Genomic DNA, 72,089 nt, shown 5'->3' with positions numbered 1-72,089 from the left:
AGTGCAGTCAACACACAAAACAGAGGGGTTTTTGACTTGAGCGCAAAAGCAAAAAAAAAAGTTGCAGTCACCGGGCTATGAAGATACTGTCTAAGCTTCCCAATATAAACATACCAATTATTTCAACCTTTGAGGGAGCTCTGCTTTTTAAAATCAATGGTATTCTACATTCCTCTGTCCAACTTCTTTTTGACGCTCTTAAGCAGAGGCTGACAGCTTTTGCCGAAGTGTAACAATTTGCTTACCAGTGATTTCCTGTTTTCTCAACTGATATGAAAAACACAGAGTAAGTTTAATACAATGCAAAAAATACTCTTTTGGCAGCCTGCTTTTTAAAAGTCAAATTACAAAAATGTATTTTCTATCTAAGTTATATTTTAAAGTTTCTAGATTTCATTAAATAATTTTTCTTTTTTGGCTTACATTGACTGACACGCTGTCAGTCAGTTTCCAAAGCATAATAGATGCAAATAAACTGAGTTTGATATTGATACAGCATGTTGATTTTATCTCAAAAGCAACATGTTAATCAGGGAGGTATTCCATACCACAGCACGTCATGCCCGGGGTGGGGGGTAACTGGGAGTTACCCGGAAGGACACGGGTTTCCGGGTGGAACTCGTTTTGGCGCCCAACGTGGGGCACGAGGGGTTGAGCTAACGACAGATCTGACCGGATTAATAGTCACTCGTCACAATGCTGATTTATTGGCTCTCAAGGTTGTTCCTCTTGATCTCACAGTTTCAGTATATCGTATCTTACGTCCATCCGGTATTTGCTGTATTAGTGTTTTTCAAGTGTGGGGCTTGGGCTAAGGTTTTTGTCCCATTGTACTTTATGGTAATGACTTGTAATGCAATAGAATCATTGATCATGAAACTGATCTGGCTTATGTTCCCAGTGTGGTCACCACCTTTATACTTTGGGAGGTATATGATGGAGGTGCTTAGCAATTACACATCTTTTTTCTCCTTCTCAGGTGCTCAACCTGTGAAGGAGACATCCTTTTACCCTCCCAGTCCTCCCCCCAGACCATTTACATTTGAGAGTTTTGAAGTTTTTGAATGGCCTTTTAATGCTGTTGAGACTTGTTTGCTGATCGTGATGGAAATCACCATGCTAACACGCATACAGAGTGTGTTTTGCCCACTACTGATTTCAAGAGTTAAGCAGAGTCAGGTTTGGGTCTTGTCTGGGGTCAAACGACGATGTAGGAGGACCAAGAGATTTTCCCTGAGGCTGGACAGCCATGAGTGGCAGGGTGTGTGGGATAGTATGGGCAAGTATCTAGGTCAGTGGGCCCCTCCAGTACTTTGGAATTTCACTACCGAACAACTGCAAAATCCAGAAGAATTAGTAAAACACTTAAATGAGGTGTGTGGTCATTCTGGCCATACCAGAGAGGGACAAATCATGGCAACGTGCTGGGGCTTGGCCTATGCTTACAGGGCCTTGTTCAACACTATCCAGCACCTTCAAAACTAAAAGAACTGTTGTGGTTTAAACCCAGTCAGGTAGCTTGTTCACTCACTCCCAGTGAGTGGTGCCGAGCTGACAACAATCGAGGTCCGTGTCCCCCCCCCCCCCACTGGGGTTCTCCCCTTTCCCGCTCCCGGAGGAACGGGGAGGAGGATCGAAAGAGTGCAACTCCTACGGGTTGAGACAAGAACAGTCCAGCAACCAATGTACAACACAAATCACCACCGCTACTATCAACTACAACAATGATAAGGGAAAATAACAAGGGAAGAGAATACGATACCACCGGCCAAGAAAACGAGTCCCACCTGGAAACCCGTGTCCTTCCGGGTAGCTCCCAGTTACCCCCCACCCCGGCCATGACGTGCTGTGGTATGGAATACCTCCCTGGCTAGCCCGGGTCAAGCGCCCCATCTCTGCTTCCTCACAGCTTCCCCTCCTCCCTGGCAGAGCATGAGCCTCACAAAGTCCTTGGTCAGGGTAAACAGCAACAACCGAAAACGTTGGCTTCACCAACACTGTTCCCAGACTGGAAGTCAAAACACAGAACTGCACCAGCTAACACAAAGGAAAAACATGACTGCTACTGCTGAACCCAGGACAGAAAGATTGAGTTTTCCCTCTTGGTACAGACAAGGTGTATTTCAAGTCACCTTAGAGGATGTCTATAGGTATAGACAACACACACTGTTAACTAATTTCTGTTTACAAACTGCTAGGTGAAAGGGCAGAGCCTGTTTATTCTGTTTTATGTCTCGTGACAACTTGAAGCTTTCTGTTAATGGTACTTATCAGTGATGAGGGTAGGAGGTAAAGTCATGAAAAACTCTTGGCAGAGTAAGGCGAAACACTTCATCTGAGAGCCTGGAAAGTTAGCATCCAGGTGCATGACTTTCAGGTTTTGGAGCAGCTGAGAAGATTGCCCTTGGAAAAAAATGGTTGCAAATTTTAAAATGAGCCCAAAGCATGCTGGCACAGGAGTGTGGGAGCTTATTCAAAACCACATAGATACCGATGCAGTGGACACATTCAATACAGCTTTTAGTTCTGTACCTTGATATCAATTCTCAACACTCTGATTCAAGGAGAAGCTGGTAATGAGGAACAGAGAACAACTTTCCACGTTGATTAGTTTGGTTTCTTTGACTCTAAGGGAAAGACCTATTGATCTTTCTGTTCCAGGACACTGCCTCCTGACAAAGTTAACAATAAAACAACAAACGTACTAAACGATAGTGGCGGGCATAATCATGAAGGCAATTCATAGACAAAATGTACTGAAGTAAATAATGCACTAACAACTCTGAAACAAACTCTTTACCTCCATTCTTGCAGATACTGACCTTTACTTTTTGTATAGCCTTAAGAACACCACTAAAAGTGTCACCATTCATTCAGCCAGAGCTGAAGATTTTAATGCAACACTTAAAAGCTGAAACTGCAGTAGATAAAGTCTTTGACCCAGCACTTTCAGAGAATGGGCTGCTTTAAATGGTCATAGATACTCTGATTAGTTTACCAGCCCTCCCTTTCCTCAAAATATCACTAATAAATCAGGGTACTATTTCTCAAGGTACATAATTTGTGACCATATTACAGCTGAAAAAACACTGGTATGGGGACTCTTTTAGCACTTAATTAGAATTTTTTAGCTTTTTTAAAAAAAAAAAAATAAGAAAAGGCAAAACTGAATTGCTGAAATCCCACTGACAGCCTTCCGGCACTGATAGTCCTGGCTGCAGCAGAAGAAAAAGCAGCTGTTGGGAAGCTGCTATGGAAAGCCCACCTTCAGTGTGGGGGCATAGCCCAGGACAGGTTTGATCATGAGCCATGGGAAGCCGAAGACCAGTAGAGACATCAAGGGCCATCTAGGGTTGCCAACTTACCCCTGATTGCCATGTGGAAATTGTTCTGCTTAGCTCAAGCTGACCTGTACTCTGAATACTAATGATGGTCAGTTAAGTAAAACAACATGAACTGTTTCACTGGAGTTCTTTTAGCAGAAATTCAGGTCATAAAGGAAAGTGGGGAGCTAGCTGCTCTCTCAGTCTGTTGGAGAGGAGACAGATATAGTCAACCTCCCCTCCATTAACTAGTTTCAAAGTTACCCTCGTTTCTCGCCTATGGGTGGGAAAAGGCATGTACAGCTCTTTCCCATCAAACCGCTGTGATTTGTGGTCATTGAAAAACAGAGCAGGTTCAGCGTGCTTTCCTTGGTCACAGAACCGGCAAGCCCACTTACACAGTCAATTACCTGAACACAGGGGCTCAGCCCTAATATATTTGCTTTAATTTTAAGATTTAAAAGCAGAATAAACCAGCCATTTTTCATTATTGTCATATTTATTATTTACTAATTGTTGTAAGAATTATTTCAGAATAAAAAATTACCTTGCATAAATTGCAGCTGGTGAATGGAATAAAGGGGAAAGCAGAGTTGTGGGAAGGTTTCTGTGTCATAAATAATATTTGCATGCCACATAGGAAGTGATAGCTTAACTAGATTTGAAGATATTATATGTTGAAGCTATACGACGCAGTTGATATGTCATCTAACTCACCTGGGATCAGCGGTCTCCTTTGCTGCAATCTTAGAAGTGCATCTCTTCATACATTTGTAAACTGTAAAAAGTATAGAAGTAATTTTAAAAGAAATCCACCTTGTGAGTAGTCATTAAATTTCTCTCGCTAGTGGGTGAGGCTCTGGTGCCACTGTATGTTTTAAAATCACCAGCCACTCTTGCAGTTAAACATACCTACATGCCAGCTAAGGAATTAAAGATCACTGTCGTCGGGTTATTTAAATCAGGCTAATTCCAAGCTTTAGGACAACTCTTTATTGGAATGATATTCATTAACACTACACACCAGTGCATTGATTTTGGCGGTCTTTAGTGGCTAAGGACAAGGCAGCCAATCGCAACATTGCTTTGATGGAGGAAGACAGAACCAAAGCAAGCTGCTTGCTTTCTTCCCAATCCTTCATTCATTGTTAATGTGATTGTTTTCCCCCTGGCCCCTGGCCCCTAAAAAGAAGGGAGGGCTCATTTCATTTGCCTTTGACATCTTATTTTCAGGATGAGGACTTTTTCCATTTTCATTTATTCTGCCAGATTATTCTGCAGACTCATCCTGCTTGTTCTGCAGGCTTATTTTGGTTTTGCCAGACATCTTAGCTCCCCGTTCTTTCATAGAATCATAGAATCATGGAATGGTTTGGGTTGCAAAGAACCTTAAGTGCACCTAGTTCCAACCCTCAGTCATGGGCAGGGGTGCCTCACAGGCATATTGCCCAGGGCTCTGCCCAACCTGGCCATGAACACTGACAGGGATGGAGCATTTACCACTTCCCTGGGCAACACATTCCAGTGCCTCACCACTCACACAGTAAAAAAACTTCTTCCTTATATCTAACCTGAACTTCCCCTGTTTAAGTTTAAAGCCATTATGCCTTGTGCTACCACTACAGTCCCTGATGAAGAGACCCTCTCCACCATCCTTGTAGGCCCTCTTCAGATACTGGAAGGCTGCTATGAGGTCTCCATACAGCCTTCTCTCCTCCAAGTGGAACAGCTCCAACTTTCTCAGCATGTTTTCATACTGGAGTTGCTCCAGCCCCCTTGTCATCCTCTTGGCCTCCTCTGCACTTGCTCCAACAGCTCCATGTTCTTATTGTGTTGAGAAAACCAGTTGCAAACAGCAATCCAAGTGGGGTCACACGAAAGCAGAATAGAGGGGCAGGATTACCTCCTTCAACCTGCTGGTAACGCTCCTTTTGATGCAACCCAAGATATAGGTGGCTTTCTGGGCCGCGAGCAGACATGGAAGCTGGTTCATATTCGTTTTCTCATTGACCAACACCCACAAGTCCTTTTCCTCAGGCTGCTCTGAATCTCTTCACCCAATCTGTAGCTGTGCCTGGGGTTGCCGCAACCCATGTGTAAGACCTTGCACTTGGCCCTGCTGAACTTCAGAAGGTTGGCAATGGCCACCTCACAAGCATGTCAAGGTCACTCTGGATGGCATCCCTTCCCTCCAGCATATCAACCAAGCTGTACAGCTTGGTGTCGTCATCAAACTTGCTGAGGGTGCTCGATCCCACTGTCCATGTCGCCAGCAAAGATGTTGAACAGGATTGGTCCTAACACTGACCCCCAAGGAACATCACTCGTTACCCATCTCCAGTTGAACATTGAGCCATTTATCACAACTCTCTGCATGTGGCCATCCAGCCAATATCTTATCCCCTGGGTGGTCCATTCAACTAATTCATGTCTCTCCAGTTTAGAGACAAAGATGTCACGTGAGTGTCCTCTCTCACAGACTACTTTTTGCACGTTTTCCTATTCCTCATTTGGGCAATTATACCACAACTCTCAGTATGACCTTTTGCAATTGTGGCTGTTGCTTATATACTTAAGGCAAGCTGTTTTACTAAATGTTACCAGTGTTAACTATGGTATAAAATGCCTATACATTCACTGATTACATTGATTTAGTGTGCTTATTTCTTGTTTCCAAGGCAAGAAATTATTAATTTTATTATAATTAGACTGTTTCTACTTTTTCGATACAACAGGATTCTGCTTGGTCTATAGTGACAGGCACAGCCCTTATCAAAACAAGATAAGGAGAAAGAGTTATCACCACCCCCACCCCCACCCCCCCGCAATGTGTAATGCAGAAGAAGCTGCCATATTGGCCAGTGCTAACAGACTCAGTTATGCAATTTCAGATGCCATTTCATACCCTTGGTATAAGAACTCCTACCTGCATCTTTGTTTTCATTAGCTCATGGTGCCATTCAGCTCTTTGAACCAATATCAGAGCCCTGATCTGCTGGGTCCCAGCAGGCACAAAAAAAACACCTCTGCCTAAAGAAATAAAAATGTAAAGTGGTGAGATGGTCCTGGAGCTCATCAACATCACAAAGATCATAGAATCATAGAATCGAACCATAGAATCATGGAATCATAGAATAGTTAGGGTTGGAAAGGACCTGAAGATCATCCAGTTCCAACCCCCCTGCCATGGGCAGGGACACCTCACACTAACCCATGCCACCCAAGGCTTCGTCCAAAATGGCTATGAACACCACCAGGGATGGAGCATTCACAACCTCCATGGGAAACCCATTCCAGTGCCTCACCACTCTAACAGGAAAGAATTTCCTCCTTATATCCAATCTAAACTTCCCCTGTTTAAGTTTTAACCCATTACCCCTTGTCCTATCACTACAGTCCCTAATGCAGAGTCCCTCCCCAGCATCCCTATAGGCCCCCTTCAGATACTGGAAGGCTGCTATGAGGTCTCCATGAAGCCTTCTCTTCTCCAGGCTGAACAGCCCCAACTTTCTCAGCCTATCTTCATATGGGAGGTGCTCCAGTCCCCTGATCATCCTCGTGGCCCTTCTCTGGACTTGTTCCAACAGTTCCATGTCCTTTTTATGTTGAGGACACCAGAACTACGCACAACACTCCAGGTGAGGTCTCACGAGAGCAGAGTAGAGGGGCAAGATCACCTCCTTCGACCTGCTGGTCACACTCTTTTTGATGCAGCCCAGGATACGGTTGGCTTTCTGGGCTGCAAGCGCACAGTGAAGCTGGCTCATGTTCATTTTCTCATCAATCAACACCCCCAGGTCCTTCTCCTCAGGGCTGCTCTGAATCTCTTCTCTGCCCAACCTGTAGCTGTGCCTGGGATTGCCACAACCCAGGTGTAGGACCTTGCATTGGCATGGTTAAACTTCATGGGGTTGGCATCAGCCCACCTCACAAGTGTGTCAAGGTCCCTCTGGATGGCATTCCTTCCCTACAGCGTATCAACCAAACCACACAGCTTGGTGTCATCGGCAAAATTGCTGAGGGTGCACTCAATCCCGCTGTCCATGTCAGCGATGAAGATGTTAAACAAGACTGGTCCCAACACCGATCCCTGAGGGACACCACTCGTTACTGGTCTCCAGCCAGACATTGAGCCATTGACCACAACTCTTTGAGTGAGTGGCCGTCCACCCAGTTCTTTATCCACCAAGTGGTCCATCCATCAAATTGATGTCCCTCCAATTTAGAGACAAGGATGTCATGTGGGAAAGTGTTGAATGCTTCGCACAAGTCAAGGTAGATGACATCAACTGCTCTACCCCTGTCCATCAGTTCTGTAGCCCCATCATAGAAGGCCACCAAACTGGTCAGGGAGGATTTCCCCTTAGTGAAGGCTTAGTGCTGGCTGTCACCAAGCACATTCTTGTTTTTCATGTGCCTTAGCATGCCTTCCAGGATAATCTGCTCCAAGATTTTGCCAGGCACTGAGGTGAGACTGACTGGTCTATAATTCCCTGGGTCATCCATTTTCCCCTTCTTGAAAATGGGGGTTATATTTCCCTTCTTCCAGTCGTCGGGAACTTCACCTGACTGCCATGATTTCTCAAATATGATGGCCAGTGGCTTAGCAACTTCATTTGCCAGCTCCTTCGGGATCCACGGATGGATTTCATCAGGTCCCATGGACTTGTGTACGTTTAGGTTTGATTGTCTTGATATCAGCCAAGAAAGTTTCTGTACAGCTGGAAAAGAAATTAGTCTAATGAACCATAACTTTTGATAGATAGCCAGGCAGACAGGCAGGCAGGCAGGCTGGTAAGGCAGGCAGAGATGATGGATAGATGATAGATAGATAGATAGATAGATAGATAGATAGATAGATAGATAGATAGATAGATAGATAGACAGATAGATGCATACATACATGCGTACATACATGATTGATAGATGATAGATTGATATATAGATGCATAGATGCATAGATGCATAGATGCATAGATCCATAGAGGCATAGATTAGGTGCATAGATACATAGATACATATTCTGCCTTACGAGGGCAAGCCTGAGCACATATTTTGATTTAACAAGATGTTTTGCATACATACTGCACAGAAAGCACTTCTTTCAGGTTTTCTTAGGTAAAATTGGGATAAAACTATGATTTTCTCCTTAGTATGGACCTCTCCATAGCTACCTGCTCTGTGAGTAGACAGATACTCTTGCATAGCTGCTCCAACAAACCCTACCTGCACAGAGTGATGCTACACAGTGCTGTAGGAGCAAATGCGATCTATAGCAGAGGTCGCATCTGACTGTGGAGCAAGTAAAGGTTCTCTGTGCAGCTATAGGCACCTCTGCACAGCTCAGCATGCCCAAACCTGGCTTCTAAAGCCAGACCATCGGGACCGTGTCACTGCAGACCAGACGACCATCTTATTGTAGAGTTGTCGTGGTTTAAGCCGAGCCATAAATCAGAACCACACAGTCTCTCTCTCACTCCCCGCCTTCCCCTCCACCACTGCCAGAGAGATGGGAAGGAGAATTGAAAGAGTGTAACCCCTGCGGGTTGAGATAAGAAGAGTCCAGTAACTAAGGTATAACAGAAACCACTACTGCTACAACCACTCACGACCCGCCTACCGATACACCCCCCCCCCCCCCCCCCGCCGACCGAGCAGTGAACTAGCCCTTCCGGGTAACTACCCCCAGCATGAGACTCACAAAGTCTTGGTCAGACTAAACATTACTAAGTAGCAACTAAAAACATTTGTGTTATCAGTGCTGTTCCCAGGCCGAAAGTCAAAAACATAGCACTGCGCCAGCTCCTAAGAAGGAAAAAAATGACTGCTACTGCTGAACCCAGGACAAGAGTGTGATTGATTTTCAGTTTAATTGTTATTTATACATTTGCATCCCATCCTTAGAGATATATCAATCAACTGCAATGCACAATTCATATCCTTTCCAGTGGGGCTAACATAATTACATTATGCAATGTTAGGTGAAATAAATTCACGCTGCCAAGTACTATAATTAAGACTGTGCTGGCCAGTCCATTTCTAAGGCCTTTCTTCAGTTAAGAGGTTTTTTTAAAATGTATCTTGTCTAGCAAACTATATGACATATATCCATGTCAGCAGATGGGAATAATTACTCCAAGTATAATTAATGCAATCTGAAGGGCTTCAATAGTCATGGAATTATTATGTAACTGCACAATAATTAAATGATCGAGTAACTACTCAGTAATATCATGGTGATTTGTACAATATATTTGCCTTGCACAAACAGACAATGCTGTCATAAAACTCAGAATGAATACCTGCATGTCGATACTAAAATACATTCCAGATTTTTTAGTGGCTTGCTCCTGTAACAGACACTGCTTCTAAGCCTGTTTTATATAAGCATGAAGATCAAGAAGTAGTCTATTTTTAATGCAAAGTGTATATTCATATAAACTTCCATGGCAAAGATGGAACTATGTCATATTTAAGACTTTAAAATGTTTGATACACAAAACATAATGATGCACATCTGGGCTCTAAAATCAGGCCCCTGGCCCTGGAGAAGGTTCTTCACAAACCTGATGTATACATGAGGTGGAACACATGGACCAAGTTCTATTTTAGTGTTCACATTTGCAAATCCCATATTGAGAGCTCACCTAGAGCAACCAAGTTCACAAACGTTTTGGTAGCTCTGTGCTGTGGAAAGTCAGACCATGCTATTGGAAGTTCTAACAGTCTTTAAAAGATGAGAGTTTAAGAGTGTCATACCTGGGTTTCATCTTTAAAAGACCAGATAGGGGCACATTTTTTCTGAATTTTGAGGGGGAGAGTGGTGTGTGTTTTGGTGTGCAGAAAGAGCTTCTTGCTGGTTTCTCTTTTACATGCATGTTATTAAGTATTGTCTGGTGAAACAATAATATAGTAGTAGCAAATACAGCTTGTCATTGAAAAGTTCATTTTATTTTTTGTTTCAATGAAATCACTACTCTAATGACACAGATATTATCATCTCACTTTCTGCATTATACTAATAAAGCGACTGTGTCTCACCATATATGAGCACACAGGGAACAGAAAATATCCTGGGCCGTACTCAAAATGCCTATACAAATCTAATCCAGAATGTATTGATTCTAGTTAAATAATTGCGTGCATTTTTAGTATTTGTTTGTACCTATGTAGAATAATGCCAGTGAGAAGCCTTCTGTCTTCCTTTACATCTGATACTGAGGACATGCCCCAAAACTATGAATACATGGTATATGAATAATTCACGTGCCATGTAAACTGAGTCAGAAATGTGCGAATGCTATCGGAGGAAGGAGATCCTGTCTATTCAAGTAGGCTGCAGATAAGGAATATTTTCGGAAGCTAATCTCTGCAATGTTTTATGTCATCTCCACTTTTACTTTTGCATCTTTTTTGATAAGGCTGTGCTTGGTTTGTGCTGGCTGCAGGGATCAGCACAGAAATTGGTGGTGCAAAAAAAAGGGGAAGGGGAAGGGGAAGGGGAAGGGGAAGGGGAAGGGGAAGGGGAAGGGGAAGGGGAAGGGAAAGAGAAAGGGAAAGGTTTATTTTCATTTTTGTATTATGTTTTTAAATATATTTCACAAATTCCTTTATATAGAGAACATGAGGAGAAAAAAAAGTCTGCTAAAACTGTGAATAACCTTTAGTTATTATTCAGAGAATAGAACCACAGGTAGGTTGCTTGAGGTTTTTTTGATGAATTTCATTTATTACAGTGTAACAAAACCTAACACATTGGAGTTATGTTCCTCCCCCTATGGATCAGTAGACTTGAGTTAGTGACCTTAACAACATTCATCAATTTATTTCTTTTTGTCATAAGAAATATTCACAGATTGAATTTTCTTCCATACCAGCATAAGATATGTATACTTTAATGCAGTGCTATTTCAAAGAGGCATTGCTATCTTCCTAAATGTCTTAATCCTAATTGCTTGTTAGCTTCCAAAATTTCATTCCCCTGACTCGCAAACATGTAACTTTTGCTAAGGTGGTGGTTCAGAAGATAAGCCTGACTAATTCTAAAGATGTCAGTGAAAGCTCCCCCACAGTAATATGCACTGAAAAATTCCTAATAACTCCAGCTGTCTGATGGGATCTCTCATGGGTCTCCCAGGCCTGAATTCATGACAAAACCCTAACCCCTGCTCTGAGGAAGAAAGGTAAACTTAAGGAGCATACACACTACAATTAATGAGAAGAAAGAGTAATGCATACCTAAACAGAGCAAGCCACCTGGACCAAACTATGTCTACACATATAATTAATCTTTGCATTCACAGTCCAAATGCACAACAAAACTGCAGCTGCCATACTCTAAGTGGCAGGAAGAAGAAGACAGAGTGAGGAGACTATGCTGGTCAGCAAGGTCATGGCATGCAATTTTTACCTGGAGGCTTTTAATCTGGGGGGGAAGCTTCTCTCTCTCTTGGGGGAGAACCACTCTGAGACAATACTTCCTCTTGATATTTAGATTTCCAGAGACCACTCGTGCAAATAGCAGGAAAGAGGAGTTAATATCTCCATGCCTATTTCCAGCTATAACCAGAAACGTGTTTGCAGTGCTCCCAGAGCTGCTTGCCAGTGGCAGCCCAGACTATTAGAACTGGCTGCCCTGATCTAAAAAATAAGGCTACAGTCTTAAGGTTAATGCCATACAGAAGTCTCAGAGGGTTTGTGATTGTAATTAGAATGTCATCGGTACTACTTCATGAGCCAAAATGTCTGAGCTATTATGTCCATTGCTTGTAGGAGTGGATAGCTTTTCACTACCATTATCTACACAACCACTCGAGTGGCATGGCCACAGTGAGAAAACACAGAAGGGTGCTTGGATGTTTGTGTTACACCAGTGAGGAGCAAGTTTCAGTGATACCATTATCTGCTCTGTTTTAGTTTTTGCTTTTTACCAAAAATTTAAATATTTAGGAAAAGTGATCACAGGGAAAGAGAGGAAAAAAATACAGGGGAAAAAAAAAGAGAAGAGCATCTGCTTTCCATGCAAGCCACAAATGCACAAATGGAGGCTGACTGTATGAAAACATCCTCAGGAACAATAAACTACTAGGTGAGAATTTATTTGATTTCAATTAAAGAGAACAACAATTGTATCTAATTCAGGACAGAGATCCTGGTTTTGAGGAATGTTTTTGATAAAGCCAGATCTGCTGCCTATCCAGATGAAGGAATTAGCACATGCAAATAATTCTTTATACCCGGCAGAAGTACTGCCATACTTTGTCCCTGCTTTGAATATAATTCTTTACTTCTTTCTTCTATCTCAAACTCCTGTGCTGTATTTCTAGCCACTAATGGCACAATACCACGCATTTATCCCAAAGTACACAAGTAGATTAAGGATGCAAAGCCTCCCAGTTTCCTTTCTGGGGTACCAATACTGATTTATACACATCCTCTGCAGAAACGGTGTACCCCCTTTGTCAACTCTGTCATTTTGCTGACCTATTTCCCACTTCAAATGCTGAAGTTGAACAGGTTGAACAGGTACAAATTCCCTTTATGCAAAGTAAAACACAAGTTTAAAAAAAAAAATCCTCTTGGATGTGCTAATATCTCATTAGGTTGGGTTTGTTCATTAATCTAGGAATTATTCCTTATGAAGACAGATACAGATGTCTAATCATTGTAACAACAGTGATAACAAAATGCACTATCAGTGCTTCATCAGTTTTTGCAAGAAAGTGTTCCGAAAGTATTTTTCCAAGTCCTTGTATCTTGTATCCTCAGAAGGGAGACAGCTGATGCACTTTGCATAGCTAGATTCAAAAATAAATTGCTATCAAGTTCTTAAACACTTGAATTCCTAAAGCTTCAACATTCATCCTGCTGGTATAGCTGGTGAAGCAGGAAGAAGCCAAGGATAACTAAGATCTCACTGGCATAGCGCTGAAAAATGTATGTGTGACATCACGTGTTCTCAGAAAGAGGAGTACTAATATTTCCAACCAGGACATTGGTGAAAATATGTACAGAAGTCTGTGATATATTGGTTTTGTGTAACTCTGAGAAGGAGAAAACCAAATTGCAGGAAAGGGGAATTAAGTTAGGGAAATATCGTGGGATAGGGGACTGAGGAAGCAGGATATTTTCGTGACACGTTGGCTTATGCAAAGTTGGGGCCAAGCAGGGTTAGAATTGTTCCCTATAAATACATGCATGTATAAATACCAGAGGGAGAGCAAAACTGCTCCAGTCAAAATACTGAATAGAAAACACATTAATTTCCACCATGCATGAGCATTTTTCCAGCAGAAATTAGAACTATGAAAGCAGCAAGCTTCCAGATTAGTTACACAAGTCGGAGGAAATGGCTTGAAACAGCAAATTTTAAGCAGGAGATGTTTATTTTTAAGAAGGCATTGCATGATGCAAGTGGTGGCAATATTTGGGGGCTGGACTCAACAACCTTTGAGTCAGAAATCCTTATGTCACCCACTGCTCCCATTTTGAAGGCTGTACTTTTAGGGTATTTTTTCCCAGGATGATGGTCAGGTTCCATATTGATTTGCCAGTACTTTGCCCTCACTTCCATTCCATGAGTCTCCTTAGCAGCTGTATTCTTTATTTTTCTTAAAGTTTCAGGCCATGGCAGTACACATTCATATCAGCATACCTAAATAAGTCATATACCAACTTTAACCTTTTTCATCTGCACAATCTGCTTACATTTTCATGTATGACACAGGTATCACACTGGTTTCAACAAACCTGCTATTAAAACACACAATAAAATTAATTGATAAAATACTGTGAAAATACCAAAGAAAAATAGTTATCTCTGTAAACTGCATTATGGGTTTCTTATATACGTTGTAAATATGTCTTTTATTCTGCACACACATTTTCTAGCTGTCCAAGACAATGCTTGAATCTGCTATGCTCTGAAGATTAGGGATAGGAACATTTACTGTAAGACTATATAAATTTCCATGTTAAGCATTTTCTATCTTCAAGTGCTTGCTGAGGTACAGATAAGGAGACGTAGCCAAATGAAACCATACTAATCTGTATGGCAGTTTCTTTCCTTCAGGTGCTTTCTCTTCACAAAAACTGATTAACTGCAACATCATGTTCTCTCTTCCAACTGTATTAGCGATTCAGGTCTAAGTAAAATTACGTTGTGCCAGCACAAAAAGCTCAGAAACATTTTATTTGATAGCAATACTAATCATGCGGTCTGGAGAACTCATCGTCATTTTATGGCTTGAGTGTAATTAATAGTCTTTGTTATGCACCTGTGGCATTTGAGGAATTCAGTTCCAAACACCATATTTTATCTTAAACTGAACCAGAGGGCTGTTTACACAGGAACTTTAGGTTCGGAGCAACACAGGAAAGCTAATACTTTGCAGAAACGTGTCTGGAGACCAAAAGAAATTTTTCAAGTGTCCAGCAAAATGTGCTCTCCAGACTGCTGGGGAGTCAATGATCTGATTCTCACTACAAGCAGCTAAGTCTTTAAAGTCCAGCAGTTAAAAGCAGTGGTCAAGCCTCAGAGAGTAGATATTCCCACATGAAACATAATATGGCATGAAATGGAGAAAGGAGATCCTGTGCTTTTAACCAACAACTCTTTGACAATGAGGCTGAGTGTAAGCAGATGTTGTTGCTTCATAAACAACCAAGTCCTTTGTCCATATGGGCCGTAAGAGCTTAGCTTCTAATGGAAGGGTGGATGGCCTTGATTTACACAGCTGGGCTATAAGGCTAGAAATACTTTTTTATAGCCTAAAGATAACTATCTTCTTAAAGCCACACATTTTGTGACCAATTTACAACTCTTATAGATGGCAAATTTATTGCAACGAAGCAAATGTTTAAGGGATTTTGCTAATTAGGTTTTCCACCCTTATCAGAGGCCAGGTCCTGAAAACCAACTTCTAGTTCAAAGTGAAAGCTCCAGACCTTCAAGCAATTTGCTTGAAGGACTATGGACTTAAGAGGCCAGTAGGTAAAATTCAGAAATACTTCAGAACCCTTTTTTTTTAAAAACCTGTGTCTCTGTGCACCTAGGTTCTGTTTTTTCTGACATGGTACACAGGCTAGCTGGCCTCAACATGGGCTACCATGGAATCCATGTATCAGTTTTACATATATCTGAGGTCTATGCTTGTCTAGGCAAAGGTTCTGAGGTCCAAATTCTGGCTAAAAGCTACTCTGAAGTGAAGCATGAGAGCAGGATCCATCCTCTAGCCATCCATCAAAAGTATTCACCAAACGCCCTTCAACTTTGCTTCCTGATACGTTTCTACTGAGGGATGCATGGACGCATCATCCCACACAAGGAATTACCTCCCTTATCCCCAAAAGCTGATGTAAAACCATACAACGCGCATGGCAGTATTGGGTTATGGCTGAGCAGCCCCCTACACAAGTGAAGAAAGGTGTTTTGTCCATTTTCTATCTATCTTGTATATTTTATACACTGAGCAGAACAAGGCAGGCAAGGCAGTTGCACTTCTCCTGTTGCTCTAGAGGGCACATTAACTGTTGTTTGTCACAGTATTGCATGTTTAGCCTCCAAAACCATAAGTTTGAATAAGAGAACTGTTTCCTTTTCCTAACAAATGCAGCTTGTTCATAAAAACAAACCACTGAAGCAACAGAAACAGAATGGAGGAAAGTTTTCTGAGCAAAACAGCAATGCTGTCATGATTAATCTTTCTGAATGTTGTGACTGATTCCAAGACTTGTTTCCCTGTAAGTCTGTGTGATTTGCTGATGATAAATGCACATTTCTGACCAGAACATAGAAAGCAAAGCACTGAGAAAAAGCCTGATAAAATATTATCCAAAGAACAAGTAACTGGTAACTGCAGGTAAAATCAGTTTCTGTGATATTTATTACTGCAGATACTAGAAATATACTTTATCAGTTTAAATGTTGCATGTTTTGTTTTTTGAATATGACAGAAATATATGTTTCTGATCATAATACAAAGTGCAAGTCATTGTAAAAAACGTTGTTACAATATTATGCAAATATTAACTGATAACTACAGGTAAAATTGGTTCCTGTGATATTAATTGCAGCATGTATTAGAAACATATTTTATCATTTTAAGTGTTGTATGTTTTGTTTTTCTTATCTGACAAGATGACAAAATATTTACCTGGAAATAACCCTGAAATTAAATTGTTTTAAAGGGAAAAAATACAATAAGTTTTTTAACATGTAGGTTCTTGTGTGTGTCATTGCCACTTTAATACGAGCTAATGAAGTTTAAATAAAAGAACAGATGTCACTATAAGCAAAATAGGCTTTAAATTATGCTTAAGTTTAGACTTCAGCTTTCTTTTAAAATAAAAATAATTTTTTAATAAAGATTTTCGGCTTTTTTAAATATAGAAACTTTTCAGTACTGGATTAAATAATGCCCTTAATATATTTGCCTATTTAAAGAAGTAATGCATAAATCAGATAAGAAGGATGTAAATTCTGAGTCCTCCGAGTCATATTTTACCACTGTTTTTCATAAAGAAATGCATTTGTTATTTATTTTAAATCTTTTTACAAAGTTCTTAGACAAAACAAGGTCAAATCACATATAACACCAGATCAGCAAAGAGCAAAGGTCAATGGTTTGCAATGCTGTTTTTTAAAGTTGGTAGGTCAATGTGCAAAGCCATAAGATTTTTGAAAATAAAGAAACACATCTTGCACTGAGGATACAGCAAAAGAGAGATCCTTTTTTAAAGCATTTATTTTAAAAGGCAAATACCTCCCTAACAACAAGCCCTTGATGTCTCTGACACAAGAGACATGCAAAAGTCATTAAGGCTGTCCCAGTGGAGCTCCTACGGTTGCTTCACTTTAGGGTGGGTGTGAGTATGCTTAAAATTAAATTACTTTAAAATAAAGTTAGAGCAGTAAGCAATATCCTGCTTTTGACTCAGCAGGGTTTCCCATGAGAAAAGAAAGTGGGCAAAGAGAGCTTAGAAAGACAGACAAACGTATTTACCCCTAGGTAGAAAGTACAAATTAAATTAGCTTGCCACAAAAGGGAGATGTTTTCTCCTTCTGTTCAGATGTCATGGTAGTGAGGAAACATCGTCTGGGGCCAAGAAAAATGGCACAAATGCATTCATCTAAGCTACCATTCATCCTGTTCCAAGGTCTAAACAGAGCACATAAAAGAACAGTGCTGCTGAAGTACTTCCTCTCCTTAGTTACCAAATGGGGACTTGCTGCGGAACATGGGAGAGGAGGGTGGGGATATTTCCAGTGTGGATTTCGCTATTGTGGTGGAAATGACAGAGGATGTCAGAGACCTGATGAGGCTGGATGTGAAATGCAGTTGCCACAATCTGATTGCCTCTTTGCCACGGGGGGGGAAGCTTCATGTTGCACTCGGTGCAGTATATTGAAAGGTGCACTGCAAACTTTTCCTCTTCCTCTATAAAGCTGGAAAACAATAGAATCACTTCCTGAGCCTCAAGTATATCTTTTATTGTGCCTCATTAATATGTATGGTTTTGGCATTTAGTAGGGTTCAGCTGGTATGCTTTCTAGTATCTCATTCTTTATTTATATTAGACTGGGAGGCGTGACCTATGGAGCCAGTTGGCTGTCATGAATTGGAATATTCATTAAGCCTTGTGAATTATGCATTGGGCTGCTTATAAACCAAGATCCACAGTTGATCCAGCCAGGACTCTTAACTGCTTCCCATTAGGTAGAATGATCCACAGATTGGTAGAAACATACATGTGTGCTGTGTGCTGCAGAAATCACTGTGCCAGTAATCCACAGAAGTGCTTGGGGATTTTGTGACTAATGCTCAATAAAGTCAGTCTAACCTTTGGTTTTGTATTTATTTTAGGAGTTTTAGAGTTGATTTTCTGCTCTTGCAAGTCACAGCCACACTGTGTTCCTCTAGATTTTAAGCTTTCCTTCTAACCATTCAGCAGCCTGTATAACAAATTGTTTTCTTGTCAGGCTTAGAGGTCTGCATCTGGCAAGAAACTCTCCTTGTATAGATATCAAGGGCTACTTGTGTGAGAAACTCAGTGCTAAGAAAGAACTCTCAAGAATACAGATATTCATAAATATTCACAAAAGGAAAATTCTTGCTTGCCTTCAAGGTCATTTCTTATTCTATTAGGTTAACACATAGAGGCTAGATTTGATTTTTCAACCATTACTTCTGAGTTTTGTACGTGTATTAAGGTCATATTTGTCTTAGTGTTTATGAACTAAAGTTGTTCTTATAAAGCCAGTGGTCAGCATCTTATTTGTGTTTTTAAAAGCATCAATTGCATACTCTTCTTAAACTCTATTATTTACCTAAAGAAGACTTATAATGGAAACAAGTGGTTAAAATAAATTAAAAAGAAATTCTCAGAAATTTGGCATGAGGAAGTAATGAAGGATTTTTAAAACTTTGGTTAGTTTAAAAGCAACAACAGATTGATGAAAATGATGCAGAAAATTTGTCTTGTCACTTTATGATCTTTTAGCTTGAGATTTATAGTTGCAGTATGACTCATGCAAGACAAAACCCTAAAAAAAAAAAAAAACACAAAAAAAAGAGAAAAATAAACCCCCCAAAAAGCTTCCACTAAAAGGTCTCTGTGTGGATTTTCCATTTGCCATGATGCGTTACTCCCTAGATTTAAGTGGTAGCCTTTCTGCTAAGTATACCTGCCAAACGAGTAGCAGCATTACTTGAAGCAACCGGGAGAAGCAAAGCCCTTCTTGTGCAATCTGAATTCACTGCATTGTTTTTGATAAGTTCTGTGGCCTGGCCTGAAAGTGGATAGCCTCATCTATGAAAAGGTCATGGGTGAGGCCTGTGTAAAATGGCATTGTTTACCTTTTTTTTAGTGAAGAGATTAGCTGTCATTTATTTCCACATACCTTAACGGAAGAGCTTTAAAGGTTCCCAGCAAGAGCATGTTCTTTTCTCTTTCTCAGCCTGTCACATACTTGTCAGATTCAATAAAATTCCTTACCTGAATTATGCAGATGAGGTTTTGTTGTGTCCAGCACCCATCATTGTTCATCTCCACTACAGCTGAAACTTCTGGCAGCCCTCTTGCTTATACTGCCTGATTTCAGCACTCTTTAGGTCAAGACCTTTCAACCTCAGGGCTTGACTTATGCCACAACCATTTGACAAATTGCCCAGGCCTTCACAAAAGCTGGTTGAGCTCCAAAGTGACTGCTCTCTATACACCACTGTTTCACTGTTTTGACATTTCCTTCTCACTTTTCCCCTCAGTAATTAGACAAAGAAAGAAAAAGACATTTGTGTCCAAGGAATGCTTTCATTTAGGACTGTGATAAATGGCTACCCTTTCCAAGAAGCTACAGTCCCACCACAGGAGAAAGTTTCTTCACAAGGAAGCTGAGCAGGGGCAACTACTCACTTTCTGCCTTGGAGGCAAGAGGGTGTGTGGAATACACAGCATCTTCTACTGTAAAATCTGCACAGCACATCTATTGATCTTATTTAGCTTTTTCACTCAGGCAATGCAATGGAGTTGAACAAGTTGTCCAAATTCCATCTTCATTCATTGTTCATGAGACAGCATAGGACAATGTGTCATATTAGTATAATGGACGGAATAGCAAACCAACCTGGACTGAAATGTAAATTGCAAAAACAAATGAAAGCATGTCTCTGACATTTTTTTAAAAAGAATTCTGGGGTTTGTAGGATGGACAGAAAATATAAGAATATTTCATTCCAATTTTGGCACTGATTCTTTTTGTTTCTCTGGTCAATTTGTGTCTTGGCTTTAGTTTCTGCATACATGACCTGCAAAATGTAAGTCTGATATTCACAGTCTTGGTAAAGTGTTTGGGAATCTCTGATTGAAGAGCTCTGAGTGAAGAAAAAGACATTATTAGAAGCAGCAGTGGCTGTAGCATCATTCTTCTACTGAGTGTATCCAATTTAAAACACTGCTTAATTCAGAAGAGCTCATTCCCATCCGAGCATGTTAACCCCTGCTGCCCATAATTTTTCATGAATTTCTCCTAAAATAACACTAGTTTATTAGCCTATCAATGATCTGACATATTAGTGGAGCATGACAAATTTGAAAGCATTTTTAAGGTATTCAGATTAAGATCTTTTAACTGCAGAAATTAGTATGGTTAAAACAAAAGCAGCATGGAACGTCAAATATTTTTTAATAGACGGAACTTATGTCACACATGTTTTAATAAGCTTCTTTCAGATTATTGTGTTAATGCTTATTGTTCCTTTGGGAAGAATGGCTGCCAAACATGTGAAATAATTGAAACTGCATGTGACTCAGTTGTTAGAGCCACAATGAGGAATTAGTGTGTTACAATTCATGGTATGGTTAATCTGTCTCTTCTGTTCATGGTAACGCATAAATCAGAGCATTACCAAATCACATTACCAAATCACTCAAATTGTTTTTATGATCTGATACTACAATGGGATTAATAAGCCAACAAAGCTGCCCTTGGAGTTCTGTGCATGATAGATGACCCTTTTCTCCAAGGCTTGTAATTAAGAGCAGTGCAAACACCAGAATCCTGAGTACTGAATTTTGTGACACAAGACTAGCATGCCTTCCTCCGCTTGCAATATTGCCATCTCATGACACTACTTGTTCCTCAAGAAACAAGGGAGCTGGAGTACATTACTTATTATAAGTATAAGGTAGGTTAGATGGCCTTGCAATGTGATTGGTGTAAAGTGTGAACATAATGGGGGAAAATAATTGCATCTGTATATGTTGGCTTTCAGGAAACTGAAAGTCATACGTGTTCTTCCTTTTCACTTCTTATGTACATCATGTAACCAAATCCACAGTATAATTATTTTGGAAACAATCTTACTATTAAAACATAAAAAAAAAAAAGCATGGATTTGGCTTGGGTCTTTGTCTCAGAAAAAGGAAAGGCTTTCTAGAAGTTTCCTGGGTTAACAAGCTGGACCAGATAGCTTTATATACCTGAAATAACGTAGCCCCAGGGCTGGTAAGAGGACACATTCCAGCTCTCACTTCCCTCCTTGCACTGCATGCAAATGCATTCAGTAGGGAGGTAGAGTGGATTGGGAAACCATGAGAACCTGATTGGGAAAACTTCAACCAGTATAGCATTATCAAAACAGTTAACTGGGCTGAACCAACCATTGCAAATCTAATGCTGCTAGAAAGCAGAACACCTATGTCTGCACTGCTTTCTAAAAGAAAGAGTCATGCTGCCATTAGGATCTTAACCTGCCTTCACTTACCAAGCTCAGTCAGATGCAGACTGACACATTCCTGGCTGTTTTTATGAACAGGCACTATTCACATTTTCAGGGGATGTTCATCATGTTGTCTTCTTCCAGCTTTCTTGAATCTGCAGGATCTTGTTACGTGGGACTCAGTGAACTTAAGTTTAACTTTTTGTTAATTTCCTACTTGCATCTTGAATGAGTCCATCACCAGCTTTAAAGTCTTAAATCTCCATTAACAAATACATTTTGTGGCTTGCATTAAGAACTAATCATGCAGTGGTCCTAAGGAAGTGCAATAAGCAATAAGATAAAATTCCCATCAAAGACTGTCCTACTGAAAAAGGACCAAGGATTTTGACACCATTAGAGAATTTATATTGATAAATGTTTTAACACTTGTGTAATAAGCATTATATCTATTAGCTCTTTTCACAGCCATAAAAGAATAGATTGCTGTGAATAATTTTCCACTAAACTATTTCCAAAATAAATTTTCCACTAAACTTGTTTCAACTTGCATTCAAAAATGAAAAAAAAAACTTAATATATTATATTTATATATGTTAACATCAGCAATTCAGCATAAATAAGAATACCAGAGTAACTATTGTGAAACATACCTTCAAAAATATTCTCAGAGAGAAAAACATCAACCTTCTTAAAGGTGAATATTGCTCAATTTTTTGTTCAGTCATGCTAACTGGAAATAAAAAGGATTCATCCCATTTTTTATTATATGAAAGCTTAAGTGGCTTAAGTGTTGGCATCATCCTGTTACAGACTTCTACAACCTCAAGCAAGGAACAGTAGCTTATTTCATGTGTGTGCATCTGCCTTTCTACTCTTTTACAGAGCAAAATTAGAACTTTGAAAAAGAAACATGGTTTCTGAAGAATTAATTTGCTCATCAGCCTTTTGATCATGATTACCTCTTCCTACCTCTTCTAGAATTAAATGAACCACCTTGTATCTAGACCTATAGTTAACTAAATCCAGTTTATACCAAATTAATGTAGTTTGTTCAAGATGGGCAGGCATAATTTGGTCTCATTTGTCTAGGCAGTGTTCAGGTAGGCTACAATTAGTGACAGGCAATTAGTGACCTAGCAAAAGCAGTACTATGGTAGATAAATACAGCTGAAAATGCAAAAGAAATGAGCCGGTTGTGCAATGAAAAGTGGTCACTTACGTACATGATATTGAGGTTTGACACACAGGCATCTTTTTTTTTTCTTTCCTTTTCTCTTTTCTTTTCTTTCCTTTTCTCCTTTTCTTTTCTTTTCTTTTCCCCTTTTCTCTTTTTCTTTTCTTTTCTTTTCTCTTTTCTTTTCTTTTTTTCTTTTCATTTCATTTCTTTTCCTTTTCTTTCTTTTTCTTTTCTTTCCTTTTTTTTTTTGTTTGTTAGTTTGTTTGTTTGTTTTCTGTCACTGGAATGTGGCCACAGAATTTTTAGGGAGGTCTGTATGCATCCACTGTTTTAATAACATTGGGACACTGATAAATGTTAAGGCATAGGTATGCAACAAGGACTACAGATAAAACTTTGTGAAAGCAAATCCACGAGTCCACACAGTAGTGAGCCTCAGACACTTATGAGAGGCATGGCAGAGGTCAAGCAACTTTTTGTTTTTGAGTCAGACACATTTGCAGCATGGCTTGCATTTGTTGAAACTGGGTGTGAGAGTAGACAGATGTGATGTGTAAGGTTACGTAGTATTTGAGCAGTTTTTGCCTTGGATCTTCTGGCTAAAAAGTACAGAGACCTGTTGAAAAAAGAACTGAAAGAATTGTGTAGACTTGGTAAGTAAGAAAACTGTGTGAGGACGTTGGAAACGCTCTCCAAGAGAGTCTCACCTTGTGTGCAATTTGTTGATATTTAATTTGAGAAATAAAAGTTCTGATTGTTTTTTGATCCTGTAACTTCACGTAAAGGAACCACTTAGCTCTGCAGTGCTCTCTCTTCCATATATAAGTTGCTACACAAGATAAATTCTCCTTTCACTTGGCAGAAGAGCAACGTTAAGCTGAAAGAAAAGGAATTGATGTCTTCGTTGTTTCAGGTCTTTATATATCATGATTATATATGTTCATTTTCACATACGTGGTGTCAAAAACATTAGAACAAGCTGATCACAAGTTGTGGCTTGTGATTGTTGCTAGTGCTTCATAAAGTTTTGAAACATTAGTAGAGACTTATTCATTACTGCAGTAAGGCCCATGAACAATGTTCTTACTCCTTTGTTAGAAAGATATTTGTTGAGTTTCCTTTTAACTAGATCAGCCCAGTGAAGATTATCCTTCCTGTCTCCTTTGCTCTTTTCCACATTTATCAAGGGATTTCTCTTTCCAGAATGCCAAAAATTTCCTCTTTTTCTCTTACTTCCTCCCAATGCAAGGCAAAATATAATTTGAAACAATAATCCAATGTTATTTTTAAAAAAGCAAAAAATAGTCCATTCAAAGCAACTTAAACATAAACATTAGCAATTATTTTAAAATATTTTAACACTGTAAATATAAACAGGTACACGTCAGGTTTGCAGACAAAATACTACTGGAAAAAAAGAATTTTTAAGGATGATTTATTTGAAAATTTTTGTATATATATTTTTAAATTTTCAGAGGTAGAAGACTGACTATAATTGTAATACCTTCTTTTTGTACGAGGATTATAGTAAACTGAGGAGAATAGATTTATATTCCCAAAGTGCCACTGATCCAGACTGTGGTCACCATGATTCTCTGCACAGCTAAACACAAAACTCAACTCTAGAAATACATTTTCTACCCCTCCTCGGTTAACAGCAGCAATAGTTCCCAAATACCTCTTTTTCTTTAACTATGCATAAAAATGGGCCAGGTCTGAAAGCTGGTTAAACTTTTGCTTTCAAAATAAATTTTCTGAACCTACCCTAAGAAGGCATCCTTTTGCTGATCACACTGGAAGGTCTTGACTGGGTCTCCTGCAGTGACCACTGCTCAGCAAAAAACACAGTGTGATCTAGCTTTCTCTGTGTTGATGACAAAGCAGGTGTTACTGGTTTTGGTCTGCTAACTATTGAGAAGTTAAGGTTCAAATCATATCATACATACAGATAGAAAGAGAAGGTAAAACACTGATGTACATCTGGCCATCTAATACATGGTCTTGTGTCTGCTTCTGGATCTTTGTGTCATCATCCCATAGGTGAAGTTACCATTCCCATATCATCTCAGATCCAGCTTGGTTAGGTGCCCGAACAGAGCTTGTATTTAGGTGAGCTCCTGAAGGCAGCTTACAGAAATCCGTCTAAGACATTGGAAGGTTATTTTCTTAGCAGTGCACCACAAGAGATCACACGTGACTACTTCAAGATGCAGCTACAAGAGAAGAAAGTGTATGTGCATGAAAGTGAAAAGATGTTTTCAGTCTGAATTCCTCAAAATCACAAATAAAAATCCCAGCTGTGTAGCTATTATTTGCACTGATCTGTAACTGCTCTGTTGAAGGCTGTATTTCATAGAATCACAGAAGCCCAGACTGGTTTGGGTTGAAAGGACCTTAAAGTTCATTCCAACTCCTGCCATGGGCAGGGACACCTTCCTCTAGACCAGGTTGCTCCAAGCCCTGTCCAACCTAGCCTTGAACACTGCCAGGGATGGGGCAGCCACAGCTTCTCTGGGCAACCTCTGCCAGGTCCTCACCACCCTCACAGGGAAGAACTTCTGCCTAAGAGCTCATCTCAGCCTCCCTTCAGTCAGGTTAAAGCCATTCCCCTTGTTCTGTCCCTACAGGCCCTTGCCCAAAGCCCCTCTCCAGCTTTCTTGTAGCCCCTTCAGGCACTGGAGCTGCTCTAAGGTCTCCCCTTAGCAGCCTTCTCTTCTCCAGGCTGAACCATCCCAGCTCTCTCAGCCTGTCTCCAGAGCAGAGCTGCTCCAGCCCTCGCAGCATCTCTGTGGCTTCCTCTGGACGCACTCCAACAGCTCCACATCCCTTTTTATGATGTGATAAAGGCCAAACTTAAATATAAATATCTATATTTTTTTCAGTTGTAGCTTCAACTCATATATTAGTCCAGAGAAACTGCATGTTCCTGCAGGACCCATATCAAGTTTGATGTTAAGAGCCACAAACCCTGAATCTTTGACACATTGTCAAAGGCTAATGCTTGTAAACCACGCTGGACTACCAGAGAAAAATAATTAAATTTAGATAAGAGAATATTTCAAGAGTCAATTTCAGCATGTTAATTTTCTATTATGTTCTTTGAACATTTTTTTTCCGAATTTCAAACCTTTTCTTTTCTTTTTTTTTTTTTTGCACTAATAGAATTCCTTCAGGACTTTACAACTAGTCCTTCCATACAGGAACAAATTGAGTCCTACATGGAGATAAACACAGAGGAACTATCACTACCTTCACTGTAGTTATTCTTACTTTACTTCACTGTTCTTGGAAACCTCGTTTTTTAACTCAACTATGTTTTATACTGACAATCTTTCTCTTGAAAGATTTGATGTATCTAAAAAAGTTACCATTCCTTGGAATCATACATGTGTCCTACTCCTCAGCTGGTGTAAATCAGAGCAGCTACACTGACAGCCTAAGATATGGCCCATGCTGAATGTTGTTCATAACAGCCGCTAACAAGATTGCTGTCATATGAGTTATTCTTCTGTAACACACATGCTACAGATATAAGAGATCTTCTGTAGTTCCCTTTCTAAATGTAGCCCATTGAGAAATTGGAAAAATACCACACAATACTTAAACTGACCAGCACAATTTACAGGTAATTAACTTTAATGGATGGTTGGTTACAATCTTTTAACTACCAAACACTAAATACTAGTCAATTAAAAGGTTATAAAATGTGACTATTGAATACAATTAAGGTATGTTAGAATAATATTTCCATACAGACATAGTGTTATGCAGCTCATTTATAAACTATGCTTTTAATACGTACTGAAGTGTGAACATGCACAGTATTGCAGTTGTGCTGACAGCAGCAACATCTGGGTGATTGCATTCTTTAAAACAAGAATGTGTGGAATACTACTAATTCTCTAATCAGCAAATGTCATTCTCACTTCCTTCTTTTAGTGACAGAAAGTGAAAATGAGATTATGTTCATCGTGGGGTGTGCAAAGGGAGAATACATATTTAAGTAACTTATGTCTCAAGCCATATTTTGCAATAAGTGTGCTTTAAGATTTCACTTTATACTAAAGAAGAACAAAAATACCCACAAAAGATGTGCTGCTTTGGACAAGCTTGTACGAGAAAAGAAATTTTTACTGTGCTGCCTGCTATTTCTACTTATGCTTTCCAACCTCTTGTTCACCTAGTAAAAACTACAGAACACCAACTATTAAATGCCGTTAGTAACTGTGGCTAATACAGAAGCATTTTTACTTAGTTTCACTTGGCTGCAATCAGATCTGTAGTTTGTGTTGCCGGGTTTTCCCTTTTGATCTTTTGCTGAAGTTTTGGCATGGAGAATATGATGTAAAAGCTAAGAAAATAAAAGGGAAATTAAAGAAGAGAGTGCAATAGAGGTATGGAAAGTAGAGAAAATGCCAAAGTGGAAAGGTGTCTTTGTACTTTGTAGGGCATGTAGGGCTCTAACCCTACAAATGGTGGAAATTTATAGATGGGGGTCGGGAAGGCAGTTTTGTTAAGACAAAGAAACATGAGAAAGGAAGAAATGGCAAAGAAGCAGTTGAGGAAAGAACAATACAAAAAGAAGAAACAGGGAACAAATAAAGGAAAGGGAAACATTGTAATAAAAGAAAGATGAAACTGAGAGGTCTGGAGAAAACTGGGGCACTTGTTTCTGACTTGCGCATTCTTCTGCTCTTTGTCTCAGAGCCCAGGGAACTGACAACTTTTCCTCATCTTGAGGCTCTGCTGGGGCCTGAGTCACTGTTTTAGAGCGTCCTACACCAGGATGTTGAACACTTCACATCCATGATTCATCTGCCTCCTTACTGCTTTCTCACCACACTTTCATCCATAAGCAGACATCCTTTACAGCTTCCACAATCTTCTGTTACTCTATTTAAAGGGTTCCTTTTTTTTTACTTTTTCAGAATGCAGCCATCCTCTATATCTGTCCAAGAAATTCTCCCGTCCAGACTTCAGGTGATGGCTAATTCCACAAAGTGTGTGAGAAGATGAACATGAGCAGAGATGAAATCTCTGCACTCTTCCAAATATTTTATGAGCCTTTGCCATGTTTCTGTCCTACTCTTACATTTTTTGAGATATGAGTCAAAGATCTACAGTGCCTTTCCAGGAAAGCCATGTTCAGTGCTGTGCAGAAACTCTCATTCCTCAAAGACCTTTGGAAAACTGACTCAGAGTTACCTCAGACTTTCACAGTGTCTTATGGACAGAGGTCTCTGCAGCCACCCACGTCTTGTGTATTCATTGAAAGTTTCTCAGTGACCAGCAAAGTTCCTATTTCAAGCTTCTTGGTTGCTATCTTTGTGTTTAAATCTTCCTCCTTCTATTTCTCTTTCTTACTCTGTATCAGCTGTTCAGGTTTCACTATTTTTTGCCTCTTTCCAATGCCATGTTTTCCATGGTGAGTCAGTATATCGTCTCTTTCCTCTCCCATCGTATATCTCATAGAAAGATCTCTTTACTGTGCCTGAGAAATTTCAATGCAACATGAAATTGCTGAAATGGCTTACAATTTTTTGGGTACCATTTCATTTACTGACAGTGCCTTACTCTGAATTTATTTTTTCTTGTTTATTTTAGGTAGTTTGAATGCTCTCTTTCTCAGCCTTTTTTTTTTTCCTTTAAATGGAGAATAGATTTTTTCCAACATCTGATTTTATAGGACTGGGCTTTACAGGACCACATTTCTATAGGAGCTGATCTTTTACAACCCAATTTCCCTTATTTCTAAGATTATTTTGCTCTGTCCTACCTGCTGATCTCTTCCTCTTTTCTTTCCTCTCTCCATTCCTTCAAATTGAGTTTGGTTTTAAACCAAGGGGATCATGTGAGGAAAAAAATATCAAATAATATAGCACTATTGAGTGCTTTGGGTTGGAAAGGACCATGAGATCATGTAGTTTCAACTCTCTGCCATGGGCAGGGATACAATGGAATTAGGTTGTTTGCTTGTGCTGCTGTTGATTCCCTCTCCCTCCCGCAACAGGAGTGTTCCCAACGCTGCGGGCTGGCTATTGGCAACTGAAGGAACAAGTAGAAGTCTCTCCCCTCATTGCCCCTCCCCCCCCCACCTCCCCACCCTGTTTTGAGAAATAGCACCTTGTAAATAAAAGATCAGTAGAAAGGCTTTTGAAGGGTTAAAATCCACCACCCACCACCCACCCTACAATGCATGTGTCAGTTTTCTTTCAGCCTTCTTGGGTCATGACTTCGGATTATTTTTGAGCCTGTCATGATTATAATTTATTTTTTTAGAAGAAGATGTGTTGTTCTAATTTTATGCCACCATGTTGAGTTTCAAGAAGAGTAACAAGTATGATAAAGTTTCTCAGAACGGCTTTCTCCCAGAGAGCCCCCAAAATAATGAGAAGTGAGATGAAACCCTCCGTTTCTCCACAAGAACTTTACTCACCTTGCTCCAGCCCTAGCTCCATGCTTTTTTTTTTCCTCCCATCACCAGCAGTGGGTGTTAACGAGTTTTGAAACTTTGCTGTAATTAGGACATAAAAACCACTTTCCTTTGTGTTTCTGGGAAGTATAACAGAGGTCAGCTTTACTTTCTGATGTAGGAAACATTCAGGGCTTTGTCCTCACTAAGTGAAAACGGGAGTTAAAGGAGGGCTCAGTAATCACAACTTTGAAACCACAGCACACAAAATCTACCTTCTCCCACTCACAATTCCTACTTCAGGTAAAATGAGAGTGTGTTTGTTGTTTTCCCTAATACTTTGTTGGTCCAAGAGTCAGGGGCTTCTGCATTGTTAAATTCAGGACACCCAAGACAGTCTGGTTGTCCCATAAAAATTTCTGTGTATTGTACACTGATCAGAGAAGCACCTCTAATCAAACACCTTCAAGTCATAAAAAGTCAACAGAAAGAAACCAGAGTTCTGGCTGAGTAAAGGTCTCTGGTGGTGGGTAGTAGAGACCTTACAAAAAGTAAAATTTTGTGCAGTAGGATCAGGCTTTAAACAGCTATTTGACCAAAACCGTAGAATAAAAAGCTTTCATCAATTTATACAAAAGGCTCCTGTGGACTAATCCTCATCATTCTGTGGTCCTTTTACAGTACAGAACTGAGAAATAAGGAGCACCAGGAGAGTTGGTGAAAATGTTAGGCTTTGATTTTTCATATAATTTCTCCTATACAGCCTAGTATTTATGTTTTGATGATCTGAGCTGAAGGAGCCTTCATCCTGAAATGTTGCTGAGCAAGCTGTTTTATTATAAAGTATGGGCAAGTATCAAGGTGACATTTGAGTTTCCCTAGTCTTTTTTATCTTAAAACTTCATAACTTTGGGCAGATTTAGAAGTGCAAAGATGTTTTTAAAGAATGAGTATATTCATTTTGAAGAATTTGGGGAAAATTTTTATGAATTTATCTTGGGAAAACAGATATATTTCCCGTGTTTGTTCTGATAGCTCCCTTTAATATTTCTTTATTTATTTTTTTCTCTCTTAATGGAGACCTTTCTTTATCCCTACATCTGCTGTCTAGCCAGGGCATGATACCTTTTTTTACCCTCTGCACATGTGGTCCTGTAAAAATGTCACAGATTGCAGAGTCCAAGTGCTCCAAAATGTGAAGCCAAACAGCTGCGCCTAATCACTTGCACAAGGAAGGTTTTTGGAGCTTCAGTTTCAGCTCTCATCTGCCCAGAATCCTGTATTTCCTGTGTCCAGATCCAGTGGCAACAATGTCAGAGGTCTTTGATATATGGGCATCATATTCAGAACCAGTGCAGGAGGCACTTCGTTAACAGCCACAGCATGTTTTATAACTTGATATAACTTCCAGACATTTTGTTTGGATTCAAGTAAGTGTACTTCCCTTAGAGAGAAGCACACAGTTTTTAGCAGTCGTTCATCAAGCCAGAGGCAATTCATATTATTTAATTGAAGGAGATTTTATGCATCACTCACTCATGCAAGTCACGGAGAACGTCAGGCACACAGCCACTTGCAGAGAAGGGTCCATTCCCTTCATTTCTTTAATGTACCTTGAACGTTGTCCCATGAGGACAGCCTTCCCTCAGGTTATGCTGTACACTTCACTTAAATGGTCTTCTTGAGCTGAACTGTCAGTCCTTTTACCTTGATGCATCTTGGCCACACAAAGTATGCAAAGACTGCATATTGAGTTTATTTTGAGTAACTGAGTAAAGTCATGCAGGGAGCTATATGACCATAGAATAAGGTCCTCCTTATCTGATTGACTAGTTGCATGATAAATTGTCTTAGCTAATGAAGTAGAAAACTGAGTGTGAGCAAATTATTTCATTCTGGGTGATATATATCGCACAGAGTCATCCATAAACTTTCTGATTAAATAACAAAGTTTAAAAAGTGAAATTAATGGAAAACATACAAGAAATGAAAAACCAGTTCTCCTCCAGTGTGTAGCTACCTTTGAATATCTTGCTGGTCAAACTTAAACACAATTTGAAAAGTATGTGCAGACAAAACATGACACATGAAATTGGAATTAAGGGAAATTGTGACTGATGAGACTTCAAAAAAAAGAAAATAAAATTACCAAAGGACAATTAGATGTATTTTATTATGTACTGCCATTGCATTTATTTATTTAGATGTGATAAATTACTGCTCAAATGGTTTGCTTTAACCTTTGCTACAATATTTTATTAAACTGATCTTTGTGATCACTGATGCTTTGGAATGTGAACTGTGCAGAAGGCAATGCTGGATGTTCAGCACTTTCAAACCCAGCTCTGTTTACCAAGCATAAATGCAAATGCCAGTTAAACTACTCCCAGTTCTATCCGTCTGCTGTTCAAATGCAGGAACAATTATCTCCGTCAATATTTATTGGCCTAATCCTAAACAGACAGTTCCATAAGTACAGGCAATAGTCCTGTTAGCATGCTGTTAATTTTCAAGCATAGAGGCTGAAATGGACTATAGAATTACTGAAAATAAGGAGAAGTACATTTCCCTAAGGTAAAATACACTCAGCAGCCACTGAATAATGGAATTAGATTTTTTCCATGGCTCTGTTTAGTGGATTAAATCTGTGCAGTCCTCTCCATTCATCCCTGGAATCTGCCATTTCCAGCTTTTTCCTGGCGTTCATTGCAAAAAAGACCTTGAATGACTTGCTCCCCAGCTGGTCATTGTGAAGACTGAGAATGATACAGCTTGAGGAGAGGTTATTTATTTTACTTCTTCTTGATTTAGCTCATTACAAACCATCCCTAGATCCTCTGTCCTAATGTAAGTCAGAACTTGGTCTGTTGATGTCTCCCCTGTAGCAGAATTGAATGACACCTCACTACATGATGGGAGTCACTGATTTCTGCCAGCAAAAATAAAGGGGGGTACCAATGTAAGAGCATGGGCCTTCATAAATACATTTTTTTTCAGGAGAGATATAACCTTTTAAAGTTGTGTCAAGACTGTTTGCTTTATTTCTGAAATCAGACATTTTTAAGTAAATAACTGGCTGCCACATAAATACACATTCAAGTTAACTGTTAACAGAGGGAACAAATTACTTAGAAAGATGCAAGGGGTAGCAGTAGCGGAAACAAAAGCTCCATTTTTATTCTCAGGCTAAATACAGCATACAGCAGCTGCACTGCATGCTAAACCCATATTATTCTCTTTATGACCTCAGGTTTGGCCTTATATGGGGTTTCATGCTCCACCTAAAAGCAGATAGTATTTTTGTTTCTAACCTGACTTCTCAAGAGGCTTCTTTGAACAGAAGGCACACTTAACCTTGTGAAAATAAGATAAATACCTGAGTTTGAGGTTATAGACTTCTTTATTTATGGGAAGGTAAAGCCACCCTGTATGAGTCCATGAGATGACTTTCTTTGCAAGCCACAAAGCCAAAAGTCAATGTTTGTCTGTTCCATAGTGTATGCCCAGAAGATATAACTAAGAACCCACCTGCTTTCACATTAAAATATAAAGCCTAGCTATAAATCTAGTTATTTAGAGTGTCCTCTTAGAGAAGCCATTCAAGAACATGTTTCACATAGCCAGAGTTTTAGGATTCCTCTATGCTCATCAGTCTGAGCAACTCTCTAATCCCAGCATGGTAATAAAACATTAAAGATATTAATTTAGGAAATCAAATATAATAAATAGTCTTTGCTTTGTACGATAATGAGAATAAGTCACTTTGTACTTTCTTGATAAAGGACAGGAAAGCTGACTCTATTTGAATGCCAGACTGAGTAATGTGAATGCAAAATTGACTGAAAATGTTAAGATCTTTTTCTCAATGTGTACAGAGTGCTGAACACCCAGAAGTCCAAACTTCTTAGGAATTTGATAGGTGAGAATTTGCTTTTCAAAGAAAGTAAGAGAAGGTACAAGGAAAGGTGAGAAAACACATAATTAAGTTTGGCAGTTCTTTGTAGGGTACGCAAATAAATCCAACAAGGGAGCTTCATGTACAGTTTTGGTTTTCAGGATTAGGCACTGGGTGCTTGAAGTCTAATTGTTGCACTTGGGTGAACATTAAGCACCAGATTCCTTTTGATCTTGCTCTTTCTGCACACAAAGATGAAAGACGTGCTATGTTTCTATGACACAGCATTAATGCTGTATTATTGATAAGCTGATTAACCTTCCATTTGGACCTATTTCATTCATATGCAGGCTTAGTCTTAATCTGTTCTTGGGCTAAAATTTCCTGTTTGGATCAAACACTGTCAGTTGATAATAGTTTTTATTTTATTTTACATACAAATGTACAAGTATCATTACACATCCTTCCAACTTTTCATTCAAACTTCACCAGCTCACACTTCAGATGCACTAGAATTCAGTTCAATATTCAACAATAAAGGCAGAACCTTCCGTCCTGAACTTCAGGGCTGTTCAAGGCTTTCTGTGCTACAAAGGGTAAGAATCAAAAGAAATTTGAGCTGGCAGTGATAAGAAACACCAAAATTCACAAACTGCCTGTGGAAAACTTCTGCAATACAAATACAGAAAATTACGTATATCTAACCCGTGACTCTATACATCTTTCCAATTGTTTAGAAACAGGAACTCTGTATTAAAGCATACTGATTATATTTAGGATTGTCTCTTTCTATATCATATTATTTTTTGGTATATTGATCCAAAACTGACCAACAGGCATCAGAAGTACTTCTTTCTTCATTAATATCTTGTTAGTTTTAGATGAAGAATTCTTCTTAAAATACTGCTGTTTAAATCTGGTATATTTTCCAAAACAAGGAAAATGCCTTTTACAGCTGTAAGTTTCACTCTTCTCACAATTCTAACTGAGGATCTAGAATTTTTTTTATACTTAGAAAATGAAAAAGTTTAAAGAAATTTGCACATTGTACCCATCACAAATAAAATATTTTGAAGTGTCTAAGGAAGGTTTTGTTTTTCCTTTTGGGGTTGCTCTGCTTTGCATAACTATCAATTCAAAAAGAATTATCCAGCATTATTGCAGTATTTGTAATTCTACCTGGTGTCAAACTTCAGAAATACATTGAAAGAGTGCGTTCCTGTGAGAAATCTAGCTTAAGTTTAGATGAAATGTGGATAGGATTCAAATTAACTTTGAAACTTTCCCTGAACAAAACCTTCAAAAAACCTTTTGCTCTTATACTTCTAGGCTTCAACTTTTCTTAGTTTGCAGAAATACCTAAACAAATTTAGACCTGCTTTTAAATGAGATTCTATTTTCTTAGGTTTCTGTCACAGATTTGTGAGGAATGTGGGATAGACTTCCCACCTGAAAGCCACAATGATAAACTGACAGCTATAGGTTTGGACCATGGGATATAGACAACGGGGTCTTCTCAAACTGATCACCTCGGAAGGCTGAGAATAGCATGAAAAATGGTGGGGATTTCAATGGACAGTCAGTCTACTAGGAACAGTCCTTTTCATAAACAAAGTGAGGGTGAGAATTACTATTCTCTGTATTTTATTCTATATTATACTGTGTAATATAATCCAAGACATGGGATGGTAGGCATCTCACTCCTTATTTCTGGTATCTATTCTGTGATAGTTTTGTAACTGGTCAGGAGCCCAGTCAGCTATCACTCACTGTTAAACAGTGAAGAGCAAAGCATGGAATCATCAGTGGACTCATGACAGTGCCCTTGAAAATGCCAGGTGATCAATAATGGCATATGTGGCCAACTTTTGTTCTTCACTCTGAGACAAGCTTAGGGTGTTCTGTGGAAACTTACGGTAAAAATAACACTCTGCTTTGGGAAGACTGTCTGCCTTGCTTTTATGTAAGCACACACAGCAGGCTAAAACAAGACCACAGCTGTCAGTGCCAGCTCTGCAGACTGGTGAGAGATCATATTCAACTCCTGTTACTTGTTTGCAGACCCTCTTATGTGTAAATCAGTGGTTGGCACTGTGTACCTTAACCTATGAGTTAAAAGAAATAAGTGAGGAGTTGATAGCTTTTCCTATATTTCATTACTAGAGAAAGATACTTCTATAGGAGGTTGCAAGTCAAGTTATTGACTTGAGAAGTGTCTTTTGGATCTGTTCCAGGCTTTCAGATAAATATACATTTTGGCAGCCTTAAAAATATGCATTATGCTCATGACAGACTTGTCTATCACTTTAAGTAATATGTATGAGTTCTTTTAAAAGCAAATTATTATTTAACCACCAGTGCTCCTCTGTTCTACAGCTGGTTATAAATATATTTATTAATAACCATTCACTTACCTGATGGATTTAAACAGTTCATGCTCAGCCATTCTTGAGCTTCATGTAAGTATAATTTAAGGCATAGGATATGCTTATTAAAACTGCATCCTTAAAATACTTATGAAAATGACTAGCTGCTAAAGCCATTTTTTCAGCAGACTTAGTAAATTTTATCTTTCTTTCCCTTCACTATGTCAAATGCAGTTATATGCTATTATGGACTAAAATCTTGCTAAATTAGATGTATCAAATCAGGGTAACACACACCAGTGAATTACTACAATGAAGAAGAGGCAGCACTAAAAGGTGTTTTAAATGCCCTACCCTTTCACTTTTGATGCCTGGGGCACAATTTCTTGCTTTGATCACAAGTGAAAACAAGTCTGGTGGTCAGAGATAGGTTTGACAGAAAATCCACATCACCACTAGCCATTTCTGCTTGAGAAAGACCAAGAGCTTGAGCAGCAGGTAGAACAGACACTGAAACTCATTTGGGTGGGGGTTTGGGTAAAATTAATTAAATCTGCTTTAAGCTTCACCAGGAAAATAAAAAAAAAAAAGACTTTTGATTACAAAGAGTTGAAAGCTCTTTTTTTTTTTTTTTTTTTTGAGTTCTTCTTTACTGTTAGTCTGACAGGTTCCCATCAACCTTAGAATTTCTGGTGCACAAAAGAAGGAACATAAAAACTGAAAAGGAAATGCCAAACTGATTTCTGTGGATTGGTTAAAAGTTAGTCTTCACTGTGTTCAAATTACCACTGTGACTGATTTAAGATTTTAACTTTATGAAAAGTTTAGCTGCTCCTCCCTCTCCCAAAAATAATTCATTATCAATTGTTATTCTGGCCTTGTAATTAATCAGCTTTGTAAAGTGCTTCATTTGGTGCATTCATATTGTTTAAATAAATTTGAAAACACTAACCTTGTCACATTCAGGGGTCGAGTGTGGGAATGAAGTTTTAGAGTACAGAGGGGAAAATACTTCAAGGCGTATGCACAAGAGATTTCATACGGACAATCGGAATTTATTTTCCAAGTAGATGGTGTACCCAGTGTAAGTGAGCACTGTGACATGTTTTAAGGTCTCCTTAACCTGTCTGTGCAAATTGCATAAATCACAGCAATAAAATCTCTCTATTCAACATGCTGGAGCTGAAGAACACTGACCAGCTTTTGACCTCCTATGCTGGGCCCCAGCTGACCCTCACTTAAAAGTTCAGGCGGTCAATAGCAGGTCACCAGGGGCATCTGCAGTCTTGCTTAAATCCAGTTTGATTGTAAGGTTAAAAATAAGCTGCACAGGTATACTTTGTCACCTTCTTTAAGTCTGCCTGACCACCACACCACATGTGGCTCTTATGAAGCCACAAAAGAAGTGGGGAGTGTGCAGGGAAATGGGGGAGGAAAAAAATGAAAACCGAGGTTGCATTCTCACTGCCCATCTCCAGTTTGGCATAGACCAAGTTGGTCATTTGTCAGTATAATGGATCTATAGACAGCCCTAAACAATTGTCAAACATTCTTTCAAAAGTCATTAGTTTTTCAACTAATATATATCTGTTTTCTGCATTTGTTGAACCCTTCACTTCTCACTGAAAAGGGCCTGTTAAACTAAACAGAGGCCTGATCAGTTTTCAGTGAGCTCTGAGCCTCAGAGTTCACCTGGGTCACCTACAAGATTTATGAGACCCTGGTACCAGCATCCGACTGGAACTGTGAGTCCAGCAGCGAGTCAAGCCTCCCCCGCATGCCAAGTCCTGCAAGGCTGCCCTTCCTTTCCCAGAGGCTGTCAAAGAGGCAGCAAAATTGATGACCTGTGTAGATACCAAAGTGGACATCAATAAAAGGAGATGGATGTGAACCATCAGAGTGACATGCCTCACTGCTGGGATGGCTGGGGAGAGGGGGGAACAGGTTAAAAAAACACAGGAAAGTTATTTATATAGGCTTCAAGGACAAGGAGTTTGTCACTACTTGCTTGAGAATTTAATCTTTTCATGTTCTTTTTTTTGGTTTCCATCACCCTCCAGCTGATAAAAAGACTGTCAAGGTATTGCAGCCATGAGACAACTCTGTTGTGGTCTCAAGTGATGGAAATTGTGTTTGCAATGAAATTGTTAATACAGTCATAAAAAATAATGAAAAGTGGCCTTTTCCAACCAGCACCAAATAATGTTCTCAGCTTGACAGAGCAGGAGTTGGGGTCTTGATTAATTGGGACTTGAAAACTTCAGGCAAAAGATTTTATTGTGTTTCTAGAAAATTCACTGGTTTTATGCAGATGTCATCAGGAGCTGAATTCCTGAAATTCACTTGTGTGAGGGATGTTCCTGCAGCAGGATGAGCAATATTTTCATACAAAGGAATCTTTACATGCAGATAGATTGAGAAAAACTTTGTTACATGCAATAACCATCTCTTACTTTTAAAAACATTCTAAAGAAACCAACAAGGAAACAGCTCTCCAAATTTCTTTCTATTTTATGCTCAAAGTGTTTACTTGCCCTCTGGGACATTTTCTGAATTCTTATGTATTATGTAAATGAGATCTAAATCTAAAATGTGATTTGTGTACTTGGAAGCATTATGCATTCATCCACATAAGAAGCAATGGCAGATGTTTACAAAGAACTTCTCTGCTCTCCACACACAACATTCTACTACCCTGCTTCCCCTAAAATGATGTTCTAAGGTACAGAAGCTGAGATATACAAAGGGTTGAAAGAAAAAAACATATCCTGAAGAAGAGGTATTTTTAAGCAGAGATAATGTTAAGCATGACTTAACATCTGAAGAGATTGAAAACTCTTTATTTAAACTGTATTTCTGTTTGTGACTGAAATCTCTTGTACACACATGTTTCAGCTTCCTAACAGTGATTTAAAAGTTCAATAACATAAATGTAGGCTTCTATTTATGACATGCTGATACCCTTAATGGAAGACCTTACACATCAGTATTTGACTGATTTTTTTTTTCTTGTATCAGAGGAAAATGGAATAGTTACCAGAGATCTTTTGAAGCTGATGCAATCAATTACACACTTCCTGTGAGAAGGGAGATGTGTGAGGACTCTTTCCCCTTAGATCAGTGCCCAATGTACTAACACTTTGTGATGACTCATGTTTTGTCTGATGACTGAAATACATGTTTTGTAGCAGCAGGGATGAAAGCCAAGGAATGGCTTGCATTTTCTTGCACTCAGAAAAACAAATACTGAGTACTTTCTAAAGAACTTCATAGAGCTGAAGACTCAAAAGCTTTTTTTGGCAATTTTTAAAGGATCCCATGGAGCAAAAGATACAAAAAACTTTTTTTTTTTTTAACCTATGCAACAGATATAAAACACTGTTTTTTTCAGGTTGTTTCTATCACAGACAACAATGGCTGGATTAATTTTCAATCAAGTGCTCTTCACTTCTGTTTCTCATGGGAAAAATGTTTTATTTCCGGTAGACCCACTGATTTAAAATTTTACAGTATTTGTTTGCCAAATGAGTACAGTTACGTTTGTCTGGAGTGTGGTAATAAAGAGAATAACATCATTAATCTCTTAAGACTTTTTTTCATCTTCAGCATGTAGACAGAAACTCTGTAATCTGGTGATTCTTCATGTCCTCAATTGCTCCTACAAATATCTGAACGATGTTAGAAAGTACATTACAATTTTGTAAAGGTTAGTTGTATTTCTCTCTGTGAAATACTGTGAAAAATTCAAAACTCCTGGTGGGCTTTGTAACTGCTGCAGGAACCTCAGACTTTGTTTAAGGTCCAGCCAGAGTTTATAAACTCTGCAGGACCTCACTGAAAGTTTAGAAGTTCCACAAGATCTCACGTCGATCTAACAAAACCTCAGGAGTCCAAGAGGTTTTATAGCCTCCATAGGAGATCCTGCCGTTTTATAATCTTTGCAGAAGAACTTGTGTGGGTACATAAACGTATTTGTAGTTCATCAGGACTTCATAAAATCATCAGGAGCTTTTATTCTTTGTCCCATCAATCCCCTCACCTCAGGATTCACAGCCTGAACATACAAAGCAACCATCTCTACCCTGACACTACATGTTTTGTAAGATCACCAGAAGTCCTTTTTATCACACAGTTGTTAGATACTTTCACCCAGTTAGTTCTGCTATGAAAGATCCTAAAGCTCCAATATTTTCACTGGTTTTGAGAAACTCAGATTCAAATAAAACAGCAGTGCAAAATGATACAAGTGCATATAGTGGAAAATTTAACGTCAAAAGCTATAGCAAATTACTACAAAATTCTGAATCAAATAAAAATGCTAGTTTTCAGGGACAAAAGTAAAACCAACTTTTCAAAAAAGGAAAACAACATCAAGTCATTTCATTGTAACACATTCACATAAAAGAGTTATAAATCTTCTGTGACATGAAAGATTTTTTATTTCAACATCACCTGATTAATTTTAAATTCCCATTTGTTTTAATTTCCCTACCCAATAAAATATACAGACCTCATGAGGAATTGCTTATATTTGTCTGCATAATTTAGAAATGTATAATTGTGAAGGTAAAGCTCACAGTGGAAACCTATTAAAGTGTTCATTGCGGAAAAATTCTACAGTAATCAGCTTTTGAAGGTAAGAGTGTGCTTTCTAATTTGCATTAATTTTGAGGGATTTCATACTGCCAAACACAGTGTTAAAACTCTGCCATTTATGAATAAAAAAAATATGCTCAAATGCCAGGTATTTTCAATCAAAAGTTTTACACCAAGACTGTAAACAGACCCAGTCCTAAATTCGTTACTTGGAAGAAACTCTTTTCATTATTTTTAGTTTGAGATTCATTAGAGTAGAGATCAAGACTAAGCCCAGCATTTCTTTACTTTCATTAAAAGTAATGCTCCTTCTCACTGTTCATCAGTTGCTGCTACATGGCAAACATGTTAAATATAGGAACAACCACCACTGATTTTTTGCTTAATGACAGAAACAATGTGGGTTTTCAGATGTGTATAACCTATCATCTAGAGGCAGACAATTTATGAAATATTACTGATGAACACACGGTACACACACACACGCATTCCCCTGATGAGATTAGGAATTAACATCTCCAGAGGAGGCATATGATGTCTGTTAACAGGATATCACACCCCACATGTATACTTTTAATGTACGTGAAAATATAACCTCAATTTTTTTTCCTTTCTCTGCAAACTTCTCATATTGCACTAAACAAAGATTACGCTGCCATCAGGTTATCATTATTCTAAATAGACTTAATAGGTAGATATCATTATAGTTTTGATGGGTGATAGTGAGATAGAGGCAGCAGTAACTTTTCATTATCGCTAAATCTTTGTAATCTGATTGCTTACTTTTGGTGACTGTAGCTGTCATTAAGCACAGAGTGAGCAAACTGGACAAAACCAAACCTTGGAAATGCATTTTTTCTTTTACTCTTGCTTGTCCGTGTATGTGGCTTATCATCTGAGGAGTGAAGCTAAAGGAGACAGGTATAACTCAAATCCACAAATGGCACATTTTTCCTTCTGCAAATTGAGTATTTTTTCCCAGAGAAATATAAAATATAAAACCTATTTTTATATTTTGTTTGCAGTGATTCATGGTATCTTGACATAATTGTCTGCTGTGTTTTCGTAGGCTGTATTCTGTTACTGAAAAGTAGAAATTTTAGGGTCAGATGATGATGAATCAAACAGACATACTTCTGAGGAGATAACAAGTTATGTGCATTTCAGACAAACCAGAAGAGTAAATGCTGGTTATGCATTCTCATTCCCTAATATAGATGCCTTTTTGGTAGCTTTTTGGATCACTATAAATTCTGTCAATGGGAAATTTTGGCAGCTTCCAGGAATAAACCAACAATGTAAACATATTTGCATTTTCTTCCTTTATATCCTCTGATGTATCACGTGTCTTTTTCCTGCTATTTCACCTCTTTCTGGACACTGCAGCAGATAACTCGCTGTGAAGTGACATTTTTTTTTTCCATAATTTAAGTTCAATTTTATATTTACTGCTTTTTCATATTACACACACACAAGTCCCATGCTCTGTATCAGATTTTTACTCTTAATAGAAAGAATGTGGTTTTTGGAAGGGGGAGGGTTGTCATGAGTACAGGAAAAAATTCTGGAAACTTGATTCAGAAACTGTAATATACATACAATTTTTTTAAACATCGTGGGTTTTATAGTGCTTCTCATTATTTTCTGTGACAAAGTGTAAAAGCTTTGTGACTAGAGGTATCGCTATCTTGTCCATGTCTTGGCCTTTAGATTTTTGTCCTTAAGCTCTTCTGAGCAGGAATTGTAATGTTCTTTATACTTCTGTGCCTAGCACAGTGGGATTGACAAGATTTGGGGCTCTGTCAGCTGCCAACATATACAAGTGAAATAAAAAGGGCTGAAAACAAAACAAAGACTCTCTTTAACATCTTTCATCCTTTGAGTGAAGGGATTTAGAAGAAAAGAAAAACATTAATTCCTCTGCTTTGTAGCTATTGCACTGGGATAGTGGAAAGGCAAAGAATAAGGTCTCTTTCATTTAAATAACTACTTTTGTGCTTGTCTGTAATCCAGACTTCATTGCAGTATTCACATATCCTAATATACAAGCACATGGGCAGTTGTCCTGCTGCAAAAACAGTACTCCTTCTCCTTGCTACCCAAGCTAGCAGGAAAAAAAAAGAAAAATGAAAAAAAAAAGAAAAGAAAAGAAAAAAAACCCACACCTTCTAAAACTTTCCAAAGGCTTCAGGGAATTCTTCAGGTTGTATTCTAGGTCCTTTGAGTCCTATTAATACCATATGATGTGGCCCATGTATGTGGCCACAGAGTAAGGAAGTACCCTGATTGTTTCTAAGGTATGGTATAGTCTCAGGTAGGAGATGCTTAAAGCTTCAGTTGTGATTGTTCTAGTTAGCTATAATTAGCTACTTATCTCACTTTTTTATTGAATGGGTAAGTGCTTTCATCACTTTTCGTTTTTTTTTTATGATGGATAACACAATGAGTACTGAAAGATGGAGAGTACACAAGGTGCCTCCCAGCTAAACTGGTAAAACTTAATGTTTGTCTGGCAAAACCTCAAAACCTCTTGACTGTTGTCTACAATTAGGCAGTACAAATGTGATGACGATGGTGATGATGTTGATGAGGATGAAGATGCTGAAGAAGAAGATGAAGAAAGAAGAAGAAGATAAGAAGAAGAAAAGAAGAAGAAGAAGAAGAAAAGAAGAAGAAAGAAGAAGATGAAGAAGAAGAAAAAAAGATGAAAGAAGAAAAAGAAGAAGAAGAAATGAAGAAGAAGAAGAAAAGAAGAAATGAAGAAGAAGAAGAAGAAGGAGAAAAGAGGAAGAGGAAGAGGAAGAGGAAGAGGAGGAGGAAGAAAAAGAGGAAGAAGAGGAAGAGGAAGAGGAAGAGGAAGAGGAAGAGGAGGAAGAGGAGGAAGAGGAGGAAGAGGAAGAAGAGGAAGAAGAGGAAGAGGAAGAAGAAGGAGAAGGAGAAGGAGAACAGAATCAGCTGTGTTTATCCTATTTCACCTGAAACAACTAGGCATATTTCCTTTTTTGTATATTTTACATAAAGTAAATCCTTTTCAAGGGGCCAGTGACAACTCTGTCACTGGATAATTTACAGTCTTCTGAGATTCTGGATTAAATAACAGTAAACCAACAGGCTTCAGAGGAAACATGAGTAATTTGTTTATTGCCCTCTCTCAGTTTCCCAATTACAATTATCTCCTCTTAGCAGTCTAGTGCTGCTAATTGTTTGGAAAAGAATGAAATGACTTAATCTTTTTAGGCATCTTCTAGCCTAGGGTTTAACTTCGTAATTCACTGTGTCAATCTCTCTCAAGCAAAGATAAGTGTAGTGCATAGTTACATATTATAATTTAACAAATACTTAATTTATAAACAGTAAAGCCTAGACAGTCTCTGCTAAGAATCTGACAAAACGGTGCCACTCATGACATCTGTCTTTATGCCACTCATAGGCAGGCAAGAATAAGTCTAAGAGAGCACTTGTCTGTGCCGCTGTCCTGGCAAGGCTTGTGCTTGAGTCAAAATTTAATCAGCTCTTTATCTCCTTATCACTTTAGGGTGTCAATCACTGCAAGTGTTTAACATGGAGAGGAACCTCTGCAGATGCAATCAATTCAAAAGGTTTCATGAGCTGTTTCTTTATATTATTTTTAGCTGAAGACTCCTTAATTACAAATACTTGCATTTTCAGAACACAAAGACACAAGGACTTTCAGTGATAAGGTCTCTAAAATCTTATTCATTTATGTATTTATTTATTGAAATTAAATTTTATTTATTCATTTTAAGTACTAAAAATTCAGTATTTGGGAATCTTTATTTCCACGCTGTCTCTGGATCTCTTTGATACTGCACAATCTCTTGTAATTGCAAGTTGCACCAAACAATATCGGTGTACAAGGGAAGGACGCCTCTTCAGCTTTGTGGATGGGGTGTTCATGCAGAAGTCACAAATTCTGACACTTGCCCCTGTTCAGGTTGGAAAGAGATCATGTTATTGAAAACAGTTTTTGCAAAAGTAGAATAGCTTGGGAATTATCACTTTTCTTATGTTTTTTAATGCAGTGGACAGAGTATTCATTTGTGAGCTAGTAAGTCTTGTAGGAAGACAGACGATTAGAAATCCTACCACTTTTACTCAACTGAATGCTTTTTCTTCAATGATACTACAAAAAGTATATAAAATAAAATAAAAGGACAGCCTGCTAATATTTAAACCCTGTACATTTTCTTTCGGTAACCTTAGGGTTGACGTGCTCACTTTGCAGGGGGTTTTCTAACATCCCTTAGGAACAGGATTCAAAACTCTCCAAACGCCTGAATGTATGATTTGCATCCTTTTCAAGGCAGTAGATTCATTAATGAAATACTAAGCAAGATGTGTTTTTGCAGTATCCCATAGCTGTATTTTAGAATAATCACCAGTAAATCTGTGCCGTATTCTGTGCTGGCTTTGCCTGTATTCAGCTTTCAAAATTTATTTTTCACATTTTCACACCGTAGAGGTCATACAAAGAATCTTACTCTAGTCACTTTTTTTTGTTTGTTTGTTGTTCTCCAGTCATATAGAGATGCTTTCACTTGGATCATAGAATAATTAAATGGCAGGATAGGTTTATTGCAGATACATGTTTGCATATGTTCTTTCCCAGGTTTCAACTCTCATTTTCTGAGTCGACTTGATTATGTTGTGTGGGATAAGCTTAGGGGGCATCAGGAGAAATTATTGCACTTGCCAAAGAATCAGCAGTGGAGGATCAACAGTCAATAAGAGAGGATCATTAGAACTGATTCAGACAGGGTCTCTGGGGATAAAATAGTTGGTCAGAGCAAGAAAATCAGTCTGCTCAAATATGCTGATAGCTAAGTGACAGAGCCTTCAACAGGGTGATTAGTAAGGTATACCTCACAAAGGGGGCTGGAACTAAATGATCCTTAAGGTCTTTTCCAGCCCAATCCCTTCTATGATTTTACGAAAAGGGGCTGCAACTTCATAAAAAGGGGATTCTGCTATTAATTACTAAAAAAAAAAAGAGGTCAGAAAAAGAAGGACTGAAGAAAAAAAGAGGAAGATGATAGCAGACAGTTTTTTGTTGTTTGTTTTCTTTTTTAAGTAATGAAAGTTACAGAGCTTTTATCATTATTTTATGGAAGAGAACAGGGACAGAGGAGAATATTTACGCGTTCTGTTTGCACCTTACTGTGAGCCCCAGTGCCCATAAATGTGCTCCTGAGGTATTGTGAAGGTTTAATGCCAGGCCTGGCTGAGGACCTAGGTGCAGCAAATGAGATAAGAGAAATAACAGCAAGGTGGTTCTGAAGTCCAACAGAGCAGTGAAAACACATGAGCTGATGTGCAGTCAGTTCAAACAGACCAGCCGCTCAGTGCATGTCCATCACAAAAAGAGTGGTTTGAACTTCATGACTATTTTCCAGTCGCAAGACACAAACCCGTTAAAGTACATCAGCTGACACAGAAGTGAGCTTATGTAGCTCCCAACAATTTCAGGTGGTGAAATGAATATATACATCCAGAGCAGGAGTATAATCTTGTGTCACGCGTATATTTGATCTAAAATAAATTGCAGTGAAACTTACACTAAGGAGGAATTCCAGAGTCAATATCCTCTCTTAAGACTGCTTCAAAGTATCCTCAAGATTTCCAGCACAATTATATCCAGACTTAGTAAAATGTCAGCTTCACTTGGTAGCTGACTTTTTTGTATATTGTCCCTGGAGTGGTAGCTTAAGACATCCCTTAGTATACTTCACCTGTCTGAAACACTTTCACATGTTCATAGGGCTAAATTAAACTGAAATTACTCTTCTTTTTATAATCCATAGTATAGCTCTTACATAATCCCTAATATAATTCTGAATAAAAATATGCCATCAAACAAGCTTTCAACATCTGCTCATTAAACTGTCTAAACTTAGTATGCAATATATTTTTCATTCTCTCAATTGTTTTCCTCAGATTTATCTTAATTCTATGCTAATGAGTACTAAATTAACAATTCTTCTGTGGTAAATAACACATTTAAAATCTCAAGTGAAAGGTTTAGATCTGGAAGTAAACTGACTATCTGCAGTATAGTAACGGCTGAGAAAATCTTTGAGAGGTTGTAGATATGTGAGAATGAATTTGCCCAAATTTATGCTTATAAATTTGAATTTGAAATAATATCATCTGAATAGAGATTAACTACTTAAAAGCACCACATTCACCAGGACTTCAAATTGGATTCTAGTAGAAGGGGTAAATGAAAAAAAAAGTCATCTGCCCTCCAAAATCCACTTTTTTCTTGTTTCAGGGTTATTTACTTACAACAAAATATACCCAGTGTCATTGGAAACCTGTCTTCCCTTCACACTATTATCTGAAGCACAGTGCAATGCCTAATTTGTGCCTCATTTGAACTTAGAGCTAAACCTGTGATTCATGGAACAAATTTTGTTCCTCCAAATTTGGTTACATCTTTGCACCCGTGCAGTCACTGTGAGATGGTCATTCTCTTTAAAGTGATCCTCAGCAGAGCCCTTAACTGGGCACAACCATCATGTGGGCCTTGCTGTTAAATGCTCACTTTACTCCTGAGCCTTGTCAGTACCTTGTCAAGGTACTGACAAGGCTCATTGGTGTCAAGGTGCTGACACCAGTGGAGGTCTAGAAGTAACTTTTTACATTTCTTTGGGCTTACGGTTCACACTGGACCTAAGCACTTCCAGTTCTGTTTCTAATTTATTCCAATTTTTATTAAGAAAGTACTATCTATACGCTAGTAAGCAAACAATACTGAAAAGGGATTCTGGCAAAATAATGTTGAGTGTTACATTTTATTTTTCAATGAGTTTTTTAGATTCTTGTTCTGAATTATAAGATATCTGAAGCAGTATTAAGCTAACAGTGCTAAGTAACTGTCTCGGAGGTATGAAACAATGAAAAACACAATGAATGTCTATTATTCATGCAGTATGGATGCTTCCTAAAAATAACTTAGATGCTTTCATTTTTACTTGATATTGCCTTTTTTTTCCTCTATTAAATAGTGCTTAAAAAACACAACTTCAGTCAATCAGTAAACAAGATCATTACTTCTAAGTGTTTCAGATTCTGAATCAAGGGTTTCATTTAATTTTCCAAGTGGAATAATGCATATAAATGAGGATGTCAAATTGCAAATAACCTGTATTAGAATGGCGTGTACAGTGCTTATGGTAAGTAACCAACATTATTGACTTCGCTTAGGGATTTAAAATGCTGAAAAACACTAGCAGAATAAATTTATTGGAAGAACGGAGATGTGCATCACTGTGTTAAAAATTTGAACTGAGAGTAAAATTATACAATAGTATTTTGTAATTCAGAAATATATATGCATAGATATACATATAGGTATATATGGATAATGCCAGTATTATTGATATAAATTTCCATAGGGACAAAAGAAAGCATAATGACTTTGATTTGAATGGCTATGTTGGGATTCATTATCAATACGTTAAAATACAAATTGTTGGCTACATCATGCCCCTGCTGAACTTTTTCCGTTAGTAGCTAGCAGCATTCAAGTCTTTCTTTTCACAGTTTTGAATGCTATTTACTTTTTCTTCCTTCTATAATCATAATTGTGGTGCTGTAAACCTTTCCAGAGATAGTGTCAAAATTCAAATGATTCATTTATAAATCCAAAGACTGTAGACTTGTATCTGTCAGTAGGAGTATTACCATGTAATTTAGCTATTTCTTGTATTTCATTTTGAGCAGCCAAGGCTGCCATGGTAAAGTGCCTCTCAGCATTTTCAAAATGGACTGGTTTTGAGGTCTTTCTGTAACCCAGAAGTATACTTGGTCTCATCTCAGAAACAGAGTTTTATGCATAAGAGTGCATCATACTTGTGCCATAAACAAGCTTAGACAGGAAAGATAGCATTGCTTGTAAGGATTTCATTTAATATTTTCAGCTGTAGATGCATGTGATCCCTGGATTTGTTTGTTGTTTGTCTTTTATGAGATTCTGTGTATCAAATACAACACATGCCAAAACCCAGTGGTGATATTCTTGCCAATATTAAAAAGCTCTTTAATGCCACGGGTTGTCTTATTGATTTCATTGAGACTATTTGCTGCGTAAAATGTTAATTGCAAGGAGTATATTACAATCTTGCCCTGAGTGGATAGAGGCTGCCTGCATAGGAATTCCATTTCACAAGTGTTTTCACTGCAGAGTCACCTTGGGTTGATATCTTGTCAGATTTCACAAATGCCACATACCCCTTACCTAGCAGCTGAGTGACACAACCTGGAGGGAAACCCAGGTTTCCCACTGGTGCTCTGGAGCAGAGGTGGGTGAATAGCCCCATTTGTATCTGGGGTAGGATAAAAGCAGATGATGCTTATGTTCCTTAAAGGTCTGCTTTAATTTCATTTTATTTTATTTAGAAATGAGTTATTAAACTCCACTTTCCCCAACTGACATAGTTAGATGCTGATCCAAGATCACCACTACACTCTTGAACTGGTGTGCATGGTTTCTGCTGCACTTTACTCTTTAGGTCACTAAGTTTGCCATGGAAAACATATTTTCTATCTACCTGTAAGAAGGTACAATACAGAAAGAAGCAGGGGATTTTGTGGGATGGAAAGTGTTATATAATGGCCCAGTCCTGCAATTGTTCCTTGAGGCTACGCTAGCGGCAAGTAGTAATGGGTCAATGCCTCCCTCTGGTTTTGAAAGCATTATTGGAAATTTTGCCTGAGTGGAAACTGTGCCATTAGGCCTTTGTGTCAGATGCTTTCTGTACACCTTTTCTATCAGGCAATGCTCATACTAAATAGTAATGTTATATCATTGCTGTCCATCTATGTTAAGCTATTTTATAAACCGCCCTAGTGAAATGAATAATCCTTTTCCCTGCTTTGCACAGCAGACATCATTTGTAGTCTAAGTTCACCCAAACATTTACATCTATATGTGCCTGAGTGTGCGTGTGTGGAAATAAATATTTTAATTACAAATACCCCTACATTAGTCTTGCAAATGAAACCATGTTCAGTTAAGCACGTGAAAACTGTGATGCATGAAATGCCAGACCTCTTGCTGCTTGTGCAACTTAATTTGGACTTCTAGGGTGTCCTGTGTATCTGCTTACTGATAAAGGGGGAATATTTTGAATAGTATGCTCAAATAATTCTTTTTCAATTTTTTTTTTCAGCTGACAGGCACAATGGACTATGAAGTTTTGTGGATGGTGGTAAACAACATGTTTCTTGTGTTCAAAATGCATGAGTTTAATCCTGAACATTGCTTCTAATTTTTATCTTTTTTTTTTTAATGACACCACATAAAATAATAATAAAACTCCTCCCTGTGAGGGTGCTGAGGCCCTGGCACAGGTTGCCCAGAGAAGCTGCAGCTGCCCCATCCCTGGCAGTGTTCAAGGCCAGGTTGGATGGGGCTTGGAGAAACCTGGTCTAGTGGAAGGTGCCCCTGCCTCTGGCAGTGGTTGGAACTGGATGAGCTTTAAGGTCACTTCCAACCCAAACCATTCTATAATGGTGGCTCTATAATAAGTATCTTCTTCAAGAGAAAAGTCAAGAAAAATTTGTATTATTATAGCTGTAAAAGACCTAAATAGCACAAAAAAAAAGAATCCAAACTCTCTACCTCCAGTCCCAGAAATTCTCTTCTCAACTGCAGAAACCCTCCTTGTCAACAAGTGTTCTTGGTCTTCATTACTCTTGAAGTTTTGCTTCAGTCAGCAGCTGATGAAGGCTGCAGCTACAAGAAAAGAAAGGGAAAACATGACCAGCCACTAAGCTGGTCAGTGGCATTGAAGTACCCCATTGTGGTACTTCTTCATCCCCATCCCCATGCATTCTCACACCCTGTACACACCTGTGAAGGTGACCTGGTATCTCGCGAACCCCGCCAGGACAGCTGTGCTGCCTGCAGCTGCTGCCGCACAGCTCCCCACCCTGCTTGCCCTCGGTGGGGTTGGCAGCCAGCTGCGATTTCCTGGGGAACACAAGCAAGTGGAAGGAAATGGCAATTATCAGCTATTCATATGGCAGCAGAACCTGAATGGGATTTCATAGGATGAATAAAAGAACACTTCTCCCACTCAGGAGCCTCTGACGGTTCAAGCAGTGGAGGTTTTAGAGCTACAAGAATTTATTATAGTGGAAAGCTGGAGCTTCAACTTCCCCTGTAGTGTTGGGCTTATTTACCACCACTCATAACACTAAATTCAATCAATTCAGCTGGCTACTCTCTATTTTTGGGGCGCTCCCACATTGTAGCTATCTTAGCCATTGGTGGTAAACTGGGTTTATTCTGGAGTGTAGAAATGTCCAGAACAGGCCAAAGCTTGTTTCCTCTCTGACTGCTTGCTGTTGCATTTTACGCCTTTCGGCTCCAAGTATCAGAGCATCCATTCAGCTTCTAACTAGGATTGCACAATTTAATTCTTCTCCCCTGGGCTATACAGATGACATGCTTCATATAACAGCAGCTTTGAGCATATACATCCTTGTAATATATTTGTAACTGGTGCTTTAGATGATCTGAGTACCAGCACTTCTGATGTTTCAAGCTGCATTTGGGCATTCACCAGGGATCATTTCCCCAGCATGGTGGAAGAGCACTCCGTGAACCTCCTGCCGTGTTTCCCCAGTTGAGACCAATGTTACTGCTGTTACAGATGAGCTATGCTTCTGTTAGCAATAACGACTCAGTACATTATGGTAGATTTTGCTTTTTCTCCAAGTTCTGTTCGGAGACTATCATGTGGCTAATATTACCCTCAGTCAGGTTTGCTGCTCTCCTCTCTGTGGTTTGCATATCATCCTTATCAGGAAAAATTATACAGAAATTTATTGCATCAGGTCAGGGTTAATTGAAGAGAGAATTTATATATTAATCAGTTTGTAACATGGAAAGTGTGGAGGTGTATTAAAGCTAGGTATTGGGACCTCACACTATTATGCAATGGGTCTGACCCATCCGAAGCACTTTCCCACATTCAAAGGTGGTTTCTGTTTAACAACATGATGGGAAAGGCTAAGATAGCACAACCTTCAAATTTCACTGAATATAGTATAACTTCATAAAAATTTATAATCCTCAGATTATTCAGAGGGTATTTATTTCTGTTCCTTGGCCATTGTTACTAAGGTTATGCTTATTATTGCTATTCACTGTTACATGAACTTTATATATTATTTAAATTCACATATGAAAAGCCTGCATATATACAATTTCACATTCTCTCACTTGAAATCTCAAGCAGTTTTGAGCATATTAGGACTTGTGGATGCCTTTATTTTTATTTTTTCTTTTTACCAAGAGTTTTGCTCAGACTTATATATCCGGCATTTTAAAAGACTATAATAAATGAAAGTGCTGATGCAAGCCTACTGCGCTCCTCTATTAAGATAATAATATCTAAGTTTTCCTTTCTTCCTCTTTGAGATACAATCTTTAAATATTTTCCAAATAAAAGTTCCAGCATATCGTCTTTTATGTACTATAGACAGCTAGAACGTTGCTTCTCTAATACTGTTTTTTCCAACAAAATTTGAAATTTGCGAGAGACCAAATTAATGACTTACTTATAAACTTAAAGAAGGAGCGGTAATCTTATTCAGACCAGCTCCTCTAGCATGAACCTAGAACCAATCCCTTATCTTCATAAAACTGGTCACAGAAGACCTGTCCAAAGGCATCTTTGCAGTCTCAGCCTTAAGGGGAGGTCAGAATTAGGGTGGAAAAATTATGCTTCACAGTTTCTGAAGATAGGATGCGATTCAGAGTTCACATGGCTTCTTCTTATCACTGACACAACAAAACACGCAATTATGGTATTGAATGTGCTTTACCCTAGCATGATTTTTCTTTGAGTTAGTTGGCATTTGCACCACTTGCCAAAAGAGAGCACCTGCCATCACCTCTGAAACAAGGGTCCACCCCCAGCAGTGTTTTACTTTGTGAGGAACAGGTAAAAAGGGTAGCTTCAGCTTATTGAAAAGCTTTTCATGGTTAGGAATTTCCAAAACACAGAATACTCTTAAAAATGTTGCAATAAAAATGTATTCCAAGTATAACTAAATGACTTTACAGGAAGATGTGCAAAGGATCTAATTTAGTAACAGCCTGCGCCATAAAATATTAGTCAAATGCGAGCATATCCATTAATACTCTTAAAACAAAGCAATTTCACAGCCTCATTTACTAACTGAAATCTCCTAAGTCTAGTTGGTAATTGTGCTTTTTATTCATCTCAGTAAATTCCACTTAGTGCTTTTTAACAGTTTCTTAGCATAAATGCATTGAATGTTGTTAAATTGGATTAATAGCTTTTATATGAGGTGTATGTTATATATATATTTAACTGAAGATGTTTCAACTCATGACAGGTTTTTTTTTATAATGCACACTTTTATATTTTTACTGATTTTTCCCTTCCCACTGGTAATATTTTTGTAATAGATATTTATGATATATAATTTATAAATAGGGTCTTGCAAGGGTCATGGGGTTACCGTCATCTTTAGCTCACTTTATATTGTTTTGTCATAAAGCAAGACTAGGGGTAGAATATTTTCAGGCAGGTAAGAATAAATAATTAGATATAAAGAACTGGATAAATAATTAGAAGAGTTGTACAGTTGTGCAGTTTATAAATTTACATCTGTCTAATTTTGCTTAAAAAGGATGTAACATGGGAGTATTGTGCACTGGCCACATATTTTAAAATGCTCCTTTGGAGCGCATTTCCAGAATCATAACCAGATGTTTACTTCAGTCTCTCTTGAGTTCCTTCATCCTGTAATTTTTTAAGTGAAATCTTGATAAAGACTGAAATTGTTAAATTGGGTATATACTGCTCAAGCACTTTCAAATGCTATGGTATTCAACAACCTAAGTATGTCACTTGAATTGGTGTGTGTCTGCATGAGATGACTTTTCATCCTGCAATTTATTAACTAATCAGTCAGTACTTGAAAATAGCTGACTGATTAACTGACATCATGAAGCACCATCCTCATTTATCTTTTGTGTCCTGTTACCAGCTTTCCTACTGCTAAAAGACATGATTGGGGCAGAAGTACACAATTGCCTAATTGTGCCTCTTTAAGCCCATTACGAAGCAGCATGAGAAGGCCAACACAGCATCAGGTCTCAGCCCTGGTAAGTAGGGGTTGAACAAATAGCCTTGTAGACAATAAGATGGAGGAAGAGAGTTTCCAATTACAAGTACCCCATGAGGAGGAAGAGGAATACAATAGTTCCTGCTGGCACCAGCTCATGCCTGTCCCAACAATGCATAACTCTCCATGAACTCATGATGCCAGCCCAGACCCTTCCCTCAACAGCATCTCCGGAGCTCTCGTCCTCACAGATCTGCATTACTGGTAAAGGAAGCTCAACAAAGCTGCAGATAGAGGGGAATAGTAACCCAGAAGTGGAAAGCTTAGGGCCTGAATGTAGTTCAACTGTAAATCAAGATAAAAAACTGATGCTGAGAAATACAAGACATAGTCCCAGTAAAAATATCTACATTCATACTTTTATATTTATAAATACTTGCTGTTGTAATTTGAACCATAGTTGGTAGACAAACAGCAAACACAAAAACAGTTTGTGGATGCCACTGGCATCTGTTTGGGTTGATCTTTATCCCTTGTTCTGGCTTCCCCACTTGAAAAAAAGGCTCCTATCCTAGCTTCCATGGTATATTTAACATGTACTCTGAGGCTCTGAAATACCAGCTCTTTTATGAAAAGCCATAATTGTCATAATATTATTTAGGTATATCTCATTCGCTTTTCTAGAATGTATTATGGAAACAAATGTGGCAAAAACTCTTTACAGTGTAAAGTCTGTAATTTGTTGTATCCCTTCAGCTTTTGCAAGTCTTTTTTCATTTCTGAGAATGTGGTGCAACAAATATGTCTGTGCTCTCACATTTCTGCGAGATTCGAACACCCCCTGCAGTTAGGAAAACTTCCTTTATGTTCTGAAATCTGCTGACAAAACTGGAAACTGATCCATTGTTGGGCATAGATTTCTAAGCTCAGGCAATAGCTAGCGTGCAGCTCTAACGTATGATTTCTTCTGCAATAAACAAGACTGCTTTCACCTGATGTCACCAAAGCATATGTCTTTTGTCTTCTTTAATGATCTGTGGCAAAGAGTTGGGCATAGAAAAATGTTCGTTTTCGAGAGACAGGAGGTGTGGTTGATGGAAAGTAGTATCAAGCAAGCTGCAGTGGTCACAGGTGAATTCAGTAGAAGCAGGAGGAGATAGTAAGACGTCATCATGACATTTTCTTCATCAAAAGGAGTCTATATATTCTGATTTCTTCCTTCAAATCAAGCTGGAAGCATCCCAGTAGCTCAGTTCTAGTTTCTGTCTCAATATTGTTGTACAATAAAATGATACTCTTCACTCTTGAGAAATATCACCAGCTTTGTTCCCAGGGTGAATAGTCCCATTCCTGACAACTGCCATGCACTAATAAAAGCTGAGTGATATCTGTGATCCTTTATTTTCTTTCTTTTGAAAGAAAGAAACAATGATTCACTTTTAATCATCCAGCTTTCCATTTCAGAAAACCGTTTCCATCTTTGTTTCAATTCAAAAAGTAGTCTTATTATTTGCATACAGAGCGTATTTTATCATGATGTTTTTATCTGCGAAGTCTGTAACATTTTATTACTGTACTCAGGACAGATGTCAGTGATATATTTCTTTCTTGCATGCAGAAATCCATTATAGGTGGTGAATACACAAAACTGACATCAATTGACATTGAAGACATGGCAAGCTTGATTTTTTGAGTGCAGAATGTCAGCCTATGTTTGAGCTAGTTTTGCTTTTATTTAAATCCCATGAATATTTTTTTCTTTATTTTGTAGCTAATTGCAGAATTTTAACTGCATGGTCAGATCCTGTCTAGCTGAAATCAACATTTAAGAAACAAAGCTGGGGTAAGGCACAGTCCGAGCTCTTCAAACTTCCAACCAAACTTCAGACCTTGCCAATCAGAGGTCAATACGTGCAGGCAGACAGGCAGGGAGACTGAAGGACTGATTGTTGACTACACTGACAGATCTCTTTCATGACTTTTGAAGTGGTTAAGGGAGATTTTATTTTTCTTTAATAACCATAGTGATTAATTTGGAATTCAAAGTATTGTTGGAATACAAAATCATGACCAACAGAAAAATTGAAGTATATTGTTTCTGTCAACTGAGATGTTTTTTTCTTCCACGCTATGTTTGACAGTAGTTTATATCTTTTGCAAAAATGCTGCCAAAAAACTTTTAAGACCTTTCCATTTTTTCTTTGTTGAATGAGCATCATAAGAGTTGGATGAAAGACAGAAACCCTCCCATATGCCCCAAAATCTTTAATTTAGGAAAATTCAAGTTCTGACTCTATTTTTGTATTGTTTACTCTCTTGATCAGGCAATCCTAGCACATTTCAAAATATGATCACCCCAGAACATTAATCAGGATGACTCAAGTTTGGGTGGGTTCATTTATTTTTGTTTATTTTTAGCTATGTGGCCTTATACTGGCAATGTTACAGGTAGCATAAGGGAAAAAAAATTAAATAAAATTCAAAGAGGAAAGTGGAGGAAATTAAAACAATAGCAGCTTCCTCTACTAAGGAGAAAGGGAAGGAAATGTGTTTTTCCTGTTAATAAAATGCTGTTTAATATTTAAGTAAAATCATTTTAATAGAAAGACTGGAAAATCCTGCCTAGTAAGAAACAGATTCTTCTCTACTTCTCAAAACATAACTATTTAACTGTGACATCTAACCCCTCTGTTACTTCACACAATGTTAGTAAAGAGATTGCCACTACTTCTAAGTGTTTTTTTTTAATTAAAAGTTGACACCTTTTTAGTACAAGGCTTTAAAGAAAGGATTGATCTTCTGATGAATAAGAAACTTCTCTTTTTCTCTCTGTTGCATTTATATTTGTGAAATACATGTTGTAGTCTTTCTTATGTGGCAAAATGCACATTAAGTACTTGCACTACAAAAAAAATCATCCAAGCAAGTGCTGAAATCTCCTTTTCTGTGAGCCCCTGGGTCAAAACTATTTTATTCAAATAAATATTTGAGTAATGGGGATAAAAAAGAGGCTGTCTGTCCGTGCATGACCAGTAAGTATTCATCTCACTTTCTGAACAGCCCACATTGGTATAAAAATCAGAAAATTTTGGCTATTTTATTTAATAGTTCCTTCATTTATTCCTGAAGGGTTTTGCAACTAACCTGTTTCACCTGTGACAGCCACAGGTAAATCTCAGATTAAAATTTATGTTCCAATCTAAAATAGATCCTTTCTAATATTGCCTGAGGCTGCTTAGGCTATGAAATTTGTGGTGTGTTAGGATACTCTTCAGTGATAAGAAAAAAAGCAGAAATTGGATATGTTCCAGGCTGTGTATATGTTCTCTTTCAAATGATTGAGAGAAGCAGCCTTTAAAGGAATGTATCCCCATTTTTTTTTTTTTTTTTTCCTGAATTGATATGTGGCGCATTTCTTTCTTACTCAAGGTGACAGCCTGTCTGAGATGTAAAGACTAGTTTGCTCAGGCAATTACCCCTTGTTGATAACAGATTATTTCCTCTGGCAAACTTGAAAATAACTTGTTAGTGTATAAGTTACTGCTGTTCTGGGAATGCAGTAATTTACTCTCCTGTCTCTTTTATGAGCACATTTATTTTAATCAGTAGAGTTTGGAACGACTCTTTTCATCTAACTCCGTTTCTTTTGGAGTTATGCACCCTCTTATAATGTAACGAAGGAGAGTGCATTTGCACACACAGGAGAAAAGAGGTTTGATGTATTGCAGATGGACATTCCTTATATCGGAAATTGTATCCCATGCTCTTTCTGCGTTCAGAATGTAACATTCATTTTCTACAGCAGTGGCCCAAATTATTTTTCTGAATAAGGCAATGTTTCACCTCAGTGAGTTACCAGACATTATCACTCACAGCTGAGAACAGTCTCAGAAAGTAGTGATCACTAACAATTGGGCTGTGGGATTGTGCCCTAGAAAATCAAGACTTGATTTCTTTTGGGCTGTTTGCTTCTTTTCGTTTCTTTCTTTTTTTTTGTTTGTTTACTTTAAAAGGTTTAATATGCATTTTGTGGAGTATGTAATGAATGGAATATTTTGCAGAAAAAAATCACATACCATAAATAAAATGTATCCGTCAAAGTACTCATTGTACATGTGAAGGTGAAAACAGAAAATAAAGTAAAAATTCAAAGCCCTTAGCTGGAGAGCTTCCTCAATGTAGAGATACTTAGAATTTGTTTCTACCATATAAACCTCAAGACTTGTTTCACTGAAGTATGTGAAGCTATTTCCATGGCAAGGTACTATTTCAGCTGAGTGCAGCAGACACTGGATTAAATATGAAGTAAAAATGTACCTTACAATAGTTTGTACAGCTTGGGACAATATACAATTATATCATCATTGATAAAATATTAACACCAAACTACCGCAGTACCTAGTTAAATACATTAATAATACAAAACATAGTCAAACAAACATGTTTTCAGCTCCTACTTAAAAATTAAGAGCCTTCACTGATGCATGTAAATAGCCCACATTAAAATCCATGGTACTTTTGTGAACATTATAGCTTTTTAGAATAGGAAATAAGTGTGATCACACACTCTTGCTACTGTTGCCAAATATTAACCTTTTTAGTAACCTCACTGTGGCTGAGGACTCTTAACCTTTTTGCATCAATCTTACATGACTTATGTTTTGTTTGTTTAGTGCTGTCATCACTTCTGCTGATATCCCTTTCATTCTGTAGAACAAAATCAGAATTTTTCTGCACATTATGCTTAGAAAACAAGTGAGCTTTGCACATCCCATGCACTCTGGCGAAGTATACTCTACCCTTGATCTGGTTTGTTTGCATAAGTTACATTTATTTTTCTTTCATATGTGACGTTCTTCTGAGATCTATTATGGTCAATTCATGATTCAATAGTCATATGCTGTACATTGGAAACACATTATTTCCCATAATTTGTCTTTTTCTCCCTAACGTTGTTGATGCGTGTTCTCCATTACTGCTTTGTCCTGATTCTGAGGGGAAAAAAATTAGATCTGTGAGTATTTCTATCTACATCCCTTCTTGATGGTACGAATACTAGCTATTTCCCTGTCACAAAATTACCTGCTGATGTTTGTTGATTCCATGTGTCAGTTGCTTAATTTAATTAAAGGGCTCTGTGTTTTCTTTTCCTAAGAATTCACATGTGAGAGTGTCACAGTTTCTGATGAAAACCTATGGTGGGAATTTTTTGTGATTCAAAAAGGTTATATGCATTTTTGTTTTAATCTTTCTCAACATTTTAATATTATGGTCTAGAACAGCCAGCCAGAAGTGCCAAAATACCAGAACACAAAGAGCCATTGTGGCTGTAACTTAATTAAGCCTAGAAAATAACTGAAATAAACCATGTTAATATGCTACAGTTTCTCAGCACGTTGTTGAAAATTAAGACATTTGAACAGACTATGTAAAGTCTACAATGTGATACAAAGTTACTTTGGTATTAACATAAGACTAGGAGAGTTTGAAATAGTGAAGAAAACATTGCAGGAGCTCTTGCCTTTGCTATGTGTTCATGTCAGATGCATATGAAGGAGGAGTAGACGTTAGAATGAAAAGTCAGTTCTCATGGATATTATTTCTGAAATATCAAAAGGAAAGACAGGTAAATCCTATCAGCAGGGAACAGAGCTGCTTGATGCAGCAGGCATGGCAGTGAAATAGCAGTTCGCTGCTGAACAGCAAATTGGTGTCAAGCTGAAATGAAGGAAGACCAGACTTTGGAGAAAAGTGACTGCCAAGTGTGATCAACATTCCTCTTACAGTGAGGCCAATGTGAGATGATAAACCACTAAAGCTATTTATCACATCGAAATCCACACGCCATTCAATACAAACACTGAAATCTTACAGAGGTGGTCCTGTTTGAGAAGGACTTGAGACATTCTTGTGACAGACTACTCCACGAAGGACACTAATCAAAGGTCACAATGGAGATTTGAAATGATAAATAGCAAGAAAAAAATCTTTCAGAACTGTTGGCATACTTTAATTTTTAAAGATTATTTTCCTGGTCTACTATAGGCTATATATTCCTCTAAAAAAAAAGCCATGGGAATGTAAAAACATGCACAGGCACTATGCACTTGTGTAACCCTTGAAAAGTTTGATACATCATTCCCTTCAGACCAAAAGACTGGTGCTAATGAAAGAAAGGCAGCCAGCATTTTTTATATAGCATTATGTCCCATGATCCCTCTTTGACTTATATTGAGATATAGCACATGATCTCTGAGTTTTATGTTCAGTTGCACTCAACTGCCATTTAGACCTTCTAAACAAGAGGTGAAATCTCACTTCCTGATCATTTTGCCATCCCTGACTTGTTCAAAGTGCCTGGGAAAGATAGAATGCACAGATGGGAACTTCTGTTCATCAGAGCAGTGGTGGCTTACAGTGGAGATCGAGACATTTTGCAGCATGATGCTCTGGAAGTATGACATAACTGAATTTCACAGCTTTTCTACCATGTCTACTTGAGTGGAGCAAAACCATATAATCAGCTATCCAGAGTCTATCACTTTTCACGCACTGAACAAAGCCCTTTTTCAATGATGGGGAACCAGTCATCCTGAATACAAAAGGACTTTTTTATGTCCTGTGTATGGATAGGTTAGTATGTCTTTAAATTGTTTGTGAGCCCTCTAGCTGTGCATTCAGTGCTGTAGGCAAGAAACAGAATAGGAGACAACTAGTGAGTCAGAACTAGAGCCTGAATATTTGTGAATAACCCATCAAAGCCATTTATTTGAAGACTACTCAGCTGATGTGGTTTTCTCCTATTTGGTAAAGACATAAAGGATGCAACATTTCTTTACTGATGAATATTGATTAAGACAGACAATCACCTTGTCTTCTTTCAGTAAAAAAAAAGTGAATAGATCTCCCTCGCAGCAATTACAAACATTTTTTATGTGTGTATACTAGTCCCATGTGTAACAGTGCAATGCAGGATATGGTTACAGTTCATACAATATTTGAAATAGTATTTTTGCACCTCTGTGTTATACTTTCCTAAGGTTCTATACCCTGAGGGACCTTGGTCACTGTGAAAAAAATGAAAGCAACAAAACAAAAAATATCTCTATCTGAGCATTTTACAAATCAGGGATTGATTTTACACTTTCCCACTATGTGCCAGATGGGAGGGAATGGACTGACATAAGACATAAGAGTCCACAAGCAAGTCAGCAAAACTGCAAATGGAAGATGAGCATGGCACTGGCAAAGCAGTGAGATCCAGGGCTGGGTGACTCAATGCACCCCTGGTGTTTGAAAGGAGAAAACTTTTCCTTAGAAGTATTTACAGCCTAGACAGAAAAGACCCGAGTCCTCTTGTTGTCAGCCATCAAATATCCACAAACTGGTTTGTTTCCAAACAATAAACTTCATTTAGTTCTTCAAGAAGGGAGCACCTGCCACTGCAAACGTTGCTACTGCTGGCATAGACCCTCTGATAACTGAAACACAGGAGAATCTTCCATTTCATCTTCAAGAAAGCATTTAACCTCAAAGCATCAAGCACACTTCATTTCTGTAAGTGGAAGAAGGGTGCAGGTTTCAGTACCCTTAAAACAGCAACTTCTAGATATCACTGGGAGGACAACATTAAAGCTTGTCCTCATTACGTTTGCTAAAGAGTTTTGTCTTCTGTCAGTAGCCTATTTTATTTTACAAACATTCAGCACACTCAGTGCCTGATCTCTTTGAAAGGCATGAGCTCTTCAAATCTTTCCATAAGCAGATCCTCAGAGGAAGCTAAATGCATTTGCTGAGCTCATGAGGACTCCAGAGAGATCAATGCTTGTAGTTGGCAATTCGAGATGAAATGCTGCTCTGAGATACAGTAGTTTTATTTTGAGAATTCAGAAGTGTTCACTGGCAGTAAGCCTCACCAATAAGTCTAAAACACAGAATGGCATCAAGACATGGTCTTTTTTTTGAAAAAATAAAGTAGAATCACTACCTGGGTCAAAAATATCCTTTGGACTAGCAAGAATATTCCAAGAAGACTAAAAGACATAGGAAAAATATCAAACTCAGAGAGAAAATTAGTTTATCTGTGTATTTTCTCTGGCACTTAAAAATTAGTTTTTTTGGAACCGCTGTGCTTCAGACCCATTCAAAGGAAGTACTCCACCTTCTTTTTGCTTCCTGCTTGGGGTCTTCAATGCTGGTGATGACCAGCAGCGCTTGGCTCTGAGGACCTGCCAGTAAGGGGGAACTATTGCCAAGGTTAGCTTGTAGGTAGGATTTTACGTGTTTTTAAGAATTTTTGTGAAGTGTGTAAACAAACTTCCCATGGTATCCTTCCATCTCTTCCAAATAAAATGTTTTAAAAGGGTAATATTAGTTCCATGTGTTAATAGTTAGGCTTTTTGGTGACTACTTTGGTGCCTACCTGTGGCACAGATTCTTTGAAGCCTCAATTGACTAATTATTACTCATAAATTTTTCATAGATAACTGTTTCCCAGTGTTTGAATCTGATGCAGAAGACTGGTGGTGAGCACCCAGTTCCATTCATAAACACCACTGCACATTAGATTGGGACAATGCTGTCCTGGGTTCAGCAGTAGCAGTCATTTTTCTCCTTGGTAGATAGTGCGGTGCAGTGTTTTGACTTTTGGCTTGGGAACAGAGCTGATAACAATGATGTTTTGGTTTGGCCAAGGACTTTGTGAGCCTCATGCTCTGCGAGGGAGGAGGGAAAGCCAGGAGGAAGCAGAGACAGGACACCTGACCCAAACTGACCAAAGAGGTATTCCATACCACAGCACGTCATGCCCAGGAGGTAACTGGGAGTTACTCAGAAGGGCTGGTAGACTGCGGGGTTGGAGGAGGTATCGGTCAGAGCTTGGTCGGGCTTGGGGGGCGAGTTATCGGTCGGCTGGTGGTGAGGTGTTGTATTCTCTTCCCTTGTTATTTCCTTTATCATGGTTATTATTGGTGGCAGCAGTAGTGATTTGTGTTATACCTTAGTTACTAAACTGTTCTTATCTCAACCTGTGGGAGTTGCATTCTTTTTGATTCTCCTCTCCGTCCCTCCGGGAGTAGGGGGAGGGAAAGAAGGGGGGGAGTGAGTGAACGAGTTGCCTGACTGGGTTTAAACCACGACAAATGCTAAGTGGGATTTTGGTTTTTGGCTACTGGTCTGCCGTGTGGTCCTCTTCAAGCCATTTTACTTTGGTCTTCTGTGTGCCACACCAATCAAGACTGGGAAGTTAATATAGCAGCTGCAGCAACTATTTTGCTGGATGTTTTAGATTCTCCAACTTGGGCTGGTGCAACCACAAAACGAATAAGCCTTGCAAGATTTCTTGATATGTTTGATGTAATTATAACTATAAATACAATGTTGTGAGTATCATATCCATGCTTGTATATTTACACATGCACATTTATGTATACGTACAGATTTCCACCTCTGTGTTTATTTATGTAGCTATATATGTACATGCAATTAGTGCTACTATACTGAAAATTCAAGTAACCTTTGTATAATACATTAGAAATTAAAGCAAATATCTTGCTACTCTCTTCTTTCACCCTTTCAAAATAAGCCCATGATGACAGCAATACTCAGCTAATTAATTATGCTTTGTCCTTGTTGCCAGTTTTAACCTACAGCATTGTCTTAGGCGGTGAACCAAGACTGGAAAGATAATGACAGATGCATTGTGACATTCTCAGTGCAAATCATGTTACACTCCTCCTAGTACTAATTTTGTTAGCCAAAGCAAAGGTAATGCTTCAAAATAATAGCTAAGCAAAACCATTATACTGCATTACTAGCAGGTATAGAGGGCTCCTATGGCTCATTTATAACAATGTGAAGCTGCGGAGCTGTTATCTTTACCAGAGCGATTTTCTCCAGTTTGTGATTTGTGACACCAGCAAACAAGCAACCCTGCGCACAGACTCGGCACCAACAACAGTTCAGGATCAATATGGGTGTTAATGACATTGTGAGTAGATAAATACAGGGGCAGGAATCCAAATCCCACAACAGCCTTCTTGCAGTTAATGCCATCTCTGCAAATGGCATATTCTTGGAGCGAGTCCAGGAGCCGTGGTCATAACATGAACTTTCCCTGACTTTGCAATGCATTAACATCCAGCGCACCCAGGGATCCACAGCCGATGCTTATGAATCATTCAGAGGCCCCTACATGTATTTTCTGAATAAGTGTTAGCAAATGTGTCCTGCCTACACTAAAGAGTACTATTGTTTAACACTTTGTCAGGCACTTACTGTGGGTTGTATCAACACAAGACGATGTGTCTTTTACAATTTAGTTGAAATGGATTTTTGACCCATGAATCAATGAACAGGTTGCAGACTGAGTAGTATTTGCTTCCTGAAAGGCTATATGATTTCAGCAAGGTCAGTTTACTGTCTTTTTTTTTTAATCTGAAAAAAACAGTATGCTTAAGGGCATTTGACATGTTTTGACAAGGTGACCCACAATTATCCATTAGCGCTGTATTTGTCTAAACCCTTTCTGTATTGATATGCAAGCACCATGTAACAGTTCATTGATATCCCAGGGAATAAGGCAAGTGGGACTTCTCCAAGGTCTTTCACAGCCAGAACACATCTAGCTATTGTTATATTGATTAAACATTTGGATAGTTAATCAACACAGCTAAGCCTTTTTAACCTGATGTGCTGTATACAACAAAAAAGGAGCCGTGAGAATGCAATTTTTACTTTCAAATTTAACATAAAAGCACATCTTAGTAGACAATAAGGACAATCTCAGTATGATCTGAGTTAAGCATGGTCCCAGATTCAAATACCAAAATGCAATACAACCTTAAGGTGTTAGGCAGAGGCAGTGTTATACTAGCTCCTGAAAGTTTTATCTGGAGTGATGATAAATCGCATGTTCACTGAAGACATATTTTTACCTTTTTCTCACACTGGAGAGAAGCTAAAGCTAAATGCCCAATTCAGTTGCTGAGGATTTTATTCAGACTCCTAGTTCTACCTCGTATTTGAGATGGGGTATTTTGTGGAGGTGGGGACAGATCAACCTGTTATGTGTAGAATTAATGAAATTATATCAGAATTATTTTGTTACTTATTTACACTAATTCTGGAAGTGATGCATGTGAGAGAAAGCCAAAACAAACGCCAAATGCTTGGAGTAGTAGTTGGAGTCTTTTTGCTGCTACCTTTGCTCTAAGGCCCCCAACATAAGAAGGACATAGACCTGTTGGAGTGTGTCCAGAGGAGCCCACAGAGATGCTGCAAGGGCTGGAGCAGCTCTGCTCTGGAGACAGGCTGAGAGAGCTGGGCTTGCTCAGCGTGGAGAAGAGAAAGCTCTGGGAGATCTTGGAGCAGCTGCCAGTGCCTAAAAGGGGCTAACAAGGAATTTGGAGAGGGGCTTTGGACAAGGGCCTGTAGCGACAGGACAACAGGAATGGCTTTAACCTGACAGAGGAGAGACTGAGATGAGATCTTAGGCAGACGTTCTTCCCCGTGAGGGTGCTGAGGCCCTGGCACAAGTTGTTCAGAGAAGCTGTGGCTGCCCCATCCCTGGCAGTGCTCAAGGCCAGGCTGTGGAAGAGGCTTGGAGCATCCTGGTTTCGTGAAAGGTGTCCCTGCCCGTTGTTAGAACTTGATGAGCCTTATGGTCCCTTCCAACCCAAAACATTTTGTGATTCTGTGATCTCTACTTCCTTCACTGCATGACATCCAAAACATCAGAAACAAAGGAAGTGTACCCTCAGCTGCAGAAAAGTCTCACAGTTGCACTAGCTTCAATGGGTTCCCAGGATTTATACCAGCTGAAGAAAACGGAGGCTTTCAGTACCTGGAAGAGCCTGCAAGCACTCCTCTTTGCTGTTACTAGCTCTCTGTGAGATGAGAAAGAGCCTGATTTGAGCCCACTGCAGATAACACCAGTTGGTGAACAGCCTGGCTCACAAGGATCACAGGTCCCTTTCCCACCTGCACAGTGTTTATAGCATCACATCTGTAAACCTGCCCATCGTATTAAGGATTTATTGCAACTGCAAGTGCCAGCTTCCGTATCTCATTGGCCATCATTACAAAGTAGTTCACATCTCCACAAATAAACTCAGGGGATTCATTTCTTTGCACCAGTGAAGGTTGCCCTTAGTTTGAATACAGAGAGTGTAGCACCAGAGATTCTGTAAACAGACTTGACCAAAAAGAAGGTTAACAAATTAAGGGTCAGAGCAAAATCTCAAAATAAATAAGTTAAAGTGTTGTTACAAGTCTATTTATTTTAACTGAGAAGATGAGTAAACTGTCTTGCATTACATTCTATATTAAGTACTAATGCATAACTCTGCAAAGTGTCTTATAATGCACTAGTTCAATGGGAATAATTTGCATAAAAAAGTACTTGGAAAAGATGGAGAAAAGAAACAGCTGTTTCATTCCTGTGGTTTGTCTACAATAGCACTGTTTTGGGAGTGTGGCTAAGCTGTATGCCATAGACAAACTAAACCCAAACAGACTTGGGTTGTAATTTTCTCTCTTTAGTGGAGTGGTGGCCATGCATCTGTACAGCACATTATAAGAAAGTAATTAATAGCTTAAATATAATGCTTACCTATGTTCTGAGTACATGTGGAAGGGCTTGTGTGACTTGAAAAAACAGGTACTTTTTTAGCAGGATTTGTTGACGTTGTTAATAGAGCTGAATTTCTGAGAATGCCCACAGTGAACTAAGCCAGCAGCTGATCTACACATTTGTTTAGTTAGCAGAAGATAATAGAATCATAGAATGGTTTAGGATGGAAGGGACCTGAAAGATCGTCTAGTTCCAACCCCTAAAGATCCTGAACTTCTCTCTCATTAAGCTACTTTTTTGAGAATTATTTGACAATTTGTAAATGGGTGTAGAAACTGACCTAAAAACTGGTGTGTGTCTGTAGAGTCAGACACAGGACAAAATTGTTCTCCTCTCTGTTTCTTCCTATCCTCCTCACTCTTTACTTCACTACTTTTGTCACAGGGGTGTGCGGAATATTTCTGTAATGCTGCCCAGTAAAGCTCTGTAAAGTTCAGCGCTGCCTAGAAGAAGTCCAAGTAAGAATTTTAGGAAACGTTTATGTCATAATCCTGTAAATATTCTCATTTAATCTTGGGTTTAGGTTTCATGTTTCCAGAAGTCAAGGTGTGAACCATCTAGCCATGAGTTTTTTAAACTTATTAAAAGTATGAGTATATTCAAATTATTTGTAATGAGATTTAGGTTCCAGTCAATGATTTCCATATCCTGAACAACACAAAAGCTGGTGGGTACCTCTTTCAATTACGAAGATAAGTTTCCTCCGAAAGAGAGTTCCAGTTGGATTGGCATCTGTGACAGAACATCAAACTCATATAGCTTAAGCAGTCAAGTGTCACTGGGACTCACAATAAGGCAGTTTAATAATTTGACCTACTAAAGGAAAAAAAGGAATCCCCTGAGTCAATGTACAAAAGTGTAATTGAGGGTAATTAATTCAAATGTTTCTGTTTGCCTTTACTTCTATGTCAGATGTGGTGGGAACAGTGTCTAAAGTGCAGAAGGAACCTGCTGATGGCACTGACATCTGCAACTACCCCAACTTCAAACAATTTCCAATACTTACGCAAGCAGTGATGTTGAACTCTAAGCCTTTCAGAGCTGCCACCCCTCTCTCTTACTTACAAGGCAGAAGCCTCTTTTGACTTTTGGCTGACTTATAAAACCTCTTTCCTGAAAAGAATCATCGATGCCCCTTTGCCATGCTGGATGCATTAAAGGGACTTACAGCTCCATATTCCCAGTGAATTCAGACTAGAAGGAGAAAAAAGGAACCTTCCTTCCACCCTTGTATTTTGCTTTGAATAGAATAGAATAGAATAGAATAGAATAGAATAGAATAGAATAGAATCACCCTGTTATTGGAATATATTGGTAGATTGTCTAATTTTCTATAGCTGAACTGATTCAAAATTATAAATGAAATGAAACGCATCTTCTATCACACATTAAGAAGTGTATTTCAGGCAAAAGTGAAACAGTTTTAAATAGCGTAACATTACAGAATGAAGTGAGAAGCAGAACTAAAAAGGAAAAAGAAATAACATCATCAATAGTACATCTTTTAATTCACAGTTAATGCATTTGTTTTCTGAACTGGTGGAGTATAAATGTCAAATCAACCACTTTTAATTAAAAGCCATATTACTCTTTATCTTATATAAATGACCAGTGTTAACTTCCCCATTTATTTTGCAGTTTCTGGTTATTTAAAGAGCATGCTGTCATTTAAGATTGTATTAAAATATTCAAAAAATATCTCAATATCAAAACCCTTTTAATGGCTTGCAAATTACTGGAATGTTTTTCAAATTCACTTGTAGGGATTTTTTTTCAAGGGAACCAATGATTCTTTTAGCAGTTTTCCCTAGCTTGTGACATGAAAATATATTTCTCTGCTTCCCACTTTTCACAGATATATTGTACTTTTTTATTCACAACTTGCCCATGGCAATGTTCAGGATTTTAATCACAGGTGAAAAGAGAGTGATGGCAAGAAAAATTTTGCATAACAAGTTTTCTTAACAAAAGGATATTCACTCATGATCACATGTAAAGAGATAGTTTAATAAAGATGTTTTTGCTGGTGACGTTGTCAGTGTGGGTGGCATGGTAATCTTAGAAGAGAGCACGCTCAGCACCTTGCAGAAAGTATCTTAAGGGCTGCTGGTGAAACCTATGAAATAACACTCTTTAACCGACTGTATACAACCGTATACAATCAGTAAGGCAGCTTACAACTGTATACAATGTGGGGGGGGGAGAGTGACTGGTGGGGGGTATGACATTCAATGTTGCTTTAACTCTGCCATAAATTAATCAAACCTGGATTTCCTTCCTATTTTTATTACCATCTTTTCACACACATTTTGCTGAAGTATGCTCCAGCACCAACTACACCTCACATCTTTTTTAGCTAATTATTACCAGAACTGGTGAGAAAATAGTCTGGCGAAATGGTGAAGGAGGAAAAGGATGTTACATAAAATGGTCCAGCATATTCTGAGGAGTTTGATACTTTCGTCACTGGTAAAATCTGTGTCTGAAATGGGCAAACACGGATACGTATCCTTAGAGGGCTTTTCATTTTTCACAGTGCTATGGATTTCTCTCTGGTATGTGCTGTGCCGTAATAGGAGCTTCTTAACACAAGTGAAAAGAAAAAAAAAAGGACCTTCTCTGTATTATTATATGGAAGTGATGAGTATTTTGACTACATAATTCAAGTGTGTTTGTGAATGCCTATATGCAGAAACGTAATATGCGTGGGTCTTTGTACATTAGAGAACATTAAACTTTAAATCACTCCATGATTTTATACATACTATAGATCAGAGTTATTAGAAGCATAGCTCCAAAAAAATCTTTTTTATTATTCCTACAGTGGTGAAATGAAGTTCATTGAAAAACAATGACAAATGATTTATACTACGCAAAGATAAAACTAAAAACAAAGGATTAACTATGTTGTGTAAATTATAATTATAGTTATAATTGGTTAAAATGAATGTGTAATAAAACCCTGAAAGGATGTGTAAACAGAAAGTGAATTTCAGTAATGAATCAATAGCTGATGGTGTATTCATAATTCTGTTTTTCTTTTTTCTTCTAAGTGGCAAAGAATCATCTAATATTTATAAGGTATGCATAATGCAAATACTGTTTTTAAAGTTTGAATCTTTTTTATGACTTTACCTTTTATAAGAGAAAATGTTTCACAAATATTTGTTTGCATTTTTAATGTTTGGCAACTCTAATTCCTTTCTTGAAATAAAAGTTTAATGCTTGAGATACTTCACAGTAACAGGTAAAAAAGTATAACTGGAAAACAAGAAAAAATCACCATATTTTCATTTATGTCTTCTCAGTAATTCAGCAGAAAACTCTTCCCCACTTTCTCCTTCCTGTCCAAAGACTGCTGAGCCTGTATAAAAGCGACCAAACCTGAAAGATACAGGTTTGGTATCTCACAGGGATTGTAAGAATGAAGACCTTGGGCCCACTGTAGGATAGGATCAGGTTCAAGACCATCCTAAGAACCTGAATGTGCACAAGTCCATGGGACCTGATGAGATCCATCCGTGGATCCTGAAGGAGCTGGCAAATGAAGTTGCTAAGCCACTGGCCATCATATTTGAGAAATCATGGCAGTCAGGTGAAGTTCCCAACGACTGGAAAAAGAGAAATATAACCCCCATTTTCAAGAAGGGGAAAATGGATGACCCAGGGAATTACAGACCAGTCAGTCTCACCTCTGTGCCTGGCAAAATCTTGGAGCAGATTATCCTGGAAGGCATGCTAAGGCACATGAAAATCAACAAGGTGCTTGGTGACAGCCGGCATGGCTTCACTAAGGGGAAATCCTGCCTGACCAATTTGGTGGCCTTCTATGATGGGGCTAGGGAGCTGATGGACAGAGGTAGAGCAGTTGATGTCATCTACCTGGACTTGTGTAAAGCGTTTGACACTTTCCCACACGACATCCTTGTCTCTGAATTGGAGTGACATCAATTTGATGGATGGACCACTCGGTGGATAAAGAACTGGCTGGATTGCCACTCACTCAAAGAGTTGTGGTCAATGGCTCCATGTCCAGCTGGAGACCAGTAATGAGGGGTGTCCCTCAGGGATTGGTGTTGGGACTGGTCTTGTTCAACATCTTTGTCGGTGACATGAACAGTGGGATTGAGTGCACCCTCAGCAAGTTTGCCAATGACACCAAGCTGTGTGGTTCGGTTGATACACTGGAGGGAAGGAATGCCATCCAGAGGGACCTCGGTATATCTGTGAGGTTGGCTGATGCCAACCTTATGAAGTTTAACTATGCCAATGCAAGGTCCTACACCTGGGTGGGAGCAATCCCAGGCACAGCTACAGGTTGGGCAGAGAAGAGATTCAGAGCAGCCCTGCGGAGAAGGACTTGGGAGTGCTGGACAATGAGAAAATGAATATGAGCCAGCTTCGGTGTGCACTCGCAGCCCAGAAAGCCAACTGTATCCTGGGCTGCATTAAAAGGAGCGTGACCAGCAGGTTGAAGGAGGTGATCCTGCCCCTCTACTCTGCTCTCGTGAGACCTCACCTGGAGTCTTTTGTGCAGCTCTGCTGTCCTCAACATAAAAAAGACATGGAACTGTTGGAACCAGTCCAGAGGAGGGCCACGAGGATGATCAGGGGACTGGAGCACCTCCCGTATGAAGATAGGCTGAGGAAGTTGGGGTTGTTCAGCCTGGAGAAGAGAAGGCTGTGTGGAGACCTCATAGCAGCCTTCCAGTATCTGAAGGGGGCCTATAGGGATGCTAAGTATAAACTATTTGTTAGGGACTGTAGTGATAGGACAAGGGGTAACAGGTCAAAACTTAAACAGAGGAAGGTTAGATTGGATATAAGGAAGAAATTCTTTACTGTAAGGGTGGTGAGGCACTGGAATGGGCTGCCCAGGGAAGTTGTGAATGCTCCATCCCTGGCAGTATTGAAGCCCAGGTTGGACGAGGCCTTGGGTGACATGGTTTAGTGTGAGGTTTTCCTGCCCATGGCAGGGGGATTGGAACTAGGTGATCTTAAGGTCCTTTCCAACCCTAACTATTCTATGATTCTATGATTCTGTGATTCTATGATACTCCTTCCCAATGTCTCCAGTCACAGCTTTGTTAATTAATTGAGGTCACTGTAATCTTTGGATTACCTAAACAGGCTGTGCCATCACCTACTGGAGAACAACTTTTCTACTTCAGCAAGCCCCAGCAGGGTTTGTTAGAGGCTTTTGGGAGCAATCCTAGCAAAGTGACATTCCAAATGCACCCTGCTAAATGCACCAGTGGCACAACAGCAACCTACTACAAAATTATCACATTACTTTTCAATTTTTAATCATACCATTTCACAGGACTTATTGCACATGTTGTAGCAACTGCACATTGGAGGTCAGAAGTACCATGTGCTCGGGGATGTACACATGCATGCGGGAAAAACCTTCTCTGTTCCCACAGGATTACAAGTTTAGCAGGTGTTGACAGTAAGGAAATTAACAAAGGGAGAAGAGGAAACTGCCAGTTGTCTTTGAGAAAAAAAGAGAAAAAAAAAAGTAATATTTTTAGCATTACAAATATGGTCTCAGCCTAATGGCATGTGCAATAACATCATTACTATAGCTGCTTTTTGGCAACTTGTTTTGAAGTTTTCCTCGCAAATAACTAATTTGTGTGTGTGAATGTGCAGTCAGCTAAACGCCAAGTGTGTGATTACAAAGTTGTCTGTATGGCAATGCAGAAAATATTAATCATTTAACTATCTCTGTGAAAGATATTATCATCACTATTGAACACTAGGAAGCTATTTGTATCAACATATTTAAATTGTTAAGTTACCGATTTCTATTTAATGCTCTTTGCCACTTTCTATGAAAGTAAAAGAGTTTACATGGTTCCAGACGTGGAAAGATTTATATAATAACTGTTAAAGTAATATAAGTATGTCAGTTTAGAGACTGGTATTCAAATATTTGTCTTTTGGATTTTTTTCCCTAAAATGAACTTTTATTAACTTGGGAGAAACAGCTGGCAATATGAGAACATTGTTGAACCTTTGAATATCTTTCATTTTATCACTTTTAATGCATCTTTAATATTTAACATTCATCTTATTATAGACAGAAATCGTGAGATGCATGCGCGATTTCCACACAGTTTTAAAGTTCAATGCACAGTCACAATTCTGAGGGGAGATTTCACACATTTATGAAAAATAAGGCGTTTTTGCAGTAAAGTTGCAAAGTGTGAAAGAATTCTTGTTTTATCTGCCTTACTTATCATGTTTATGAGTTATTTTGCCTGGAAGTAAATTGACAAGTTGTCAATGAACAATAGACACTGCTTCAGCTAGGCTTTTCACAGGTTCAGAT

General features: G+C 38.6%; 1 long non-coding RNA gene across 2 annotated transcripts; it reads right to left on the bottom strand.

The window, feature by feature from the left end:
• Positions 1–18,577: 18,577 nt before the first annotated feature.
• Positions 18,578–50,916, bottom strand: LOC134163014 (uncharacterized). 2 transcript variants are annotated; one of them, XR_009964526.1, is made up of 4 exons: positions 49,868–50,916; positions 49,637–49,750; positions 24,486–24,629; positions 18,578–21,728 (listed from the first exon to the last, which is right to left on the bottom strand). It is a non-coding gene; the product is annotated as an uncharacterized LOC134163014 (long non-coding RNA). The 2 variants fall into 2 exon arrangements; XR_009964527.1 differs by lacking the exon at positions 18,578–21,728 and having other exon boundaries at positions 24,461–24,629.
• Between the last annotated feature and the right edge of the window lie 21,173 nt (positions 50,917–72,089).

This window comes from Pezoporus occidentalis, unplaced genomic scaffold (assembly GCF_034315485.1).
Source record: "Pezoporus occidentalis ecotype Australia unplaced genomic scaffold, CSIRO_AGI_Poc_V1 ctg197, whole genome shotgun sequence".
NCBI classification, from domain to species: Eukaryota; Metazoa; Chordata; class Aves; order Psittaciformes; family Psittacidae; genus Pezoporus; species Pezoporus occidentalis.
This window is presented reverse-complemented; position numbering and strand designations above follow the sequence as displayed.